The sequence below is a fragment of the Cyrtonyx montezumae genome, unplaced genomic scaffold, assembly GCF_038088225.1.
Source record: "Cyrtonyx montezumae isolate F1298 unplaced genomic scaffold, pur_monq_1.0 scaffold_29, whole genome shotgun sequence".
NCBI lineage: Eukaryota > Metazoa > Chordata > Aves > Galliformes > Odontophoridae > Cyrtonyx > Cyrtonyx montezumae.
In genome coordinates, this window is record NW_027072033.1 from 9,242,414 (window position 1) to 9,306,540 (window position 64,127).

General features: G+C 38.8%; 1 protein-coding gene across 1 annotated transcript; it reads right to left on the reverse strand.

Annotated features, from left to right (window-relative positions):
- Positions 1-40,090: 40,090 nt before the first annotated feature.
- ISOC1 (isochorismatase domain containing 1) lies at positions 40,091-57,479 on the reverse strand. The gene is made up of 5 exons (XM_065740655.1): positions 57,150-57,479; positions 45,664-45,783; positions 45,298-45,501; positions 44,788-44,904; positions 40,091-41,537 (listed from the first exon to the last, which is right to left on the reverse strand). Exons 1-5 carry the CDS (start codon positions 57,438-57,440, stop codon positions 41,391-41,393), a joined length of 879 nt encoding a protein of 292 aa, XP_065596727.1. The 5' UTR covers positions 57,441-57,479; the 3' UTR covers positions 40,091-41,390.
- Positions 57,480-64,127: the final 6,648 nt, after the last annotated feature.

Sequence of the window (64,127 nt, forward strand, 5' to 3'; positions counted from 1 at the left end):
TCTCAATAGGAGCTGTCCCACTGTTCAAGTCTGTAGTTACCTTTATGTTCATAAATATATGATACATGATATATACAAATATATGAATACATACAAAGATGTATAAAAATGTGTGTGTGTATGTATATATATATATTCAGATATGTATGTACATGCATGTGTGCATGTGTGTCTGAGCACATATGCTACCTGAACCTTTAAGCAACGTTCTGGTTTTGGTAATTTCTCTTCTCATATTGCATTCCCAAGATGAAATCCTGAAGATCATAACGGTGTTGTGGTTCTTTACAGATTAGAATAGTGAGATTGGAGTTCCACTGTCCATTTACATAAAAGGTAACCAATACACTGTAGTCAGAACTTGAATAATCATCACTGTATCTCATGCATCAACTCTGTATTCTTTCTTAAATGATGAGTTTATACACAGTGTTTTTAACTTTCCTCATATTTTTAGACTGGAAATAGCAATGGCATGGTCATAGCAAACACTTTGTGATAGTACCTATTACTGAAAACCTGGGAAATTTCCTGTTTGTCACAATTAAAACAGATTTCATAACATGAGATTCAAAATTATACCAGATTAAAGCAGATATATTGTCCTATGTGTTAGCAAAGATATATTGTGAAGATTTTAAAATGCCATCAAAGTAATTCAGCATGTTTTATTTGACATATATTGTAAAATCATTAGGGACAAATATCGTATATCAAACATATATCTGCAGAAATATGAAGTATTTGCTGTAACTGTTGGAATGCATGACACACTGCAAATAATGGATTCACTCATAAACAAATGTTTCCAGTTGTCATAAATTTAGCAGTGCATGCATTTAGCTCAAACTGTGGGATGTCATCATTGTAGTTTATCTCCCCAGAAAATCATGTAGAATCTATTTAGGCATTGTAAAAAGAAAGGGTCTAATAGTTCCACGCGATGCACAGAAGTCAAGAGGTGAAACAAAACAGTAATGATTTTCAGCAAATACAAAGATATACTTGAACACATCCTTTTGCATAGGCACAAGCTTACATGCTGTAGTGTTGAATCTGCATAGATTATGGCAGATGGTTTATGAGACATATGTTTTAAATTGGTTTCAATACTGTAAATGACTGAGATTATTCTGTATGAGTTAAATCTAATGTAATGCAGATGTCGGATGTGTTAATATTAATCTTTTTTGGACTCAGTTTCTGAACACACTGTCAGTGAAGTTCAGTTCACACTCAAGAGTTGCTTGTCAAAAGAAATGGCATCAAAAATACTTTAAGTATCCAGCTACAGATAGTTCAATATTATGATTTCTTCAAAAATTCATAACTGGCAAACTGTTTCCTTGTTTATGCTGAATAATTCTTCTTTATCAACAAAAGAGATATCAAATATTTTTCTATCAGAATTGTTTTTTCTTGAACTTTATTGGTTCTACATTTTCTTAGCAGGCACTTGTCCTGAGAGACAGTAATTCAGAGTACCATCCTGATCTGTCAAAGATTTGTTCTGGGTACAGTGTAGCTGTGCTTGAACTGCAGAGCAAATTCCATCCTACCAAATCTCATCACAGCATACATCTTTTTTATTTACTTTTTTTTTTTATCATGAAAATACAATTTTGATAATTTCCAGATAAAACAAAAATGAAAGTTCTACTCCAGTTCTGTAATTGGATAAGCCAGTAAGAATATGCATTTAATGAAGTCTTGCCCATTAAGTATATTTAGCAAAATATATTTTTTAAGCTTAAATAAACCCACTTACTCCTATGTATCATGTATGCAATTTAAGGAGGCAGCCTTAGTTGATTGCTTCCCTTAAATTTTTATCTCTATCTCAGATGAATTATGGATGTAATTCATTTTTCCTTGCCCTGTCAGATCAACCCGTTGTTAACTTTGAGACTTCTTTTTTTCTTTCTAATAAGTGTTCATTCACACTTTGGTCACTTACTGAGTAATCCCATTAAAGGTAATCCCATTATTTTAATCTCCTTCCCAAACAACCATTCTATCCATCACACTCTGTGCCACAGCAAGGAAAGGGTTGCAATGTAGGTCAAGGCTGCAATGTAGAGATCTCCAGGTGTGGTACTGCTGTAAATATTCTCCTAGGGAAATTCTGGGATTTGCTGCTCTTTTCTCCATTCACAAAGGAAGCCTGTTAGCTGTCAATGACAATTTTCTTGAACATAAAAGAAAAGCAAGTACCCTACCTGTGTAGCCTTTGCTATCTTTGCCTTTATTTTGGCACTGGTAAGATAAGCAATTAAAACCTAAATGAGTCCGATAATTAAAAAGTACAGTACCATACTTTTGAATTCAAAAGTGCAGTCCAGTTTGAAGAAAAAAAATAATCTATTCTCAAAGCCATTCCTATTAAAGGACCAAATCCACTTAAGTATACAAAATTGTTTCCAGTAATCCAGCTATGGGTAAAATATTGGCAGAACAAACCATAAGCACTAGCACAAATTATTCTACAAGAATCTACACGATTGCATTTTAGCAAATTAGACATCTGAAATAATAGATGTCTGCTATTTAGATGCCTTCCAGCCATGTAACTGAGTTTGTGCTTCTGATGCAGTGAGTCCTTAATGGAGAGTTACAACACACCAGTCCATTAACCCTCTCTTCTGCGAATTGTGATCTATGATCTGGGAAACTAAGAGTTTTGTCTTTCATTCCATTTCCCCCAAAGCTGTTAAAAATTAATGAGCCATTAAAAAAAAAAATCACGTGTTCAATATTTAGGATTCTGACCTTTCCTAATAAATTCACGTGAAGGTGGGTGGCTTTATGCTGCCTTTAATCTTCATGGTACCAGTGGTATCCTGAATGGGTCCAACAGAGCAAAGTCATGTGCAGGACTGAGCCTCCTGCAGCCCCTTTCTAACATAAGTCCTCATGTGATGCCATGATGGGTTTATATGCTTAGAAATATATCTGGTTGGTGTAACTCTCAACTTAAATCCTTTCTGTGAAATATTTGCAACCTCTGTTAGGATAAGAGTGATACTTAAAAAAAAAGACTTCTTGATTTCTTCTTAAATGAACACTTCTATATCGCATTGTAGTTTGTTTTGAATTTTTTAAGGCACAAAGAGATGAATGAAGGTACCTCCTGCAAGTTTTTACCATCTAGGAACCTTAAGCTAGAAGTCTAGAAAACTGTTAGGAAAATGTTTATATTTGTGTCTTACCTCTTTTATAATAGCTACAGACACAGAATAAAGAATCAAATGCATGAAACAGAATGAAAGTACCATACAATCATATAACACAATAGTTGTCACATACCCATATTTAATTACTGCAACAACAATAATAAAAAAGAAAAGGTTATTTAATAAAGTAGTTTTTTGTTATACTAATCATTTAAATATAATATATTTTCTGGGGAGACCTCATTGCAGCCTTCCAGTACTTGAAAGGAGCATAAAAGCAGGAGGGGAATGGCTGTTTATGAGGGTGGATAGAGATAGGGCAAGGGGGAATCAATGGTCTTAAACTGAGACAGGGGAGGTTTAGGTTAGATATTAGGAGGAAGTTTTTCATACAGAGGGTGGTGACACGCTGGAACAGGTTGCTTAAGGCACTTGTGGGTGCCCCATTCCTGGAGGCATTCAAAACCAGGCTAGGTGTGGCTCTGGGCAGAGTGGTCTAGTGGCTGGTGACCCTGCACATAGCAGTGGGGTTAAAACTAGATGATCATCGTGGTCCTTTTCAACCCAGGCCATTCTGTGATATTCTATGATAGTCATCTAGTCAATAGTCATTTAATTAAAATAAATAATTAATATTACAAAATATGACACTAGATTACTTTTACCTCTCAGATAACAGTACTTAATTATTCTAAAGCAAATTAATTTTTTCTATACTTCAGTTGATGTTCTGAGCTAAGTACACAGCATTTATTCTGTTACTAACTGTACTGGAACTGTTGAATCATGACCTGAACCACTGATTGATCACCTGAGGTGAGCACGAAGTCAGCTGCAGGAGCACAGGTAAAGATGATATACCTGTGTGATTGGAAGGGGTGGAGTCTGGATCCACCTCTCCCAGACACCATTTAAGGGTTGACCACCACCAGGGAAGGCTCTCTTGATCCCTCCCCTCTGGAGTTATCAGCAAGCCTCAACCATCTGGAAAAGGTGAGCCCCTCTTTATTCACTGGTTGTTTGTTTACCATCCAGATAAGCCTAGCAAAATATACCATTTTCCTCGCTGTTTTCTCTGAGTACCACTCTTTTGGGTTATTCACCCTACACTAGCAATCCTATCTTTTAAACCTCTGCTCTCTCTGTTAATGGAGAAAATTAGTCCTGCTGGTCAATTTGGGGGCTAAGTCTTTGGTAAGCTTTTGTCTTTTCAGAGAAGATGTAATTCTTTGATAGCTTCAGTATTTTTCTTACTAATTCTTGAAGAGTAAATACTACTAATTATTTATTTGGATGATTTCTTCCAATTACCCTAAAATTTGTTTAGTTTTCCCTACACTAGCAACTTCAGGTTCTAGCAACTTCAATTACTGTGATAACATCTCATGTACAGGCTACTACTGAAGTTTTACAATTAACTATATAAGGAGTTGATCATTGTAACTTAACTTTCTTTTGCCAAGAATTCCTGGTGGGATTACTCAGATTAATCATCCATTTCTGTTTTACAGTTCTACCAGCCCTTCTTCCTGGCTAGAAGGGAAATATGTGATGAAAAACAAAAACAAAAAAAAAATTCAGAATATTAGTTTCTGTTTTTCATCAGAATGTCAAATTTAATCAGCTGTGTTCTCCATGTCCCTCAGAGGAGAAGCCATAGAGCCACTGGAAACCTGTGAGGTTGATTTCTTCTGGAAAGAAGAAAGCTGCAGATACTGAGACTCTCCACAGTTGAAGATTAGAATTCTCTCACTTCTATTGTGAGATGAAGATCTTACCTATTGTACCACTTCACACTGAACCAGGTAAAATAAAACAAACTACTGTTGTACGAGTGTTATCACTTTCCTCTATCACTTTGATAGAGCCTCACATCTCAAAGGTCTGTAAGTATAAGCCTCACATCTTTGCAACTCATGTAATGAGATAGACCTGTTACTTCAACTCAGTGAACTCTGTGACTCTCAAAAATCATGTTGCAGACATTTCCCCCTCATTTGAGATGCTTTAAATTTCAGGCAAGTTATCTCTTCAGGAGATGAAGAGCTGTGTTGCCTTGAGGATTGCATTGGATAGTAAATGCCTCAGACTCAAACATTTGAAGACTGATATCCTAATTTCCCCCAGAATTACTTTAAAGACTAAGGCTGTTAACCTTAGAAAAAACAGTTTCTACAAGCATGAAGGAATTTTATAGAAGCAGTGATTCCCAGAGTTCAATCAGGCTGATTTGTAAATAGACATGAAAAATTGTATGTTGTACTATGTACATTTTATCCAGTATGAGGTTACTTGCTGAAATTATTTCCATCTTATTTATCACACTCTCTTTATTTGCAGTCTTTATTATAACCTGAACAAAATGTGTCCTACAGTAACTAGATACAAGACCTAGTATCATGGGGAAGAAAAAAAAAAGGATTTGGTTTATTTCTATACTACAAAGTGTATTGTCACAGATTTTTGTAAGGAGTTCGCACAAGCATCAGTAAAAATTAGGAAAAATGAAAAAGATTTACATGAAATAATGTAACAAATCATTGAGAGAACCAGGGATAGCTTCTAACAATCCTAATTATTAAACCTATACTCTACCCCAGGTAATGCTGCATTCTAATGGAGTAAATGGTCCATTACTGTTGAAAACATGCCCAATAGTCATGAATTTATACTGAAATAAAACAATTTATGGATATAAGTAAAATTCCTTACCTTTATAGCTGAAATGGTCTAGTTTGTAGCTCACATACAGTATGTAAAAGCTAATGGGTCCTTTGCTGAATAAAATAGCACAGACCATTTGTATTTTTGAAATCAATCCAAGTTTCAAGTGTTTATATAGTAGTTAGTAAACCATAACAGCTAGCTTACTGCTGAACTGAACAGGATACCTGGTCTAGACACTTAGACACAGATGACAGAACCTTAAATTATGTACTGCTAGTATGTATGTTGCATAAGTCACGCATTTAAACTGCCTAAATAGATTTCAGTCTGCAAAAAAATGCCAGAGCTACTCATGTCTTTGCTCATAACACTCTTTTGTTCTAAAGTTGCTTTTTATAGCGTTATGCTTAAAGAACCCTTAAATAATAAGCCTTAAATACAATGTTGTGAAACTGGAGAGAGTATATTATTTTATTTCATACTAACTTCATCTAAGCCCTGTGCTTCCCTCTCATAGTAAACATACCCTGATCAATATGAGGATCTTCATTAGAGTCAGGGAGCTTAATGCACAAACCTGTGCAATGTAGCAGAAACAGATAAAAAGAAGCACCTTGGGATGTCTTTCTCACCAGAGTTTCACTCTTGGTCTATAAAATATTCTGGCACTCTTTCAGTTAGTTTGATGACACAGAAAATTTTCTTAGATGTTTAATGTAAGTAATACCTGACTGAATATAGTTTGGAATACCTGACTGAATATAGTTCAGAATGGAGGTTGGATTGTGCATTCATTCAGCATGGGATATCTAGAGTTGCTCTAGTGAAGATTGAATTAGACACAAAACAACCTAATTAAAAACAAACTATAGAATAATGATCAGAGTGCCTTTCCTGAGGATATGTGTTAATGTATGTTTTATAACTAAAAGAGAGGAAAAATGTGGAAGTTATCCCCCCTTCTATCAGTTACTCACTCTTTAGATAAAGCAATAGGGATGTTGGTCCACAATGTCTGAGGTGGATGTTGGTAGTATGGCAGTAGACCGAACCTTCCCACCAGTATTCCATTTTATTGTATTGCTCTGTGACATATGGCAGCAGACCAGTCTAACAAACTGGTGTCCGACACAGAAGTGCTTATGGAGCAAAGGTGTGTCTTCAAATTCTTCTATGCAGAAAAAATGGCATCCACTGACATTCATCAATACTTACCAAATGTTTATGGAGACCAAACAGTGGATGTGAGCACAATGAGGCTGTGGGTGATGTGTAGGGAGTAGTCACAGTGACAGTGTATCACCTCTGCTGATGTAGATATTTACAAGTATGGCATGCAGGCTCTTGTTCATTGCTGGTGTAAATGCATAGCAAATTGTGGTGACTATGCTAAAAAGTTGTTCTATAACAGATAAATTGTTCTACCAAATATTATTGTATTCTATGTATCAGTTGCAGTTTCTATCGAAATAAATAGGAGACATTACTTTAGGAGTAGCCTATCTAGTAAAATAATACAATAATATAAAATAATAAATGATAATATATATTAAATATATTAAGTATGAATATAGGTATTAAAAATGTAGTCTGTTTTCCTTGGTTCTTGTTCCTAGTGTGTAGAACTTTGCTAAACATTATTCATTGCCTTGTAATTATCAGCTTAACTCTTTGATGGAGAAAAATCTTCATATATTTTTGAAAGTCAATAATAAAAGGCAGCAGACGTGCAACTCCAGTGGAAGAAGCCTTTTAGCTAATTATAACTGATTAGCTTTTCACATTACAATCACTGTAAGTAATCTAACCAGGAAGTCAGAGATTGCCCAAAACAGCAGAGTTAAATTATGAAATAAAATTTTACCAATTTTCACATTTAACTGAAGTGATTCATTTGCAAAGGGAAATGAATCCACAAGAACTGATAGCATAGAGTTGAAGACAGCGTGGGTGGTTACTGAAGAGGAGACTGATCCTTCTCCAGACTTCTCAGCTGATATTCTGATAAATTAACAGCTTGTGAGATACATTTTAAATATATTTAAACTGTGGAATTTTTCCTCAGTAACTTCTCATGCTGTAATTTATGAAATATATTAAATAATTCTTTCATACCTGATTCAGCCACTATGAGAGTAAAATGACATACAAAGACTGACAACAACACCTGCAGTATCTGATATGCTTCCTTAGGCTGTCTGAAAATATGACATCCCTTCCTTAACAAGTCCAGGTGCTACATAACAGAAGGAAAACAGGTGATTATTCACAGCATATTGCACAGGACTACACTCATAGTCAGGTGAGCTGGACAAATGCTGAGACTTCATGTTACTGTGTGCTCTCAGATTCCTTTCCCATGAATCAGCAGAACAAGCAATTTGCCTTATTTTCCTTGTTTATTAGAATCAATATGTCCTTCACACAGGAGGATAATCATCTACTACATAGATGATAATGACCAAAAAACTTGGAAGAGTATTTTCAGATGTTCAAAATCACAGTTAAATCCCAACTCTGTCCTTAATAAGGCAGCTATCATACAGACTAAATGGATTACAAATACCTGTAATGCCTTCTGCATAAAAGTTCACTCTGTTTTCAAGAGTAAGAAACTGCAGAAGGAAATGAAAAGCTCAAACAATATGATCTCATCATGATTGATAAGGAATGTCAGCATGGCATTACTCATTTTTATTCAGTCACAGTAGAATATACTGCTGAGAATGCTAACAATGGGAGTAAAAAAATGTTGGGGGATTAATTTTTTCACAGAAGCTCAGGACAAATATATTGTGAATCAGCCATATTCTTAAGAGCTCAGATGATATGTCTGTCCTTCAGGAATGTATTTTTTTCTGCAGTATATACTTCCAAAATACTACTTGGAGCATGTGAATATTCTACTTGAATGAAAAAGAGAATCCTTGAAAATGTTTACTAGTTGACAATGTATTTATGAGTACAGATAAAGAAAATAAAAACAAAATAAAAAAATATTTTAAATGTACAGACTTTAATTAGTACAGTTATTTTTTCAATGTAAATATGGAAAATATAAGGTAAAGAAGGTGCTTGTATGAAAGACACTTATAAATACTTGGATGTAGAACTCTTCTCAAAGCCTACTTGTCATTCCAGAAATTCCCAGCTACACCATGCCAAAAAAAAAAAAAAAGACAAATGACTAAACCTTTCAAGTAATAAACAAGGAAAGGCCAACCCTGGGACTGTCAGTTTAAGGTATGTTTCGTTGTAAAGTGGTATGGGAAAGCTGATGGCTGTTGAAAGGGATTCAGACCTTTGGTTCATCATGAGTGAACAGGTAGGCATGTGGACAAGTGAAAGAAATAGAAATGGAGATTAATTTCACTATGATTACTGTTTGACAGTTTGTACTTAACCTATTTATAAAAATAGCTTATGTATTATTTATTACCCACTACAAGGTTGTCCAGCTTTATCCATGATGAGTTCTCTCTAAGAGACAAATAATGTATTTGTAAGATACACCATATACCTTGGTAAGTTCTGCACAGGGAGGACAGGACCAGTTCAGACACAACCCAGACAGCCTTGGCACACTTCAAGGGCCAGAGGAAAAGGTCCTTAGGGAAGAGGACTTCTGCTGATCACATCTTCCTTTGGCAATCTCTTTGCAGCCCCACACCAATGAGATCACAAAGTTTTATCTGTCTTAACACTAAAACAGGAACAAGGATGGAGCTTATACACTTTATTTCAAATATTACATAGGTCCATAACTAATGTATCCTGTTTATTACCATGGAAACTACAACAGATACAAAGGTCACAGTACTGATATTTGATCAAGTGAATTATCAACTATTTTTCAACATAATCACCACAATTAGCTATGCATTTCTGTCAGCAATGAACAAGAGTGTGTGCCACACTTGTAAAAATCTACACCAGTAGAGGTGACCCACAGTTTCACAGCTGCTGAAATGCACTGCCCACCACCTCACTCCACTCACATTCACTGTTTGGTCTCCACAAATATTCAGCAATCATCATGAATGTCAGTGGATGCCATTTCTCTGCATGGAGGAATTCAGTTACATTCCTTTGTATACATAGTTCCATGTCAGACATCAATTTTGTCAGGCTGCCCCTTTGCTGCCACCAGTCACAGGGCAACAAAATGTGATGGAAAATTGACAGGAATGTTTAGCCTCTACTGCCATATCACCAAAATCCATCTCTGATTTCATGGGCCAGCATAATAAAATAGGAGACATTACTTTCAGAGCAGGTATTGTATTTGTTTTCTGAAAATATAACACGTAATAGGAAGTCAGAAATGCTGAACAAGAGGTCTGACACAGTGGGATCACAATCTGAGATACACATTTCATGCTACCTTTGCCACATTTAGTGGTAGAGAATGTCAGTGTGAAAGATCTGTAATTAATACAGGGAAAAGAAAGAAAGTGAACTGCATATTGTAACAGAGTACTCTAATTCCCAAGGCAAAACTATATGGACAGTTCAAACAAATGTGAATTCATTTCCTGTAGCCCATGCCAGCCCAAAGAAGCCAGATATGGTCTGGAAGGTGTACAACTGTGCTGTTCAACCCATTTAACCTCAGACATGATGTACTGATGTTTTTATACAACTTCTACGCAACTTCTAAATTGCATTTGAAGAGAATAAGCCACACTCAACTAGTCCTCTTGCCAGTTACTTCTTAGCAAGCTAGAATAGGCAACACATGGCAATGCAAAAAATGACTTAGTTCAGCATTTGCCTACATTTACAACCATTAATATACTCTGTGAAGTGCAGCGTTCAATCAAATATTTAACTGAATCCTACAGCAATTAGTAGATCATCTATTTATCATACACCCTGAATAATTTATTTTTCATATTGTTAATAAATATAAGGCAGTAAATAATATTTCATTGATACTACTCGCAATCAGATTTATGCAAGAAAGAGAAAACGTTATGGACAATATCTAGGGACTCCTTGAATCAAGGATCATTTTATTACTAACCATTCATTAAAGAGAACTACATAAGGAAACAATGGGAAGAAAGAAAATAATTTCTGTAAATTCCTTGTGATAAATGGAGAAGAGGAAGTTGGGTTCCCAAAAATGTGGTTGACTTTGCCAAGAGGAACAGTTCTTGGCAGCTGAATCAGTTTTGTAGATTGTAACTACCTCTGAATTACCAAGAAGGACACAGGATCTCTGTTTCTTAATAGATATATTCTGTTCAAGCACTGAGAGAACCTATGTATCCCTGGCTGGAAATTGCAATATTAAGCCATACCACCATAGATTTTTAATAGCTATTGTGCTAAATGAACCTTAGGTATGTATTCTATTCTAGCATATATAAAGAACCCTCTAAAATCACGTTGTGAACTGATTTTAATGTCAGCATTACTGTAGAAATACCTCTTGTGGATGCAATGCCTTTGCAGGACAGCTGTATCACTTTAGCTGAAGAAGAGCCATTTTCTATAAATAAGTGAATACATCTTGCTGTACAGCTTGACCTTATTAACTGACAAGAAAAATTACTAGAAACATCACAGCAGAAAACGTTATCAGTCAAATATGCCATTTGGAGACCCATTTATTTGTCTACTGATAAACTGTGTTAGCTTATAGTGGAAGTATTTTGGCAGTATTATGTTATTATCAGGTCATTTTCCATTTTGAGTTGTGACTCAGAACTGCTGTGTTGTTTTTTTTCCTTGCATTTCACTACTTATCTTTCTTTCTAAAACTGAAAGGATACGGCTATACAAATAAGTTACCTATACTATTTTGCAGTACACTCTGAGTTGTTCCCTGTTTCCGTCACAGTTGCATTCTAACAGTCTTCCTTTTCCTTGCATTTTGTGAGATTTTGGGTTGCTTAATTTAGAGAAGAGAAAAAAAAGAAAAAGAGAAAGAAATCAGTAATACGCTTCAAACTGAAGACAAGCTTAGATATCACCACAAAGTTGAATGCAATGCCCAATTTATTGTGCTATCAAGGTCTTCTTCCTAACATTCTGATGACTGTAGGCAGTCATAGAAAGGATGATCAATAAAATTTGGATATATTAATAATTAACCTCTTAAACTGTGAAATCTGGGGAGATGTGCTTCCTTTTCTCTGTCTATCAGCTGGAAAAATCTGTGCCTTATATGTATTAGTGACTTCAACGTAATTATATAGTTATTATCTTGTATGGATGAAAATTCTTCTCTAGATAGTTACTTATTGAAGCACAGCTATTTCACTATGGTGTTGATGTCACAATTGTGCATTTTCATTAATAGAAATCTGTCTCAAGCATCTTTCAAAAATGAACAAATAGTTAACAGATTGCATAGGTCACACCCCTTAACTATCTTATTAGCACAAAAGGTCCCTTGATCTCAATTTATTTTTATTTTTATTTTCATTTTCACTTTCATTTTCATTTTATTTTTATTTTTATTTTGGGGGGTGTGGTCTGGGGGGGAGAGAAACAACAACAGGACAGAATTCAGAACTTTTGTATTGTTTGGCATTATTTATCTCTAGTACCAAAAGTAATTTCAAGGAAACAATAGCATGGAGTACATTTTTCCTTTGATTTAGTGTCAACAGTAATGGACACCAAGTACACACAAGCAGAAAGAATAAAAACACTAACACTGAATTCAATATGAAAAAAAAATCTTTCAGAACATTTCTATATTTTGCAGATGATGAGAAAGCAGAGGTGAAATGAGAACAGCAATGCAGATGAAGTATTAGGCCAATAATTCACCTGCTGCCAAAATAAAGGCCTATTAGCCTCATTTTACAATTACCCTGGAAATCAAATAATATTTGAAATGTCATGAAGGTGTCAAGTAAACGTCCATCCATCATCAACAAAAATGGAAGAACCTGGCCATGAAGGTAAAGTCGTAGAGCTTGTGTAGTCCATACTCTAAAATTTATTCTGTCTATGTATTAGTAAATTGCATTACACATACACTGGTGCTAGAAATCTTAAACACTGCTACCACCTACTGGTTAATTTATACTTATACTCACCAGGAAAGATTGAAAAGGGAGAATGGTAGGAAAAGCATATACTGTAATACTATTCACAAGTAATTTAGTTTTGGCATTCACATAATTTATTCTAATTCAGCTCTCTTCTATTATTTTAGATGAATAATCAGTGTCATAGGATGTATAATACTTTTATTTCTGAATTATTCACAGGAGGAAGAAAGAGAGCATAATAAAAGGTGGCCTGTGTTATTACTTTCCTCCGTTTTCATTTTTATTTCCTATAGCACTTCTTGTAACTAGGTCACCATTGTCTGCTATGTAGACTCTTCCATGTTGAAGGAGGGAAATATGCCAATGCTGCATATTAGTGCTTTAGCAGCCAAGTTAGTGTTGAATTCATTTTTATGGTGTCTGAGATTCAGGAAGGAAAAAAAAAAAGAAAGAAATCTCTTGGTAAGATGCATTAATTGGCAGCAATAATTGCTCTATATTAAAAAGTTACATATACAGCAGTTGCCATGACAACTGAAGCCTGCAGGATTTTGACAGGAAAAATTTTTACCCTCTGATGTTGCTTAAAAACTAATATCAGTCTTCTATTTTCATATTTAAAATCTGGGCATTTTTAACCTTAGCAATGAATATTTCAAAAACAAAGGAGGATGCTATCGTCACTGAAAACTATACTGCTTTAATTCTAGCTTATTAATTGTTTTGTGTAAGGTTTTGCACCTGGGTTGTGGCAACCCCCACTATCATTACAAGCTGGGGGATGAAAGGATAAAGCACAGATTCACCAAAAAGGACTTAGGTGTACTGGAGAATGGCAAACTGGCCATGAGCCAACAATATGCCCTCACAACCCATATCATGGGCTGCATCAAAAGAAGCATGGCGAGCAGATTGGGGAAGGGTATCTTACCCTTCTGTTCTGCACTGTTGAGGCCTCACCTGGAATACTGCACCCAGATGTGGAGTCCTTGGCACAGAATAGACATAGACCTGCTGGGCAGTGTCTAGAGGAGAGCCACAAAAATGATTCAAGGGATAGAAGACCTCCCCTAAGTGGACAGGCTTAGAGAGCTGGGGCTTTTCAGCCTGAAGAAGAGATGGCTCCAAGGTGACCTGATAGTGGCCTTTCAGTATCTAAAGTGGGGCTACAAAAAAGAACACTCTTTAGCAGGGTCTGTGGCATTAGAACAAAGGTAAATGGTTTCAGAATAAAAGAAGGGAGATTGAGATTAGATATAAGGAAGAAGTTTTTTACAATAAGAGTGGTGAAGCCCAGTTTTAATATGCTACAACCAAGTACAGATTTTAAGACTTTAATTTAAATGAAATTTAAATAGGAAAATCGTGGCATTTCTTTTTTCCTACATTCATAATATCCTCAGAAAAAAAGGACCAATATTGAGTTTATAAACAGGTGTAACCAAAGCTGCATAGAAATGTGCATATATATGTATGAATCATTTAAATACATGCTTTATTTTACCTCTTTATCTTTTAGTTTTGGTGAGGAGAGAAATTGCCAACCGAGCAAAAAATAAAAAAAATGGAGATCGTTGCTGTGATCATTCCAGTTGGACTAAAACCAAGATATTATGAAAACCACATAGAAATATCTCACTGAATTTGTAACATTGATCTTGCAGACAAGAAAGCTCTGACCAACCACTTATTTTTTATGTTCATCTTAACAAGGCTCCCAGATTTTTGTCTCATTAGTCAGTGCTGTCATTACACTTGCATAGTTACTGAAATTGCATACATGTGTCCTACATTTCCTTTTCTAAAAAACATCAGTTGTATTTAAGAATGAAGTATCAATTAAAAAGACTTCAGACATTGAACATTTTTGGCCAAGTAATCTGAGGAGCAAGTGAATTAAAATAGAGCATGGAAGAAAAGAGGAATAATGTGGGGTCACAGGAGGTAGAAGATAGTATAGAAAACAGTAAGAACAGCATTGTCAGAGCTGACTTTTTTTTGCTCGAGCTGGTGTCAGGGGAGGCAAAGCCCAGTGTTAAGCATTTTTGAAAACCCTACCCTTGAGGTTCATATACTACTTTAACATAGTAATCAAGCCTTCTGTTTCCTCATTTATCAGTGCTAATTTCAAAAGAATAGAATCACGAAACAAGTAAGGCTATGTAATTACCACATTAAAAACAACAACAACAACGAAGTTATGATTTTATACTCCATGGCTTCTTTTTGTCTGGCAGCATTTGAATCTAAAACTAGAAGATTCAAGTCCTACCTTCTCGCATCTGCACAATTAAGGGAATCAGCAATTCCTGCACCACATGGGAACACTCCACTACTTTGTGTGCAGAACAGAACAAGATCCTAGAAAGGAATCCTTAAAACTTCAGAAGATGTTGTTCCACTGAGTCAGTTGTTCCACTCTTCACTCCTCTCAGCTTAATTCCTGGGTTTGCTAGCATGCACACATGTTAACTATAGTCAACTGTTTCTCAGTTGAACTGGTCAGAATGGTTTTCTTATTTTAAAAGCAAAAAAAAAAAAAAAAAAAGCAACTTTGGATTGTTTAGGTTTGCATATGAAAAGAGACATTAGAAATCAGGTCAGCATATTAATGATGCTATTTTATTTTATTTTCTTTAAATAAATCTTTATCTGTCATAATTTGTATGTATCTGAAAACCACCACATAATTTGGCACAATGTGGTACAGTTGGTAGCTTTTGTGAAGAGAGGCCCAGGGCTGGCACTAAGAAGGATATCGCAAGCCATCCTGAGATGCAATGAGAGAGTTACATAGGGAAGATTTCATAGTGGTTGCTTGTGCCATGTCTGATCCAAATCATTGCTATTGATTCTTCATTTTCAGGAGCACTAAAGTCATTCAGAAAAAAATGTATCTGTGTATCTAATACTTTCTTACTCCACTTACAGTTCTTTTGTATCAACCTTACTTAAGTATTAGCATTTTCCTTTTCCTATAAGACATTTTTAGAATTATAACCTCCAGAATAGAGAAAAGTGAATTTTTTGTAATTTTTTTTTTTTTTGTAACCAGGTAGTTAATACTATCATTTAACACTTTTTCCTTGTGCATTCATCACAATCTATTTGAACAAAGTCCTGTCTAAGTCATTTTTGAGGTTATCTCTAGGAGAAGTTTGAAAGTTGTAAAACTAATCCCATTTACTCAGGAAAACAACAACAACAAAATAATAATTAAAAAAAAAAACCCTGAATTTTTATTAACTTAGCATGGAAAGAGAGAAAATCAGTAACAATTTAAGTTCTACCACTTTATGTAAAATAACTCACATGAGGAAAGTGTACTGCAGAGATTCAGGCAGCTGACCAAAACTTGTCTATGCCTGAAAAAAAAAAACAAAAACGGAAAGTGATTGCCAGGGAAGCAATTCCAACATTAGTGTTGCAGCACCACCTGTTGCCAGTATGCGGTTGCACAGACATGAAACTCGAGCTCTTCTAATTTTAATCGCTACAAATTAAAATTGTATTATCTTTTTTCTCTGGAAATTTCATATCGGATGGCATGCCAAGTTTACTTACTCAGCTGTTTTACGAAAAAGAAAAAAAGTAAAAAAAAAAAAAATTTAATATTAATCAATTATATATTATTACGTTACTATTTATTAAAATATTTCGTAATATTCACTATAGATAGAAAAATATCCTTATGATGCATTGTAATTTCTTTATTTTTATATTTTTGTCTAACTCTTTAATCTTGTTTTATGCTACTAATAATAAGAGCATTACAGAACATAATAAGACCTTTTAAGAAGAGAGAGGAGGTTGAAAACATTAGACATAGGACAACAAAATACAGACAATTCAGCACAGCCTGTAGAAAGCACAGTAAATAATGTGAGAATAATCGGGATTCAAAATATGGATTCAAACTGAATTAAAGGGAATTGTGCCATGCTAGATGATACTCAGTGTAAAAGCATTTTAACCTCTGACAGTTCATGGAACCAACTCATATACAAACAACATAGAAATTCAGATGTGACATTAATCTGTTTCTAGCTGATAGCAATTTCACCCCTATTGGAAAATACATTATACACACCAGCACACGTGTATCAAAATATTTTAGCTTTTTTTTTACTCCACAGAGTAGATCTCACCAGCCACAGACCTCTGAGAAAACTGACACAAGGTGAGGAAGAAAAAGGCAATAGAAACATCCATGTTATTCTTGAGAGGGTTTTGATGTTCCATGGTCTTCAGACTACATGGGATTTTTACTCCACTGGCAGCACAGATTTTATTGGAAAGAATTTTCAATCGTTCTCAAGAATCAGTAAAAAAATGAAAAGATGACCTTCCTAAATGCAGCTGAGGAGGCTGCCTATCTGTGATAATTAATAAGAAGTTCCTTGTCATTGCAGGAAATGGAAAAGCAGCTTATATTAATCCAAAGTACCAAACTTGAGGGAAATGCATCTGATTAAAAAAAAATTAAAATTAAAAGAAAAAAATATATATAGTCTTTAGGGGGTAAACCTACTAATTTTTACTAGCAAATCATCTTCTATTCCACTTTTTCCTTACAGTTTTCTTTTGTACAAATTCATTTCAATACATTTTCATCAGTATCTACAAGCTTTTTGTTCCAGCTTCTGGATTTCTCTCTTAAAATACAGTTTTAAATCTGTGTTTTTCTTACTCCTATCATTACCCCAACAACTTCCATGCTGTAGGTTTGGGGTTATTTTTGTAGTCCAAGTGCAATGCAGAGACGACTTTTCAATCAGACACTGAAGGAAGACATGTTTTATAAGTTACTGCAGAAGATTATTTATTTCAGAAGTTGATTTCCAAATAATATTTGCTTATTATAAATTGTTGCTGCTGCTTTTTTTTTTTAATGTCTGAAATACAAACTACCAGTTCAGAGATCGTATATTCAAAACATGTTCACCTTTTCAGTAATAAGGAGTACAGCACAATAGGAGTAATAGACAAGATATCAAAATGTGTTTCTTCACAGACTGTTTTTCTAGTAAAAGAAATTTTAAATAAATAAAAAAAGTCTTTATATATAATAATACAGTAAAGTTTATTTTTTGTATGCTGTACTCACGTGGCCAACACATGACATAGAGCCCAAGCAGAACACCTGATTGCAAAACAAGTTCTTGCAAAACAAAATCAGCTACCAAGGTCAGCTCTCTCTACAAAACAAGATACAAGATACAAAACAAGATACAAGATACAAAACAAGATACAAGAAACAAAACAAGATTTGCGGCTATATCTGCAAATGCCTTTTCCCTTAAAACTTACAGAATACATCGTTCCACACCAGGATCATTCTTCAGTCAGGGGCCTTAAGATTCCCAACACAGTAATAAAAGAGGAGGAGGACATTTTGGATGCTAAAATTTCTACAGGATAAAAAGAAAATGGAAAATATCTTAAAGACAGAAAATCACATACACTTCAATAAATCTTTTAGGTTGAGGACAGATAAGGCTGCAAATAGACTTTATAACAGTATGAAAATCATTGAAACACAGAATCATATTATCATAGAATGGCTTGGATTTGAAGGGAACTTAAACAACCATTTCCAACCCTCTGCTGTGGGTATGGTTGCCAACCACCAGATCAGGGTGCTCAGGGCCCCATCCTGGCCTTGAATGCTTCCAGGGATGGGATAGCTTCCCTGGGCAGCCTCTTCCTGTGCTTCACCACTCTGAGCAAAGAATTTCTTCCTAACATCTAAACTGAATCTCCCTTCTTTTAATTTAAAGGCATTCTCTCTTGGCTTATCACTGACAGATCTTGTAACAGTCATACTCCCTCAAGTTTAGAAGCTACCTTTGAGAAATAGGTCATCATAATGAGGTCTCCTTACAACCTTCTGTGAGTAGAACAAGCCCAACTTCCTTGCACCTTTGTTAGTAGGAGAGGTTCTCCAGCCTTCTGGACATTTGGCCCTCCACTGGACCCACTCCAACAGTCATACGTCTTTCTTGTGCTGGAGAACCAGACCTGGATACAGTACTCCATGTGGGGCTTCACAGAAGCAGAGTTGAAGGGGACAATCACCTATCTTGCCTTGCTGGCCGCCTCTGTTTTGATGCCACCCAAGACACAGTTGGCCTTCAGGGCTGTAAATGCACAATACAGCTTGGTGCCATCTGTAAACTTGCTGAAAGTGCACTGAATGCCTCGATCCATGTCATTGATTAAGATTTTAAAGGGTACCAGTTCCAAGATGCACCCTCGAGGAACACCACTCATCACCAGCCCCCATTAGGACACAAAACTATTGACCACAACTCTCTGACTGTGGCCACCCAGTCAACATGTTATCCACTGAATAGTCCACCCTTCAAACACTTTGAGATAAGTACGCTGTCTGGATCATTTGACTTGTTTTCATATACTATAGTGCCTCATAAACATCCACTTATGGCCACCCTTGGAGGCTGGATACCTGACCAATTAAACCAACGCTATCTACAAAAGTGCTCAGAGGAAAAAATTACTACTAGCTCACATATTCTGTCCACATGGCCATGGAGGCTACTACCAAAAAGCTACTACTCTCCCTTGCCTTGAGAACATAAATGTCAAAAAGGGAGCTCAAACCAAAGATATCCTTCTCATAAATCACAGAATCACAGAACTGTAGGAGTTGGAAGGGACCTCAAGAGATCACTTAGTCCAACCCCCCTGCCAAAGCAGGCTCTCTAGACTAGGTTGCGTAGGTAGGCGTCCAGGCAGGTCTTGAATGTCTTCAGAGAAGGGAGCTCCAAAACCTCTCTGTGCAGCCTGTGCCAGTGCTCTGTCACCTGCACTGTGAAGAAGTTCCCATGCACATTTGTGCAGAACTTCCTATGCTTCAGTTTGTGGCTATTTCCTCTCATCCTATCACTGTGCACTGCTGAGAAGTCTGGCCTTGTTACTTTGCCTCCTGCACTTTAGATACTTATACATGCGGATTAGATCCTTTCTGAGTCTTTTTTTCTAGGCTGAACAGACCCAAGTCTCTCTGCCTCTCCTCATAAGAGATGCATTCTATGCCCTTTACCATCTTTGTAGCCCTCTGCTGGACTCTTTCAAGGAGATCCCTGTCTTTTTTTGTACTGGGGAGCCCAGAACTGGACACAGTACTCCAGATGAGGCCTCACTAGGGCAGAGTAGAGGGGGAGGATCACCTCCCTTGGCCTTCTGGCCAGCTCTTTTTAATGCATCCCGGAATGCCATTGGCCTTCTTGGCCAGCCTGTCCAGGTCTTGCTGAATGGCAGCACAACCTATCAGCATGTGTCATGGTTTTATGATTTTTGGTACTGGTATTCCACATCATAACATCATGTAGTGCATTTAGAGTTAAAGAGTTAATGCTCCAGCTCCATGGATCATCGATAGTTCCAGGTATACCTGTCTCAGAAGAGAAGAAGAACTCCATTCCCCAGAGGACTTTGCGATGCTTTGCGTTCTTACGTGTTTATGCTCAGAGGGAAAGATAAAAACTGTCTGCGGTCACGGGACTCTCTCTTTCCTTGGGGATGGACTCAGCAGTGGGTGCTCGCTGCCGTCCGCCTTCAGCGTTAGCGTAAGGCCTTCGGTTTATCGGACACTCTCTCTTGCTCATTTTATTTGATTTATTAGCTTTAATTCCAATTATATTGTACTATATTGTGTTATTTTGCTTTCCGATATCTTATTTAGTAAATTAGCTTTCCTCCTCAGATCGTTGCCGCTGTTTTGTTCCTAGGCCCATCTCCCTTTTCCCTTTTCCTTTTCCCCCTTCCCCTTTCCTGGGGCGTGGGTCCGTGGGTCCCCCGCACCAATCGTCACGGAACCGGGCCGAATCTGCCCGTAAACCGTTGACATTTTTGGCACCCAACATGGGGCACGACCAGCTGCCTTAGCCAGGCAGAGACATACTTTTAAAACGAATCTCTCTTTGCTCTCAGGGAGAACTTCGTTAGGAAGCTTATCTGTACTGCAGGTGCTGTATGGCAAAACACGACCTTGAAGTCTGGGCGTACTGCCAGTTATCCTGGGATATTTGTAAACTTTTTGGGTACTACCAGCTAGTTTTAGTGAAGAAAAAAAAAAGAAAATGAAAAAAAAAATGCTTTCTCTTTTTAAACTGGTCTTAAAGGGACTGCATTTCATCGTTTTTTCCCTTGTAATGCTCAGAACGTACTGGGACTTAATTAAGTTTGCCAGTCTGATCCATGGAGCTTCATCTCTATATGATAAACTAAAAACACTGATGGAAATACCTTCCTGGCTTTTGTATATGATGTGGCATTCAGTTCCAGAGTGAGTAACTCCAGATGAAGTTGCTAACTTCATCTACATTCCCCAGAGGACTTTGCGATGCTTTGCGTTCTTACGTGTTTATGCTCAGAGGGAAAGATAAAAACTGTCTGCGGTCACGGGACTCTCTCTTTCCTTGGGGATCGACTCAGCAGTGTGTGCTCACTGCTGTCCGCCTTCAGCATTAGCGTAAGGCCTTTGGTTTATCGGACACTCTCTCTTGCTCATTTTATTTGATTTATTAGCTTTAATTCCAATTATATTGTACTGTATTGTGTTATTTTGCTTTCCGATATCTTATTTAGTAAATTAGCTTTCCTCCTCAGATTGTTGCCGCTGTTTTGTTCCTAGGCCCATCTCCCTTTTCCCTTTTCCTTTTCCCCCTTCCCCTTTCCTGGGGCATGGGTCCGTGGGTCCCTCGCACCAATTGTCACAGAACCGGGCCGAACCTGCCCGTAAAGCATGTCATTGACAGCATGTCAGCCATTTCTCCCAGCTTTGTATCATCAAAAAATGTGTTGAGGGTGGACTCTATTGCAACATCTTAGGCACAGACTCAGATGTGAACAATCCAAATAATCTATTACAGGTTTTAACATCCCTTATATACTTTCAAAAGTTTTCTCCTGTAACTTTCCCACCCACCTTTACATATCAACAGTATAACTTCCCAAAACAGTCCTTAACCATGCATACAGGTGTTCACCCAATCAGGGTTATGAGTCGTTCCAAGCCATGCACTCTGCCTCCAACTAGGATCTGCTGTCACACAGTTTACTTGAACTTGTTTTCTTTTTTATTCTGGAGTGTCCTTGATTCTTAAAACTCCTGTCTCATGCTGTTCATCCTGCTGTACAGCTGCAGCTCTAAATATACTTTCTTGTATTTCCACACTTCATCCCTTCAGTTAAGGTCATTGATGAAGATACTGAATAGGACCAGACCCAGCACTGATCCCTGAGTAACACTGCTAAGTAGAGGCCTAGAACTTGACTCTGCACCACCAATCACAACCATCTGAGCTCTCCAAGTCATCCAGTTCTCAACCCACCCCACCATCCACTTATCTATTACACACTTCCTTAGCTGTATTATAAAGATGCTGTGGGAGACAGTGTCAAATACCTTGCTGAAATCACAGTAGACTACTGTATGGGAACTGCTGAATCACAGCCTGAACCACTGATTGGTCACCTGAGGTGAGTACCGAGTCAGCCATGGGGCCACAGGTGAAGGTGATATACCTGTGTGAGTGGAAGGGGTGGAGCCTGGTTCCACCTCTCCCAAACCCCATTTAAGGGCTGACCACCACCAGGGAAGGATCTCTTCTTGGAGATCCCTCCCACCTGGGGTCCTCTGCAAGCTTTGTCATCCTAAAGGTGAGCCATCTTCTCTTTTGTATTATCTGTATACTGTTTATATAGAACTACTTAAAATATACCATCCTTGGGAGTTATTTACCCCACAACTACATCCACTGCTCTCCCCCCATTCATCCACCCATCCAGTAATGACACTGTAGAAGGCTACTAGGTTGGCTGAGGACAACCTTCCACTGGTGAACCCATGCTAACTAATCCTTATAACTCTCTTCCAAATGCCTGGAGACAGCACCCAGAACAAACTGTTCCATCACCTTTCCAGTGACAGAGGTGAGGTTGACTGGCTTATAGTTTCCCAGATCCCTCTTCTTGCACTTTTTGAAGACCAGAGTGATATTGTTTATCCTCCAGTCTTCAGGTACCTCTCCCATTCTCTAAGACCTCTCAAAGATGATGGAGAGCAGTTCAGCAATCACCTCTGCCAACTCCTGTAGCACATGTGGTTGCATCCCATCAAGGCCCATGGATTTACATATGTTGATGTTGCCTGGATGCTCTCAGACCATCTTCCTCCACACCAAAGGGGGTCCTTCAGTTCCCCAGACCCTCTCACTTACCCCTTCAGGAGTCCTGAGTGGGACTTCCCACAGTGAAGATGGAAGCAAATAAGGTATTCAGTATCTCTGCCTTCTTAGCATCTGCTGTCATCAGAACACCCCCCTCATTTAGTAGAGGACCCACATTTTCTCTAATCTTTCTTTTACTGCTGACATACTTAAAAAAATAATAATAATCTTATTGTCCTTTATCTCCTTTGCCAGATCCAATTCCAGGTTGACTTTGGTCTTGCTTGTCATATCCCTGCAGGCCCTGACAACATTTCCATACATTTTCTTACTCACAAGGATGCACCAATCCTGAACTTAAAAGAAGAACTGTTTACATGCTGCCCAGCTTTCACAGGTCCCCTTACTTTCTAACACTCTAGCCCACAGGATAGCTCCAAGAAGGTCCCAGAAGAGGTTGTCTCTCCTGAAGCCCAGGCTAGCAATTTTACTTTTTGGTTTGCTGCTTCCACTCAAGATCCAGGTAACTCCACCATCTCATGATCACTACATCCCAATCTGCTCCCAACCTTTACTTCCCTAACAAGCCCATTCTTATTAATAAGAACAAGGTCCAGTAACACCCCACTCTCATTGGCTGCTCCACCACCTGCATCATAATGTTATCTTCAGTACACTGCAGGAACCGTCTCGGGCACAGACATCTGTCCATGCTGCTTTCCCAAAAAATATCTGGATAACTGAAGTCTCCCATAATAACCGGTGCCTGAGATAACAAGTCTACTTCCAGCTGTTTTCTAGAAGGTCTTGTCAACTTCTTCCTCCTCCTCATCATGGGGCCTATAGCACACCCCTACAACAGTGTCACCCACACTAGCCTGCCCTTTAATTCTCACCCGCAAGTTCTCTACTGGTACATAATTCTCCCAAGGTGAAGTTTGATACATTCTAGCTGCTCTCTCACACAAAGAGCAACTCCACCATCTTGCCTCACTATCCTGTATTTCTTAAAAAGCACATAGCCATTCATGACAACATTCCAGTCATATGAGTCCAATCACATTTCCATGATCACTATAAGATCACAGCCTTGAGACCACATACAGACCTCTGACTCTTCCTCTTTATTTCCTTTACTAATGCTGTGTGCATTAGTATACAGACAATTTAGGGAAGCAGCATGTGTAGGTATCCCTAAAGGGATGCAAGAAGATTTCAGGCAGGGAATTCACAATCGTAACTCCTCTGGAGAGTCCTGACAAGATCCTACAGGACAATCCAGAGGACTTTCCCTGCAATCTCCTACAAAAACAACATCCCTAAGCCCTTCTCTGTCCTGTTGACTCCCACCCTATTCCCCCATCAGACCTAGTTGATAACTCTGAACTACTCACTCCGCCCTAGCAAGTGATGTTTTCTTGCCTTCATACCTTGTTTAAAGCTCTCTCAATATATCCCGCCAGCTCCTGGCCTAGGATCTGCTTTCCCCTTGGAGACAGGTGAGGCCCATCCACAGCCATCATGCTAGGCACCAAGCAAACCACCCCATGATCAAAGAATCTGAAGTTCCTGTGGTGGCACCATCCTTTCAGTCACTCATAGAAGGCCTGAGTTTTCCTAGACTACTCTCTATCTCTCACCACCAAGAAGGGAGAGAGGAAAATACCACCTGTGCTTCCACTCCTTCAACCAACCTCCCTAAACTCCTGAAATTACTTTTGATAGCTCGCAGGCTTCTCTGAGTAATTTCATCACTGCCTGCCTGAACTAACAATAACGGATAATAATCAGAGGCATGAACCAGACCTGGGAGTTTTTTGTTTATGTCCTCGAGGAGACCTTATTGCACTCTACCACTTCCTGAAGGGGGGTTGTGGTGAGGAGGGGGTGGGCCTCTTCTCCCTGATAAATAATGACAGGACGAGAGGGAATGGCCACAAGTTGCGCTGGGGAAGATTTAGATTAGACCTGAGGAAACATTTTTTTTTTTCTGAAAGAGTGGTCAGGCACTGGAATGGCCTGCCTAGGGAGGTGGTTGAGGCACCGTCCCTAGCGCTGTTCAAGAAGCGTTTAGATGAGGTGCTAAGGGATTTGATTTAGTAGTTGAGTAGGGATAGTGATAGGAGGATGGTTGGACTAGATGATCTTGTAGGTCCTTTCCAACCTTATGAACCTATGAACCTATAGACTATTTGAAGTGTACGGAGAAAACAACCTTTCTAATCTCTTCCAGTGATTCACTTTCACTGATAGACTAGCGGAAGTGAAAGATTTTAGCAAACACTGAGAAATTAAACAGCATTCCGTTATATGCAGTACCTCAGTAAAATAAAATGAGGCATACCTTAAGACATGATTAAATTTTGTTGATTTCTGATAATATTTTCATTGGAGTGGAGTAATCCATTAAAGATTTCTTTCTGTCAGCACTTTGGTGGATGTTATTGTTACAGTCTTATGATTCCCTTATGGTAAGCTATAGTGTGACATCCAGTCTCTTTTACACAAGTGAGCAAATGGCTATGTGGTGCTGAGCTGCTGCTGAGTTAAATAATGAAAGTCTCTGATAGATTTGGAGAGTAATAAATATAATTAAATATATACATATTGTGTATTTTAAATAAAATTTCTTATAAATTTAAAAGTAATTTTTCCTCCAAAACTTGCAGACAAAATTTTACTTTATCTCACAAATTTTACTGAAACTGGTAAAGAGAAGTAGGAAGAAAAGAAAAGGTGATTCATGTTTCTACAGTAGTTTACCAATCTACAGTGTTTAACAACACATCATAGCATGACCTCATCTTAGAAGTGAGTGTTGTTTTTTACCACCATTTCATCTCCAGGTTAATAGGTAAATGCTTCTTGGCTATACTTCCCTGTAAAACAATTCCCAGAGAATCTCATCAATTTTCTGTGAAGGTCAAGCATTCTAGCTATAGAATATATATATATTTTATATATATTCTATATATATTTTATATATATTCTATATATATTATTTTTTCTGGCTCTATTTCCACCATACACTGGGGAAAAAAAAGACTATTCATTCTGTTGTTTATTTGTCTTCTTAATTTTGAGGACAAAAAAATAAAAAATAAAAAATTACAAAAAAAAAAAAAAAAGGACAGAAAAAGAAACCACAGAAGCTAGCACAAGTTTGTAGATAGTTAGGGATATTCAAAACAAAAAAGACTGAGGAAGATTGCCAATGTGACTCCCATCTACAAGAAAGGCCATAAGGAAGACCCGGGGAACTACAAGCCTGTCAGCCTGACCTCGGTATCAGGGAAAGTTATGGAGCAGATGATCTTGAGGGAGATCACACGGCACATGCATGGCAACTAGGGGACCAGACCCAGCCAGCACGGGTTCACAAAGGGCAGGTCGTGCTTGTCCAACCTCATCTCCTTCTATGACTGGGTGACCAAACTGGTAGATGAGGGAAAGGCTGTTGATGTAATCTACCTGGACTTCAGCAAGGCCTTTGACACGGTCTCCCAAAGTATTCTCCTGAGGAAAGTGGCAGCCCGTGGTGTGGACAGGTTCACTCTTCTCAGGGTGAAGAACTGGCTGTAGGGCCATGCCCAGCAGGTAGTGGTTAATGGAGTTAAGTCCAGCTGGCGTCCTGTTATGAGTGGTGTCCCCCAAGGGTCAGTATTGGGGCCCATCTTGTTTAATATCTTTATTGATGACCTAGACAAGGGGATTGAGTGTACTCTCAGTAAGTTTGCAGATGACACCAAGTTGGGAGGATGTGTCAAACTGCCTGAGGGTAGGGAGGCCCTTCAGAGGGATTTGGATAGGCTGAATAGCTGGGCTGAGCTCAATGGGATGAGGTTCAATAAGACCAAGTGCCCGGTCCTGCACTTTGGCCACAATAACCCCATGCAGTGCTATAGGCTTGGGGCAGAATGGCTTGAAGAATGTAGAGAGGAAAAGGACCTGGGGGTGTTGGTTGATGCTTGGCTTAACATGAGCCGGCAGTGTGCCCAGGTGGCCAAGAAGGCCAACAGCATCCTGGCCTGTATTAGAAATAGTGTAGCCAGCAGGAACAGGGAGGTGATCATCCCCCTGTACTCAGCTCTGGTGAGGCCGCACCTCGAGTACTTTGTTCAGTTTTGAGCCCCTCACTACAAGAAGGACATTGAGGCCCTGGATCGTGTTCAGAGAAGGGCTACAAAACTGGTGAGGGGTCTGGAGCACAAGTCTTATGAGGAACGGCTGAGGGAGCTGGGATTGTTTAGTCTGGAGAAAAGGAGGCTCAGAGGAGACCTTACTGCACTCTACCACTTCCTGAAGGGGGGTTGTGGTGAGGAGGGGGTGGGCCTCTTCTCCCTGATAACTAATGACAGGACGAGAGGGAATGGCCAGAAGTTGTGCCTGGGAAGATTTAGATTAGATTTGAGGAAACATTTTTTCTCTGAAAGAGTGGTCAGGCACTGGAATGGCCTGCCTAGGGAGGTGGTTGAGGCACCATCCCTAGCGCTGTTCAAGAAGCGTTTAGATGAGGTGCTAAGGGATTTGGTTTAGTAGTTTAGTGGATAGGGATAGTGATAGGAGGATGGTTGGACTAGATGATCTTGTAGGTCCTTTCCAACCTAAAGCATCTATGAATCTATGAAAAACAGTTATAGGATTAATTTCTCCAAAGATTAAATTAATCCTATATGTTCTGTTCTAAGCACTGATAGATTCTACCCCTGAGAGTCTTCTCAGGGGAAAAAAATAATATAAAATAAACAAACCAACAAAAAAACCTCACCAACATTACTGATTAAAATTTAAAGACTGTTCTTCAGTATATATAGTCGCTGCATGATTGTGGATCAACAGGTCCTTGGTCATAGACTATCATAAATCATTTTACACCAAAACTTTCCACATTTTTATCATGGTAGGTCACATCAGTTATGTATCAGAGATTCAAATATGGCCTCTTTGAGTCAGCTATAAAGATGCTTGAATTGAGCTTCTAGTGAGAACATCCAGAAATCACACCAGTTTGTAGATAAATATGCATGCTTTTATTTTAGCCAGTGCTAACTTTGATGGTTAAATTTATCCTGTAAAAACAGAATGTGTTTACTGACAGATCTGTCTCATACTTGGCTCCATCTTCTCACCTCACGTTTCAAACTGTTGCATGTATCTAGAGCAACAATTGCACCAAAATTCATATGGTTATGGATTAATCTCCTAATGGAGTTAAAGGTTTATCCAGAGACAAGAGACTATCAAGGCACTTGGGTCTTTTTTAAGCAACTGCAGCCTTCTACAAAGAATCACAATCCAACTACACTTAATTACAGAGTTCTGAGCTCTTTTTTTTAACTTCAGTCTGTGAGGAGTTGCTATCTGGTTGTTCAGTGTATATGTATGTATATAAAATGTACATAGATTTCACTGTATCACGGTGAATGTTTCTTGAAGTCACTTCTGCTATTTTATTTTTTAGCCCAGATATAAGGGGAGCCTAAATTTTCTTGATCAAGGTACCAGCAGGTGTTTATTAAGTCTTAATGTAAAAGTCCATGTGTTACAGACTCAGCACATGCAATTCCTATACATATAGAGCATTCCTAAAGTTGTTTTCTGTGACTTCATCTAAATAATATTACTATACATCTAGTTGAGCATCTATTAGTTAATGTTTTTTTGAAAATCCTACAAGCACTGCCAAATATATTGATAAAAATAAACTTAAATCTTCAAGAAGTTATAAGTGAGTTGTGATGACTAACTAGAGAATTAATACTTTGGCAGCAGCCTCATGTGATTGTGTTTACAAAGTACAGAAGCAAAGCACAGAAACAAAACTGTGATTATGAGAGACCCCTGCAACTCACTTGAAGTGGTAAGTCCACAGCTACTAGACTGCTAGACTACTAGCTACTAGACTGTGAATTAGCAGAGCATCCAAATCTTCCAGTTAACTTCTTGCATGCTCCCTTTGGCAAGCTGCCTATTTTCTAAGGCAGTGCACTCAGGAAGTAGGCAACAGAACAACTGCACATTTCTTGGTTTGCTTCTGCTATCCAATGCCCTCAAAAGATCACATTTTGTTCAGGACAAACCCCAGAGCAAACCTCATGCAGTCCAGTGCATTTCTATGTCTTCCAGATGGTATGCATCTGGGTCACAAGTATCTCCCCTACATTGTTCTCTAGTGAAGAGAATCAGAGTCAACTATTGTTAAAATGAGACTGTGGACTCACATTTTCCTTGCTGTCACATTTTCCAATTGGTAGTACCCCTGCAGACAGTGGAAAACACTGTCATCCTTTGCAAGACCACAAAAGACATGTGGAGCCTGCATGCTACAAGTGTGCATAGTGACTGAAGCACTGAATTAGTTCCAGTATGAAATGCAGTAAAAGCTTATAGATTTCAGAAAATATTTTAAAAATTAGCAAAAGATTTTAAGGTATGTGTTACCTTTTTTTTCCAGTGATTCTACAAATAGTGTACAAAAGCCCACTCTGTTCACCAGACCTTTCTCTCAATTATCACTCCATTGTATTTGGTTCAATTTTCCAGAAATACAAGGTTAATTTTCAACCTATACATAAATACATACTAAGGTATTTGTAAAAGCATTCCAGGAACAAATGTCATTTTTGAGAGTTCAGTGCAGTTTTGTTTAGTTTCATTGTGTGCTCAGTTGGCTTTGAACCCTGTTTTCAAGTCAGAAAAACCATCTGATCTTGAGGTGTTTGACTCCATAACATGACGCTTGGAGATGTCATTAAAAATACACTTTGTACTGAATAATGTGACATTACTGTGACAAAGCCATATACAGGACAGCTACAAATTCTTCATATTTCTGAGCCCAGCTGCCAGAGGGTCTCCCTTTGTCCACACCTGCTGTCCTGGTCACAAATGGATCCCCTCCTGCTCAGTCCAGCTGGACAGTATGGCAAGGTCCTCCACGCTATCGCATTTTTGTGACCTCTGAGTGTCTGTGCTCACATGGCTATCAGGTACACAGCTGTCTCTGCAGCACATATGTGTGTCCCACTTCCTGCGTTGCTGGGATCACACCTGCAGCCTCACATCTGGCTGGGGCTGGAGACTGGGAGCAGCAGTGCCTCACCTGCACTCTTGGATCTGGCATCATGTATTTTTCTGTAACCTAAATTTTTAAGTGATATTAGAACTATTTCTGTTGAAACAGATCAACCAACTATCTATCTATAAAAAAAATGTTAATTTATAACTTTAATACTTAAAGATAAACCTTGAGCCTATTAGGGGACGTGGTTTCAGCTCCCAGACTGATTTTTTTTTCTATCAGAAAACTTAGTTTGATGTCAGTTTTGCTTGAAACACTGTGGGCTTAGATATGTGGTCTTGACTCACCAATGATTTCAGTGCAGCTTTGAGGAGGCCCATCAGACTCAGCTGCTCTGTGCATACACAGAATGTTTGTTTACATGAAGTGGCAAATTATTATAGTTCAGCTCACCACTGTCATTTTTACCAACTCCTTATTTTGGAAACTACAATATCTTAATACTTCTGTTTCTTAATAGGAATTGTACTGGTTACACCTGCAGATTCCATGTTAAACTATCTGGGTTTTCTGACACTATTATTGCTGCAAAAGTATTTCAGAAACACATTCCTCTGATTTCCAGTTATCCTTCATTTTCAGCCTTAAGCCACTACTGGATGATCTACTTTTGTATTGTGATTACATCTCTCTTAAGCTCTAATAGTTTGAGGTTTTTTTTTCCTTAGTGTTTATCTCCTGGTGCTCATACAAAACAACATTCCACTAGTTTAAATAAGCCAACCATTTGAAAATTATGTTCTCAGTGTGTATTTGGCCAGTCAGGCTTAGCTTCTCCATTTGAAAATAACAGCCAACAACTAAGAAGCACCAGGTATAAATGACTGTTAACCAGTTTCCTCTAGAGTCATGTCTCTGATTCATGTGTGTTCTCTATGTTTTTAAAGAATAGGTTGTGAATAACTTTAACAGGTTGCTCATAGTGGTGGTGGACATCCCATCCCTAAAGACATTCAAGGTAAGACTGGAAAGGGCACTAAGCATCTGATGTAGCTGCTTCAGGGGAATTGGACTAGATGGCCTTTAAAGGTCTCTTCCATATCAAATGGTTCTATGATTCTATGAAATGTAGTGTGGCAATGGAGCCATGATCTTTCTGCCTTACACAATATGTAGCATTCTGAACAGAACAGTTTACTCCATCAGGTACTGAAAAGTATAATGAACTCTTTGCAAGGGTACTTACAACAATAAACATAATACTACTGTTACTTTCAGAAAAAAAAAAAAAACCAACAACAACGAATGAACAAAGATTTGACACTAATAATAATTATTAAGCATTATTATTTTCAATCATACTAGAATGTGATTGTTTCTCTTCATTCATCATATTCTTCAGGCACATATTGTTATTTATCCTTCCTCATGAAAAAAAATAAAATCTGAAAACTGTGGAAACAGTGGCAGATCTCACGGAACTATGATAAGAGAGGTGGTAAAGCTGCAGTGATAACAGAATATCTCTACTTGCTGTTTGGAACATATGGTGAAACTACTGCGCCCCAGGAAACAGTGATTCTCTTTATGACAATGGTATTATTCATTAGTTTTGTCACATCATTAACCTAATTAAACTGGGATCATAACCAGCAGAGAAAGTATGTTCTAGTATAGCTAACTCCAGTAGTTTCAATGGGAGATAATTGGCCAACATGGAGACCTCTTCATTGATCCATAACTATGGAAAAAAAATGACATGAAAATAAAGCTACTTTCATGATACAATCATAGAGCATAATACATGCATAGAGAACGGAAGGATTTTTTTTTAATTACCCATGTGTATATGCAGGTGATGGACTTGGAGTATTGATGACTTAGAGACAGTCTAAAACTGAAAAGTTCAGAACCCCCACAAATTATATTTATGGCATCTAATTGAAGATACTTCAGTCATCAACAAATGGTTGTTTTTTTATAAGTTTCAGTGCATATTTGGACTCAAGTTGTACGTGAAAAAGAATCTATCTATCACTGTATGTATTACACTGGGATTCAGAAATAAGTTGTGTGTGGTAAAGCAATTACTTGAGGGAAAAAAAAAACAACAACAAACTACTGCTAAGAAGAATTATCTTTTGTGCATTTTTGCGTTTGGTTTCCAAAATACCATTTCACTCTAAAATTTGTTTTCTATGATTTAATTCCAGGAAAGACTAATCTCCCATTGCTCTCTTTATACCTACAGAAAAAAAGAAGAATATTTTAATTGAAAGTTTTTATGGGGTCAGGAGGTTGCATCACCTACCAAACAATACTGTGGTGAGGTTTCATTAAGAGCCTGCATTTTGTCTAAATGTCATTATAAAGCCATGATTACTTCATGCTTTTTCCTCACTTAGGTTCCAAATCTCCTTCTCTGCTCAAGTTAGACAAATAAGTACAGCTATTGGATTACTAATACCTACCAGAACCACCCTTACTTGGCTTTAAATCCTACTTTGCACTGTTCTACTATATTTAATATACATTTGCATACTTTGTATTTCCTATATTCAGTGACGAAATTTCATTTTTTAAGATATTAAATAAATAAGTGGATAATATCAGAAATGCTTACCATTCCTGTGCCAATATATATATTTAAGTTCTGGTTACTACAGGTTCTTCTATGAACTCTTGCTCTGTGTGACCAGGAATGATACAGATTTCCTTGAGATAAATCATAGAATCTTGTATTCCACTCATCTTGACCTCCAGTATTCCATTTTGCTGGCAGATAACTCCTTAGGAACTGAATATACTGTTTTGAATGTATAAAGACAAGGTGTAAGCAGTGTGTTTAACTGTCACCTCTTCTATGCTTGGAAGAACAAAGTAAAAGACAACTTCTAGAACAAGAAGGGGAATAGATTCTGTCCCTGTTGTTCTCTCTAAGTATTTAATACAGCTGAGTACAATATCAGTCTGTTTGGAAGCAACACATTAGTAGCAGTGGCATTTCAGGAAATGCAAAGACAACGTATGTTGGTCCTTTTCATCTGGCCTATGTCACAGGCACATTTACATGCCACCTTCTGAACTACAGCTTCCTGGTAACTCCCTGGCTCAGGTGTGCAGTGGTCTGCGTGGCCCTTCCCGTAATGCAGTCAGGAAGTACATCAGGTATAACTGCAACAGCCTGCACGTGCCCCCCTCTGCTGTATGAAGTGGGAACTAAAATCCAAGCAACAAGTGTCCCAGTGCTCTTTCTTTAAGTCACATCAGACTGTTGAGACTCCTGTTAGCAGTCTAGTAAGTATAAAAGTATACTGAAGGCATATGCCGAAAAAGATTAGATTTTCTGTTCAAGACTGACAATGCTAAAAAATGAAGTCTAAATTCTCATTTGAGCATGAGTTATAAACAAAGCAGGAATTACTATCTGAATAGTCACAAAGCCATACGGCCATGGTATATTAAGTTTGTAAAAGACTTTTAAGATCATCAACTCCAACCATTAACACATCCTTAGCATGTTCACTAATCATGCCCCCTCGGTGCCACATCCACGCAGTGACTCTACCACTTCCCAGTGCAGCCTGCTCCAATGCCTCAACACTCCTTCCAAGAAGAAATTTCTCCTAATATTTTAATTTCCTAATGAAAACTATTAGTGATTAGCACTAGAAATACAGATCATCTACTTCAGTTAGCCTGGCTTAGGGAATAACCTGTAACCTCACAAAAGGGTAATCAAAATCATCTTCAAATCGCTGTCCCTTCATTACAACAATAGATATCCGCACAGTTTTTATTTTCTTTGTTACACACCCTAGAGCTGTTTATAATGCAAAGCATTTCAAGAAATACTTTCTGCCATTACTCTTGACATGCTTGGAACAGGTTTTTCACAGTGGAAATTATTTTAGCACATCACTTTATCTTCTGATGTTCTGTTTTCCACTCAGAATGCATGGATTTTCCTATTGAATGGTGTGGAACACAGCTACTTCCACACTTCTTTCAGAGATAGAAACCATTTGCAAAATCTTAAATGTAGAGGTTTTCTAGACGTATTGTCTATTTTCAGCAGAAATCCACTATGTCATCCTGCTATATGTAGCATTATTTTTTCTCCCCTCAAGTTATTTGTAATAGGATTGTTTCTAATATTCACAAAATAAACAAAAATACGAATCAAAAAGTTATTTTAAAAGACATAATAACAGAATTCACAGGATAAATCATTTTTCTTGCATGTACATGTAAGGACAAGCATTTCTTAGAGTATAGTGATCCTTGCAATTCAAGACTTCTCAGGAAAACTGTTTAGCTGTATCTCATTTTACAGACTGCAGCTTGGTACACCTTCAATATTTCTCTAGCATAGGACTTTGAGTTGTCACACAATGCAGTTCTCAACCCATTCTGCAGACTGCTTGAGTATCCTCCTGGGTACTCATTAAAATAAAATAGCTGTCTGAAACAATACAACTGCTCTTCCTCAGGTTTTCAGTTTCAGCCTTTTTCTTGACCTTCGCATAATTGTGAGGACATGTTTATTACAGAGGAGGGAAGAGTGATTCCTTGGCAGTCTTTAGCTTCTCTTCCCTTTAATGCCACCCCAGTTGAGAGAGATGCATTTAAGCATTCAACTACTTCTGATTCCTAGGAGGAAATGTGCTGCTTTGCTCTCAAAGGTTTCTTGCAGTATTTCCCTACAGTGACCGATAACAGGCATTGCAAAGTGTCTAACGATGTGCATTGTTTCCTGAAGCTAGCAAGCCCTGCTCTAAGCCTTCAGATAGTCCTGGAACTGACACTTCTTGTCAGCTTCTGCCACAGACAACCAGGAACACCACGGAGTAGCTCACCGTAAAGGAGATTTACATTACAGATAGACTCCAATGGTAACAGCAAAGTAATGGATTCATGACCTGAATCTGACCATGGCATAGAATAGATTAGATTGTTCTTCCATTCCTGAAGTGCTTTAAGCAAAACTCATCTACTTTTTAATTTGGGAAAGGGAAGAAGATTGTCAGAGAGAAGAGGGATTAGGAAAAAAAAAAAGATTATTAAATTTGATGATACTTTCACTCTCAGCTTATACCTACCTGAAACATGTTGTTCTGTAATAAAAGATGCTACCTATAAGACACAGTAGGACACTGATTTCATTTTAATTGCACAAAAAAACTTATAACTTCTGCTATTTGTGATGGGCCACTCAGAACACAGCTAGTCATTAGCAGTAAGACCAGCATTATTGGTCTCTCTGAATGGAGCATCTTACCTTGAGGCTTAGCCAGATGTCAGGATTTGCCAGAGGAACCAGGCTACTGGGGATTTGGTAGCACCATCATAACCAGCCATATTGGTCCCAGCAAAGCACATAATCACATACTGACCTTCAGTTCCACAGAGCTAAGCCAGAATTCTATACACTGATCGCTTTCAATCAGAACAGGAACTGACAGCTTGGCACAATGAGTTCAACACTGAACGTCCCTCACTGGCGTGAGGTGTTGCTCATACAATACAACTATTTATATACCTTCAAAATTTCAGTACATTAATCCTTGAACTTGCAGACCTAAGAGTTAAAATCTTTAAAACAGTGTTTTCTCTTTGGTGTAAGAAATGTTTGCACTGTAGCATGTTAACCTAGTCCAGCCAATTAGCAACATTTTACTAGACTGAGCAGCACATCCCCTGTGATGTGCAATTTCTAGTGACTTCAAGTAATTTTAGTTAAATTACTAAGTTTAATCAAATTTAGTACCCTAAAAATTACTATTAGTCAGTAATAGAACTGTGCATGTACTTGTATGTGTATATGCAGTTTTAGGTTAACTTTTTTTCCTAGTATGAGTTAAAGTTGCTTATAAGTTGGCAGCAGATAACAAGTCCCTCAACAACTTCCCTCCCTGCCCTACCTCACGCAAAATTTCAGAAAGGACAGATTTTTTTTTTTTTAACTTTTTAGTTCAGCCAGAAACATAAATTGGAATTACTGATATAAGTTGACTAAACATGGTGAACAGTTAGACAGCTTATACCCTGGTACTTCGAATCAGTAATGTGTTGAAATCTGATTTGTCTTCCCTGTCTGTAGCACCTTGATATAAACCCCACTGACATCAGCAAGATACCCAGTGACATCTTAAGAATCTGGGTCAAAATCTAGAGACCAGAAAGTCTAACGTGCTTTACTGGGGCATTAATAACACACTCAAGTATACAGTGGAATTTCAAAATGATTGTATAATTGCACTTAATTTTATTAAGCTCCTAAAAATTGTGGAAACCATTCAGAAGCCAGTCATCTGCCTTTCAATGTGCCTGAACAATTCTTTAAAAACTCAGCTTCAATAGTTGAACTAAACTAAGGTTTTATAATAATGTTTGTGGACCTGATTCTAAAAATGTTCTGCAATAAATTGTCTAAATAATCTCAGTAGGATTAGCAGTCTCCTATTAGATTAGCAGCATGCAACCTGAGGTTGCATGGTGACACTCCTCCTCTTAACAGATTTTGGACAGCCTAACAATCCAGACCCCATTGTGGTGTGCAAGATGTGCAGACAGCAAGTTAGATTTAACTCACTTCATTCTAGATGTACAAAGATCTTTTAGTTTTAAAAATCTACATCCTAAATAGGTAAAATCATTTCAATTCTGATTAGCTATATTTTCTCTAAGCTTCATTTGTGTACGTCCTTGCTCTTAAATCCACATTACAGGTAACAATTTACACTTGCCTCAGGGATGTCTGTGCCGAGTACTTGGTGGTCTTCAGTCTTTTCTCCAACACTTATTCTTTCTTTTTGATTGATGTTGTAGTCCTAGTCAGCAAATTTTGATTCTCAGCAGCAGAAAGGTTAGCAGGGTCTTCTTTTTGGACAGGTATAAGGTAATGAAAATATGGTACAGTGAACTACAGTTTTTGAAAACTTCAGATGTATTTCCATGTTATTAAGTGATCTAGGTTCTCAATATTGCCATGAAAAAAATGATCATTAAAAAACAGAAAAAGAGAACTTTTTTCACATTTTACCATTGCACTTCACTATCTGTTCTCTATCAAGTGTCCCCTTAATTTGGTAAGGTTTCATTAAAAGCAAAGCCTAATGCTGTCAACAGCAATGACAATACTGGCAGTCTCTAGCAACTCTATTAAGCTGACCTAAAAGAAGCAGCAGTATACTGTCAGCTGTTACCTCTGTTGTACCAGAAGCAGTTCCTCAGTTGTAATCTCAAGGTCTAAAGACAGTTCATGACAATTCTGCATTTCAGAGATTATTAAAAGAAACCAACCTTTCTTTAAGGATTTCCTGCTATAGCCATTTTGCAGAACAGATGTTCTAAACCTATCTGAAAGACATCTGTTATGCCCATTTATTAAAGCTTATCTCAAATTTATCTAGAGAGGAAAAACAGTGATCTACAAATCACTGGCATTTGCTGTCATTGCTGTAGTATTTAATACAGTAAATGATACACTAAAGAATGATGTTCATAAGTGAATTATATAACAGTACTAGTCAGCATCACCACTTATCCAAGTAAAATTTTTTATCTTCTCTTCTTGAATTTGCCTTTCTTCAGGCCTCTTCACATTTAACTGACACAAGGCTTCTAAAGCAACAAAGCTTTGAACATTCATCCCTTACATAAGAAAACAAAATTGTTGCAGTAGGAGCTTTATTGGTTGGATAAAAGTCTTGAGAAAAAAAGAAAAATAAATCTATGAGGCTCCTAAAAAAAGCGGTTATTTACAGAAAGAAAAGAATGGTCTTGATTCTTGACTTCTCAAAGATTAATGTCATTGTTTAGTTAATGTGTAAATGTGGGAAGGGGAATCCTATGGTCTAATATAAAACATAATCAAAAAGTAGCATGACTTACTGAAGTGCACATTTACCTGAGGGATACTCTCTGGCAAGTGCAGAAATTATGGCAGAACAGTTCCATTGCATCATTTCTCCAGCCATTTGTGATGATTGGAGTAATAAAGATTATTGAAAAAGAATAAATAACACAAAACAAAACACACAAACAAACAAACAAACAAACAAAAAAAAACAGTTCTATGAGTAGATGACAGAGTATTTTGTATTCAAAACTAAATTGTCTGAAAAACAATAAAAAAACAATCCACAATAAAAAAACTCTTTGTAAGAAGCCACTGGAACAGGTTGCCCAGAGATGTGGTGGATACTCCATCCCTGGAGATATTTGGGGTCAGGCTGGACCAGTCTCTGAGCAACCTGATCTAGCTGTAGGTGTAACTGTATGCTGTAGGAGAGTTGGACTAAGCCCTAAACTTTAGGTTTTAGAGAAAAACTATCCGACATGCTCAGAATATTATATTCTATATACAATTTATATACAACTTATTCAAGTAAGGCTAAAAGCATTGCAACACAGATACAGACCTATTCCTGAGGAAAATAAACCAGTCTTCTCCAGCAATTATTATATTTCTGCTTTCCTGAAAGCAGAGTTGGTGAAGCCAACTACAGCAGGAAACCTGTCCATTGCTTAGCTGTAGAAGCTGTGAGGGCTTCAAATAAAGGATGGCTGGCCACCTAAGCAATGAAGAATTTGGCTTCTTCAAAACCATATCAGTGGACTCCTCTTTGTGGTTATTTTATAATTTCATCCTTGCTGGACAAAACAGCAGGTACTCTAGGTAATGCAATCATTCCGTGAACAGTACACAGATTGCTTAAAGATTTTATTACAATGAGCAAATTGACTCATCCTTTCATATCAAGGGAAGAAATCATGAAGGTGCTTGTGCTGAGAAGAGTGGAAAATAAAATCAGCTTAACATTAATTTTCAAGGTTTCCATGCCAGCACAAATCAAACGCTATTTGCATCCAGAATTCATAGCAAAAGCTCAGTGTTAATCTTCAGAGATGGTGCATATCTGAAGCTCTGTTAGACAGGCCCACAGACTTCTTACACAACTCAGTTTTGACTTTTTAACACATGGGAACTCCCACTTGTCAAACAATGGGAAATTTAGCTGAATAAAGCATGAAGAAGGAAATTCTCTGTTGAATAAATGTAGGGTACAAAAAAGAAACATGGCAACACTTCTTCAGTTCTCTTTAAATAAATGATCTTAAAATCTTATTTGAATTACGCATGTGGTGTTGACTAACATAACCATCTAATGAATAGAATTTGTTTATTCTGCCCCTTAAATTCTAAGAGGTTGGTGTCACGCCAACAGTAGATATTTCTGCAGTTTTATTTTTAAGTTTGTGGAGAAAAAAACCAACAAATTAAGGACACTGAAAAAAATATATTTTGCCATAAAAGGCTACGTAAATACAGAAAATAGTAATAAATATAAATTTAAGGACTCTTTCTTAGCATCATGCTGTTACTAATTCCTCTTGTGATGAAAGACTTAGCTAGAAAAAGACTTCAAGTGCAAAGCAAGTCGTGACAGCTGGCCTCCTACTTATGTTTTGATAAAACAGTCATTTTTTAGAAACAAATGAAATTACTTCTTCAAAAGAAATTTGTATTTGTCATTGTGAAAACTGATATTGTTTTAAAAATGTTCACTTTTACTTATGTTAGTTACTCTAAGTATGATCACTATATAAGTGCATAAAAGCAATAAAATCATATTTGTAAGAAATGTATAATATTTTTGTACACAACTGCTGATTTATACAAGAGGACTTCACTCTGCTAAGCAATATGATTATTATATCAAAAAAGAAAGGAAAAAGTATGTCAGTGATGTAGGACGATTGTTCTTACACTTAACTCCCCTTCCTGCCTCCAACTTGAAGCATAACATTCATTCCTCAAGTTTTGGAACACTAAATAACACTGTAACAAGACACAGAAGACAAGAATTATGATAAATTATCCATCCTTGATCTTTACACAAAACTCACATGAGATCTATAGAAATTTCACAGCTGCACAAAATAGAACACGGTCTATGGCAAACAAAGCTTTGCTTTGTTTTGCTCTTCAATAAATATCACAAGCATAAGAGAGACAGCAAATGTTAATATTTTATTTGTTTTGAACATATAAAGGTAGTAACTCTTAAACAATTCTTTTAGAGCCATCTTGTGGGGAAAATATGCAATTTAAAGCCATATATGTTCTGTAATTTGTTTTCTACCAAAAAGATCAGTGCTTAGTATGACATCCCCTTTTTCTTTTAAAAAAATAAAAGTCTCAGTCACAATGTAAACTTTTTATAACATTGTTTAAACCACTGGAGTATGAAAGAAGTGCCTTTATGAGCAATCATGCCTTAAATGGTTTGAGATAGAAAATATATTTTACATCAATAAGTTACAGATGCTATTTTGCTAAAGCATGCTTTCTGAAGCAATTCCATTCAATCTCCACCCAATTGCTGTATACAAAAAGAAGCACAAACTTATAGAAGCTGAAGTTTTGTTACAAAGCTTGCTTTGCCAGATGGATCAGATTAAATCTAACCAACATGGGTTAAATCAAAAAGCAAAAACAAAAAACCCATCTAAATATATTAGTTGATTCAGCATTCAAAGTTGAAAGGCTTCTGATTTAAATCCTTAGCACTGCCAAAATACTTAATTTTTTGGTAATCTGCTAGTTCTGAGTGTCAGTTGTTTGTAAAGATCTCATTAAATGGCAGACTTCTGTATCTTTAAATGGTACAGGTCTGGGCATTCAATTGCAGAGCAATCACAAATTATTATGCGAGCTTCAGCAACCTAAAGCAATCAAATAACAGAAGTTGCTTGATCTATGCATCTTGTTTACTAAGGAAAGCATTTATATTTTATCCTAATGAACAAATGTGCACATGTATTCCAGGCATCTTAGTCATTTCTAACTTATGTCCTACTAAAATATTTCATTTACATAGAACATTAAAGCGTATCACATCACATTTATCCAACATGTATTTATCTTCTATCAATACAGAAGTAAAACAGAATCACAGAATATTTCTCCAAAGTGGACAATCAAGAAGTTTCACAGAAATATGCACTTCTTTTGAGCTATTACAATCAGTGTGTAGGATAACAGGCACCTCCTCTTAACTCTTATTTTTCACAAGTATTGAAATCTGACAACAAAAGGGTGCTATGGTACCCTAAGCCTCTGACAGCTGTGACTAAACAGAACATAATGGCACCCAGAAATGTAATCAGACAATTTTTGCTAAGGCAAGCACAATTCAATTTTTAATTTTACACTTCTGCCAAACATAGTGTTAAAGAAGGTGTACATGTGCGCTTGAGCTTTCCACGGTTGTTAAAGATGACAATGACATTTACATCCTCCATGTGCTCCTTAAACTTTGGAAAGGAGGCCTGACTCGGGGGCACTTGCCTTAATGAGATTTTGGATTTCTTTGAATTTTGGGTGCTCTTTATCAGCTACCAGCTGCAGCAAAATAGCTTCACTAGTAGTAACTATGATTCCAGTACGAGCAAGACGCTGAAACAGAGAAGAGAGGAAAAAAAAAGTAAGATCTTGGAAGTGTCAACAAGTAAAACTATCTACTATTAACAAAGGTAACACTAGTCAAATTTCAGTACTTCCTAACAATGCCATTTATAAATCTGGAATGCAAAGTGACTGTTGTTAGACTTTGAAAAAAACCTGTATTAGGTTACAGATAAGGCTTCCAAGTTGAACTGGATGATTTTTCCCCAAGAACTGAAAAAAAAAGAAAACCATTTCTCTTTTCTATTAAAACCCCTTTCCCCTTGTGCACTTGAGCAGATAGCTTCCTTAACTCTCACACAGACATGAAAGACTTAGGGGAAAAGAACTGGGAAAGGGGAAAATACCTAAATCCAAACAAAAAGAATTAAGTAAGAAACATAATTCTAACAACTTTTCTTTCAGGGCTTATTACATGCTAGTATTCTGATCTTCAGGCTACACATCACACTTACATTAATAATCCCCAGAGACAAAGAGAAAAGCTTTTCAACAGAACATATATATCATACTAGTACAATAGTAGCTGGTTTCAACTGTCATCTTATTAAAGCTTAGTAACTCCCAAGTTAATTCTGACAGACTACAGAATAAAAAGCATAGCTACATAAAAAGTAAAACTGAAAGATGTCTGCTAGATCTTTCATGTGTGCTAAACAGAGCATTGTGCAGCCCAAGCCATACAACACACTGCAAAGTTTTTACACTTCTAAGATAGTGCTAGTTGCCTATATAGCAGAGTTATCCTTAAGTAAAGGCTGCCCACCTACCCACCCACCTGAAGTCTCCCAGCAATAGAATATACGTTTTGGCAGTAAAACTCCTACTGGATCCATCTTTCCCTCAGTCATACCCTGCCCAGATGTATGCTCCATCAAATCTAATGCACCTACAAGGTCCTGAATTAACAAAAGGATGGTGAAAGGTAGAAAATTACTTCAGACCAGTTTCTACTAGAATTATGAAGGAGGTGCTCCAAACTAAAAGAGAAGACATAGAACATTGTTGTTCAGTTATTTACAATACAAAGTAATTGATGAGAAAAATTAGTAATTTAGGGGATTTAGCTAATCTTAAAGAAAAGGAAATGCTTTCTTTGAACATTGTCTTTCAGAAAAAAAAGAATCAAGAGTACATTCATCTATAAATTAGAATAGGTCACAGAATCACAGAATTGTAGAGGTTGAAAGGGACCTCTAGAGATCATCTAGTCCAACCTCTTGCCAAACCAGCTCCCTAGACCAGGTTGCACAGGTAGGCATCCAAGCAGGTCTTGAATATGTCCAGAAAAGGAGAATCCACAACCTTCTGGGTAGCCTGTGCCAGTGCTCCACTACATACACTGTGAAGTTTGCACACACATTTGTGCAGAACTTCCTATGCACCAGGTTGTAGTCATTTTCCCTCATCCTATTGCCATGCACTATTAAGTGTCCAGCCTCATCATTTTGCCTCCTGCTCCTTAGGTATTTATAGATGTGGATCAGATCCCCTCTGATGAGGAAGAATAAAGAAATTCAGCAGGAACACTCAGCTGACTTAATCCAAGACCAAATATTGACATAAGGCTTTAGCAGCAGACAGGGCAGAGATCAAGAATGGCCATAACCTTGACCAGCTGGGATGCATTATTTTGGCAAGTTCTCATGAAAAGACGACATAAGACTCAATAATTAAAATACTGTGACTAGCAACTGTCAGCTGTACATTAAGACTAAAGCAGGATTATTCAATGCTTTGGTATTTTACCAGCCTTCTGAAGAAGCACAAAGCCATACTCAGTTAGGATCACTGACGTTCCCCTGTCTGTGTCCCCTTCTCCTGGTCTCCTGCTCATTAATGTGCCCAGCTTTTGTTTATTCTAGCCCACAACCCCCAGTTTTACAGTATAAAGAGAAGACAGAGTTGGCAGGGACAGACACAGTGCTAACTGCTTCATGGTCCATAGCATAACATTTTCCTTTGTGATAAAATTTTAAAAGAACATAATAAAACTTTAATTAAAACTCATCAGTTTTCTTGAATTACAGTTTTTGTAGGTTTTGCAGTTTTGGTTTTGAGACGATTATTGCCTTTTTGATGGGAAAGAAAAGCAAAGCTAACTGCTGAGTAACTCAATCTCTGTTGCAGTGAACCAATTTCTATGCTTGCAGACACTGTATAAGTTATAATCAAATGTACAAAGACATACAAAATATGGCAAAGAGATTCCAGTGTCAGTTAGGCTCGTTTCATCTACTGTCAATACCATCACAATACTACATTCCCTTAGGTACCAATTTCAGTCACTATGAAGTACTTGACAGATGATATTTAAGCTTCCACTTAATTCAAGTCATGGAATTCATGAGATGTAATAGGCTGGTGATTCCCCCATAATTCTCCTGTTGACGAGGAACAGGAGAAATTACTTCAGCTCAGTGTTCAGAAACACTTCAGCTCTATGAAAAAAAAAGTATAAAATAGTAATTATTGCTAACTTCAATTTCCAAATGACTATTAGGGCCCAGAGCAAAACCTGTAATGCTTAATGTACATACAGTTTTTAACCTTCAGCAATAGTGCCTGTAGGGAAGTTAGAGTATACCATAGAAGTAACGTTTGCACAAATTTACAACCACACAGTTGTACTTGCTTTTAAACTATATTGTCATATTTATTTCCAATTTTTCAACATATATGTTTAACTACTTAATCTTTGACTAAGCCCATGAAGAGGGAAAGAAAGTCTTTAATCACAGTCTTAAGATTAAGCTTTAATTTGCACTGATGAAGAAGAACAGAGGGAGGGACAGACAAGAACGAGTTTTGAACAAAAACACTTACTATATGCCACTGCATTTCAAAGATTTTCAACAGCAGAAAATATACTGTTTGGAACAACAAAAACTAAAGCTCTGTAGTACTTTTATTCTTCTGTAAGTATGACACTCCTTAACAATATGTCAAGAAATGCAAATGGTTATACAGAGTAATCTGGACTACATGAAACAATCATTTTACTAATCCCAATATCATAAAATGGGTACTACATATTACACCAAAATTTAGGGAAAAAAATAACACAAAAAAAAATCCTTCCCTATTGTGGAACTGTTCTAAGAATCACAGCATTTTCGTCTTCTTAAGTCTAGATCTGACTACAGGCAACTGTCCTGAGAAATTCCTTGTTAGAATATAACAAAAACAGAAATTAACATACAAACCCAAGGGGTAAAAATCCTTAATTAAGAAACATTACCTCAAGAGCAAACATTCTGTCCATCATACTCCTTGATGAGGTGGCATCAGCTACAATATGAACTTCCAGACCTCTGCCAATTAATTCCAATGCTGTTTGCTGGATGCAGACATGAGTCTATAGGGGAGAAAATGAAGGCCAAAAAAAGACACAAGTAAATCATTACTACATAATGTACTATACTACCTGTATAATATGGTGCCAAATTAAATTACATAATTAATTACGGTTCACATAAGTATTTTTCTATGCATTACATTACTAGAGAACTCAGTGTGGGTTTTAAAATGCCAACTAAGTTTTAGTCAGGAGCCTGAAGCTTAAAAACATCTGTTTTCAAATTCTATGAGAAAATACAGTGCAGAAGGACAATTTATTTCATAGAAGATATATGAGTTCTCAGGTCTAAGGAAAATAAATGGACCTTTTTTAATTACAGAAAGCAATGCTATAACTATTGTAGGCCAACAGATAATGCACAGAACAGCAGAGGAATGACAAGGCACATACCTCTACTCCAAACAGGACAACACTGCGGACTCCAGGAATCTCTGCTAATGCTGCTTCAACTTCTGGCAATACCATAGAAAATTTTGTTTTGGGAAGCACAAGTTTAGCTCCTGTTAAATCAATTTCTTGTACAGTGCTGCCAAGGCCTTTGGGATACTGTTCGGTTACAATGACTGGAATTCCTAAGAGCCGTGCACCCTGGAGCTGTAAAGGGGATAAGGAGAAAGGGGACAGAAAGAAATTATTAAAGAATGTTATGAGCAAAGAAATGGTTATTATTTGAAACTGAAAAATCTGTAAACTAGTTACATATAGTAATTTAAATACGTGTTCAAAACTTACTGCAATGGAAAACAACCAACATACCAGCCGTTGACCTACACTGATGATATCACCAAAGTATTTGATGGCAGGACGGAATCTCTCTTGCATATCACAACAAAAAAACACAGTGCTTGATGGTGTCAGGTTTCCTAAAGTAGTCATCTGAAAAAGAAAATAATGTTTTTAATGTTAGTGAGAGCCTTTTTGAAGAAGCAGCAGAATAGTAAGTCTGGAAAGCTTCTTTTGTGGCACCTCCAAGTATCCAGGAGCACCAGCAGGCCTTGGAGCACCATGAAAAGTACCCACTTTATATGCAGTTTTCTTTGGTGAAAGTGAAACATTATGACCATTTTCCCTAGGCAGGGTGCCATAAGACCTGGCTTGCAAAGCTTCTGTGCATTGACTCAAGCACTGTTGAAACTAGCTGACAGGCCTTAGTGGAGCTTTCCCATTACTCAAGCACTATGGGATGTGGTACAGTGAGTGCTCTTGTAGAGCCTCTTTCCCCAGAACAGAGCATCACTGTGCCTGTATTTTTGGTACCACAGGGGAATTTTCTTTTGAACATCATTGCAATGACTTTGCAGAGTCTCCTTTCCCTGACTCAAGCATCACAGCACTTGGCCCTTTGGTCTTGCAGTGCAGCTAAGCCCTGACTCATGTCCCATGGGTCCAGCCCTGGACTTTGAGTGCTTTCTTCCCATCAACTTGAATCAAAGAGCCTGGCTATGAGGATTCTTGCAGGGAATCTAGGCCCTGACTCAGGTGCCTTAGAACACCCACTGCCCAAGCAGCACCTCTTGTCACAAGGTAGGGGCATGAAGATCTTGCAGGGTACATGTTCTGTGAGCCATGGGGCCTCAGCCCAGTGCCATGGAGATGGATTGTGTGGTCCTGCAGCATCTACATGTCCTTAGGAGAAAGAACCCCATTTTAGGAGAAAGAACCCCATAGAGCTGGATGCCCTATTCATGCAAAGCCTTGGTGCCTACCTTTGGCTGCCATGAGGTCTGGATCCTGCACTCACAAGGCACCTGAATCAGGACAAGAGTCACAGGTCAGGCACCACGTTGCTCAGCTCTGACAAGTGAGGTATGGAGTGAACAGAGAGCCAGGCCCCACAGTGATCAAGCACAGAGAGGAAACCAGCCACACAAAGTGAGGATCAGGATGGTAGGCAGCTGCAGGCTTTGGCACCAAAAGCTGCTGCTGGATCCTACATAAAAACACATGCATCAATTGCCAGAGCCACACCTGGTTCTGCAGGCCGCAGGCACAATGCAGGAATCAGGGGAAAATCTGAGCTTGGTAAGGTTTCTGATATGGCAACTCCTGGAAGCCTTGCACATTTGAAAAACTGTTACCTTTCACACTAGCAATGCTTTATCTTTCTGAACTTCACTGTGCATCCATCCTTTTGACTTGTGAGATTTCTGTTCTGAGTTGGCCCACACAGGTCTTGAAAACCTCTGCACTCAGGGTCAGCACCATGTTGCTGAACAACCCACTCTGGTGCTTATTCATTTTTCCCTTCCTCCAGACTAAACCTCTCATCCCAGTTGATGTCACCATCTCTGCTACTCCCATCTGCCACTGTTGTGAAGAGTCTGTCCCACTCCCCACAATCCCTACACCACTGGCATTATGCAGTTCCTATCAAACACATCTCATTCAGGTCCTGGGAGCTGAGGTGTGTACAGCCCCTGAAGTGCAGCCTCATCACCTCCAGAATGTGCTTCTAAACCCTGGATAAGGCAGTTCTGATCTCCTGCCCACAGCTAGAACTCTTCATCAGCTCCAAGGGATCCAACACAGAAAAGATCCCCAGCACCTCAACTGCTGACCTCCATGGGGGTCCCAGCTGTACCCCCTGCACCACTTTTCACTGTCATCCAAGAGGCCACCCCACCAGCATCACTAGGACTTCACCCCACAAGCAGACAAAACAAGGGCTTGGCCAGCAGATGGGACACACACCAGAAGCCAGGAGCATCAGAAGGTTCACAGCAGTTTGAAGCTTTTAGACAAATGAGATACAGAAAAAGCCACAGTATTCATAGCAATTCATTTGTCACTGCTATCTCCATCCCCAAAAAAAATTCTAACATAGGGTCACAAAGAAGAATGAGGAACTTGAGAATCTCTTCTGTTAGAAAAGGCTGAAAAAGTTGGAGCTGCCAAGTCTAGAAAAGAAGCTTTTTAGGGGATCTCATGACAAATACCTGAAGGGAAGGTGCAAAGAGGACAAAGCCAAGCTTTTCTTAGTGGTGCCTGGTGACAGAACAAGTGACAACAGGCACAAGCTGAAATATGGGAGGTTCCCTTTTAATATCTAGAAGCACTCTTTCACTGAGAAGTTGCCCAGATGGGTGGAAGAGTCACTGTCTTCAGCAACAATCAAAACCCCTTTCTGAAGTGAGGGATGAGGGGAGATCTTACTACTCTCTTCAAATAGCTGAAGGGTGATTGCAATGAGAGTGGGGTTGGTCTCTTCTTACTGGTGATAGCATAAGGAGAAATGACCACAAGTTGCACCTGAGAAGATTTAGCTTAGGTATCCAGAAGAACTTCTTCACACAGATGGAGCCAAGCACTGGAATAGGCTCCCAGGGAGGTGGTTGAGTCAACATTCCTGAATGTGTTTAGAAACCGTCTGGATGTTGCACTCAGGGACATGATTTAGCAGTTGGTTGTTAGAGTTAGGGTAGTAGGTTAGCTTGAGGTTGGATTTAATGATCTTGAAGGTGTTTTACAACCTGAGCAATTCTACGATTCTAAACTAAACAACAGGAGATATAGACTACAGATCAGGGGGAAGTAGCTTTTTTGATGGTTTGTTTTTTTACTAGAGTGGTGAGGTGCTGGAACAGGTTGCCCACAGAGGCTGTGGATGCTCTGTCCCTGGAGATGTTTAAAGCTAGCGTGGATGGGGCCTCAGGCCCCCTGCTTGATCTAGTGGTTGGCAAACCTTCAGGGGGGATGGAATTAGATGATGCTTGGGGTCCCTTCCAACATAAACCATTCTAGAATACTTTGCAAGCGTAGAGTCTTGCACCTAGGAAGAAATAACTACATGCACTGGTACAGGTTGCAGGATGACCAGCTGGAAAGGAGCTCTGAGGACAGGGATCTGGGTGTCCTGGTGGACGACAGGTTAGTCATGAGCCAGCAGTGTGCCCTGGTGGCAAGAGGTCCAGTGGGATCCTGGGGTTCAGTAAAATGAGTGTGGCCAGCAGGTCAAGGAAGGTGATCCTCCCCCTCTGAACTGCTGTAGTGGGGCTTCACCTGGGGTACTGTGTCCAGTTCTGGGCTCCCCAGTACAAAAAAGGCAGGGATCTCCACAGAAGAGTCCAGCAGAGCGCCACAAAGATGATAAAGGGCATGGAACACCTCTCTTACATGAAAATGCTGAGAGATCTGGGTCTGTGAAAAAAGAAGACTCAGAGGGGATCTGATCCACATGTATAAATAAGTAAAGTGTAGGAGGCAAAGGGACAAGGCCAGACTCTTCTCAGCAGTGTGTGGTGACATGACAAGAGAAAACAGACACAAACTGAAGCATAGGAAGTTCCACACAAACATGAATGGGAGAATGAGAAAAGTTGTTCAAGTCTGATTCCAATATGCTTCTAAAATTAATGTAAGTGATACTGAACAGTACAGTACAGGTACAAATAAGTAATCAGGACTTTATTACCTTGAAGACAACTCAGTCTAAATGAATGTGGAATATTTTAAGGTCTGAAAAGGGGTGGAAGAACACGTTGTTCATGGTGGGGGGGGAACAACACCTATAAACAATAGAAGTACATTCCTAACATTCATTTTTCATCTTTCCATCTCTTAAAGCTGACATAATATCAGGATAAATTAAAGACTATAAAAAAAACCTTCCACTTTGTATATGCTTTAAATAGTACATATGCATATAATTGCATGATGTAGTCAATTTCTTTTGTCTATGAGACTTCCAAGCGCAAAGTTGATAAGAATCCAAAGGCTAAAATGAAAGCGGAAAAGCTTGTCAGTATTACTACCAGAAAATGCGCTGAATAAATATTAATGATAAAAATAATCTTCTAGATTTTCCCTTGAGCAGACAACAGAGTCCAATAGAAGCGAGACTAAAAATATTTAAAAAAATCACAAAGACTGCATTTTCACAGTTTGAAAGAGCATTTTTTTATTTGTATGAAATTACTTCCATAGCCTGCAGAAGCAAGAGATAAGGCTCCAGCTAAAGATTACAGAAAAAAAGGAAAAAAAAATAAAAAGCAACTACACACTATTCTTAATTACAAGACAACCCAAGAGAAATTACATCCATTCAGGAACTTTTCAGTAGACTTAAATCAAATTGAATGAGTGCTCCTGGAAAGTACCCATTAATTTTATATACTTTATTTTCTGCAAATTGCAATTCAGACATTTTAAGCTAAAATAAAATTGCAAAACCAGCAGAACCCTGCATTTTGAAAGAACATAGAATCAGGAATCCTTAATATATTAGTCTGAAATCCTTCACTAATTCATTTAATTTCTTAACAAATCAATTTGATCTATGTTTCAAAAGGCTAAAAAATTAGAACAGTAGCCATGCTCACCCAAATGAAATAGCCTGTTTGAACTCCTGTGAAAATTATTTCCACGTTAGAAATGTAAAAAGCAAGCTCCCGCACCTCTCAGTTTGTGTGCCAATTGCTCTCAAAGCATTAAGCACCTCTAATAACAAGGGGGGCAAAGTAGCACATAAACGCATTTCTATAGATGGTGGAATCTCCATTCTTTGAGGTTTTCAGCAGATAGTGAGGCAAAATGAAAGCTAATTTGCTTTGCCATGTGCGTTAGGTAAAGAGGCTACTAGACACTTCTAAATTCTTCTGTGATTCCACACAGTGAGGCATCACTGCCCTCAGCAAAGGAGCAAACATGAGCAGATGGTAAAAGCCACCAAGAAGGTGATGACTCCAACCTTGTAGAAGGATCAAGTACACCAAAATATTCTTCATAAATACCTACTCCACTTGATGCATTTTTTAAAAACAATGACACACAATTTAGAGGCCTCCTATAAATTCCATCCCACAGCTCTGCTATTTTTACTTTGCAATATTTTCCTCACCCACAGCTCCTTTGCTACAACTTAAGAGCATTACTTCAAGTTTTGTCCACAGTGGATGTGAAAAGCAAGAGTACTACCTTCCTCTTTCATACATACAGCTATGCACAACCACTGCTACCATACCTCACTTCTGCCAGCCAACACTCCTTTAACAATAGTACTTTATCATACTGCTACTCAGCACTAGCAAAGCTTTGGAGAAGAATGGTCAATTCACAGGCCTTGCAGGCTCCATTCAACTTATATTTTCCACTATTCTATTTGCTCTTTCCATAATTAACGATATTTAAGACTCCAGAAATCCATTTTAACCTCAAAATCATTACTTGAACTCTCCCCAGTCTTTTATCTGTATAGCTCATTGTTCGTACTTTAGGGCAATACTTCCTTGTTTCTCACCATGTTATACTTTGCTTATCCAACTTCTCAGGAAAAAGCCCTATTTATATTTTCTCAGGTGCTTGCAGCTCCTCTGGCTTGGAACCTACTATAACAGCATTTGTCCAAACTATGACTGAAAAGTTGCAAACATTAGACTCAGAACAGACCTTACAGCACTCAATTCATTATTTGTACCATTTGACAGTGAAGCACCGAAAACAACCAAGTTCCTTTCAAGACAGGGAGCATTCGAGCATTCCTTTTAGACTTCCATTGAATCCCATGTTTTTACAGCAAAAATCACAAAGGAGCAGTAGCACAAGTATTGTATCTGCTTTCTTTAATTATCAAGTCAGTTCAATGCAATAATTTCTGTACTTTAATATCAGGAACATTTTAAAATAAAGTTGCACTGATTGTATATGTGTGCTACGTAAAATCTTTTACAAACTCTTAACTAGCAATTCTTATATTAGTTCTCACATTTACTTATTAACTTGGAGGCTGCAGTGAGCCATGCAACACATGGCAGAAGAAAAACCCAGAAGTAGATGACGAGTTCGGAATCAATACCTGCTGGTTTTCCTCAGAACAGGAGATTTGAAAATACAAGAGTACAGCAAAAAATAGGCAGTCTGGGAGGTTGGCAAGCAGGGATACTGCTCCACTGCAGCCATGTATTCTCTGTCAAAATACACCCCAAGTAAAATATCTGTTTAAACACAATGCCACTAAACAGTCTTACAGACTTTTGTTTTATTTATTTATTTATTTATTTTGAGTGGGTGGGGAAAGGGGAGGGTCATAGAGGGAGGTAATGTTTTTCACCTGAAGTTCCCTCAAATAGTATGCAAGCTCTTCTATTTGTTTCATTTCACCTCTTATTTATCAGGACCTTCTTCATTCCAGCTGGAAGTAATCCACCTCAAAATAAGAATTAGTATGTCAGATGGCAATGTAATCTGATACAGTTATTTTATCCAGCTTGAGAAATCATCTTGAGGACCATATCCAAACCAGGATTTAAAGGTATGCTGCCAGAGGTTACACACAGCTTTAATTCCTCCTCCAGAAAAGGACCAGGTGGAAAAGGACAAGTGTTTTCATCTATTGGTGACATCTACTTCACCTCTGCAAATAATTACTAATCTTATGAAGTGTGATTATAATGAAGGACTGTAATTACAGAATCAACTTCACAAAAATGTAAACATATACTGGCTCTTTATAAGTGCTTTCCCTATTTGAACTTCGGGGAACTATTGAACACAGAATCATAGAATCATCAAGGTTGGAAAAGACCCGCAGGATCACCCAGTCCAACCATCCACCCATCACCAATAGTTCTCACTAAATCACGTCCCTCAACACAACACCTAAATGTTCCTTGAACACCTCCAGGGTCAGTGACTCCACCACCTCCCTGAGTGCCTGATCACGGTTTCAGTGAAGTATTATTTCCTAACGTTCAGTCTTAACCTCTCTGGCACAGCTTGAAGCCGTTCCCTCTAGTCCTATCACTAGTTACATGAGGGAAGAGGCCAAACCCCAGCTCACTACATCCTCTCTTGAGTTAGTTATAGAGAGCAATAAGGTGTCCCTGAGTCTCTGCTTCTCCAGACTGAACAATCCCAGCTCCTTCAGCCCATAAGGCCTGTTCTACAGACCCCTCACCAGTCTTGTTGCCCTTACTTGAATACGCTCCAGGGCCTCAGTGTCTTTCCTGCAGTGAAGGGCCCAAAACTGCACACAGCACTCAAGGTGCAGCCTCACCAGTGCTGAGTGCAGAGGGACAATTACTTCCTTGCTCCTGCTGGCAACACTGCATCTGATACAGGCCAGGATGCCTTTGGCTTTCTTGACCACCTGGGGCACACTGCTGGCTCATGTTCAGCCAAGCATCGATCAATACCCTCAGGTCCATTCAGGACCATACAGTCTTTCAGGCACTCTGCCCCAAGCCTGTAGCACTGCCTGGGGTTGTTGTGGCCAAAGTGCAGGATCTGACACTTGGTCTTGTCGACCTTCGGCCCACTGGCTTCAGCCCATCTATCAAACCTGTCCAGATCACTCTGTAGGACTTCATTACCCACAGGCAGATCAGCACTTCCAGCCAACTTGGTGACATCTGCAATGCAACTTCCCCCTAGCATGTATAATGAATGAGAACTGAAGCAGAGTCCCATGTGACATCGCTTGGAGATCTCTTGCCAAGGTCACCCACTAGCACAGCAGAATGGAGGACCCTGCTGTCACAGTATTTCAAAAATTACATTAAAATACAACAATGAAAAGAATCTCAATTAATTTAAAAGGAAAATATTCAGCTTTATTTTGCTGTTTATCTTTCAAAGATAAAACAAACTGAAGAAATTCAGTTTCATGTAGCTCAGTGGAAGAACTAGCTGTACATATCTTAAGTTAGGAAGACATTATTTTACATAAAATAATGTAATAATAATACTAATTCCTAACATGAGAAATATACAGCTGAACTGCAGCATTTTATATACAATACAGCGCCTACTACAGGTTAAGCTACATCAGGAAATCACACTAATTTCATTAATACAGTATGAAACTCTTCAACAAAACCTGACATAATCAAAACGCCTGTCATGGATTAATATACATCTTGGACTGGAAGAAACCTCTTACTATTTTTCTCCTAAGTTTTGAAGAACTCTTTCTCTCTTTCTCCTTTCCCCTTCTCCAATTTAGCAATACTGTACTGAACTGTAGCAGTAACAACATTTACAACTGCACCGTAAAAAAAAAAAGGAACTAAATTGTGTTTAGTTCAGACAATCATACTGCAACATGTGCTCTGACCAGGCTCTTCCTGGCCCTGAGGAAATGGACTCAGGCTCCAGATTTAAAGTTACTTCCAATTCCAAAACATTTTAATATTATATGTGCACCAAAAAAGAAAAAAATTACAAAGTGATTTATATATTTATTATGTTTCAGTAACAATGAAATACCATTCTCCTAGCAGCCTTTCCAGGGTAGAAAGACACTAGTCACCAATACATCTTTCAAAAGAGTCTGAAGTGCAAGCGCTCCACACAGTTATTGCAATAATAATCTCACTCTTTTACAAGGTTACAAAAACCGAACACAAGTATTACTGACTGACCCCGAAGTTCCAATAGCAGCAACAGTGAATTCTTGGTAATATATCAGAATATATCTCTAGTTTCTCTTTACTGCTTCTCTTCTCCAAAAAAAAAAGCAAAAAATAAAAAACTTACAAATATTACAACAAGGACCTCCACGCTGGGCATAAATATCACTCCATTAAATGCTGTAAAACATGTAAATTTCCTTTCATTGGTCTCTCAAGTTCTAGCAAATGCCCTCCTTACCAGCTGGAGGAGGTCAAAGAAAGTCCCTCCAAGTTGCAGGCATGCAACTGAGAAGCTTCAGTACAAGTTGAACAGCTGCCTTTATTGTAAAGTCCTTCACAATACTGGATGGAAATCGGAAGCTCAAGCACATGTTCAGTACCAGTACAATGAAATAAAACAATCACACCTATATGAGCACAGTACAAAGGCACAAATGAGAATGGAGGAAAAAAAAACAGTAGAAAATGTCTCCATACGGATCAAGTCTTGAACTGAGCTGTACAGAGAAGAGCATATGGTAATTTCTCAGCAAGATTACTCCCTCTCTCATCTAAAGGAGAAGGAAATTGGAAAAGGCTAGTCAGGCATCATTCACTGCTGGTATTTCTTGAGAAATTGCACAATGATATTTTTCCACAAGAAAAAAAATAACTACTCCAGATAGGGACACAACCACACTTAAGGCTTAAAAATCAAAAACACAAACACAAACCTGCATTCAGAACTAAGCGCATTCATGTATTCATAAACATTCATGTAAAAATAATGAGATTAATGTCTAGAAATATGGATCTATGAATCTTAATTTTAAAACAAATATTTCCAGTGGTGAAAGTCACAGCACATCAGTAATCGAAGAATGTCCCTCTCAGAAGACACAGTCAAAACAGTACTCTGACCCACTGAGTAACATGTAGGTCTAACAAACCAATGTCACATGTAACTGCTGAAAAAACATCAGGAAAAAAAAAAAGGCCAATAATAACAGCCATGTATGAACAGTATAAGGAAAGAAAGTATAACCACTAAATTTTTTCATCTTAAGCACCATGTACTACAGGTCTTAAAAAGCACAGTTCTATGCATCAGACCGAGTGCTCCCTCAATCTTCAAGCCCCTGCCGAGGGCTTAAGGGAAGCTGACTAACATTGCTGATGTCTCCATCTCATTCCCAGCTGCTGAAGCACATCAAGGAAACAATACTCAAGTAACACCCTTCTCATATCAACAGTTGCTTCTGTCAGAGAATTGTAACATCATCAGCAAAAGCAGTTAATCAATTAGACCATGCGTTTAAGCTGTGGTTCATCTTGGATGCCCGCATTCAGTTAAAGCTACCTAGCCACTGCACTCTGACAACAATGTATTCCTACGTGTCCCAGTACTGACCTTTTACACTGAAATTTTTACAAAGACCTTTTAAATAGAGCTACGAACACTTAGGCCACGTTCACAGCTTCAGTTCAGCCAGACGCCTGCAAGAAGGTCTCTGCAAAGTGACAGTTTGTACATACAAGTAAGAAACACAAGTTCGACCCTGCATGGCTGTTACAGCCTGAAATTAGGCACATTTGGTTTTAAAAACCCGTGCTTGACTTAACACCACCCATACAAATTCTCTGTGCAAGCTGGGGAGATGACCTGTGTCTGTTTCTTATGCTGGAGCACTCACCCATTCCATCTCCAACACAAAGAATTAAGGTTTTAAGCTAAAAACAATGAATAACAAGCAAGAAAGCGAACAACAAATGTCAAAATAAGTTTCTAAATGAGTTCAGTTCTTACTTTTATTTCCATACACGGGGTTAAAGAAAGGAAAAATGACTTCAAAGGCATCCTTGATACACAACCTAAGTAAGCAGGCTACCTTGGAAGTTTATGAGCTCAAGACACTACGATTAAGCAGAGTGTGCAAGCCCTGCGAAATGGATTGTTTCTGGAAACAGAGAGAAGACAAGCCATGGCTAAGTGTTTATGTTATCATTTTTTCAACTTATTATTAATCTGGGCTTGCCAAAGATAGAAGTTACAAATTAAGAAGCATGTTCTGAATTAAAACTGTTACGTTTAAAAAGGTCAAATTATTTAATGTTGAAGAAAGCAAAAAAGAAATGTTGCTCGCAGTGCAACTATTACAGCACGACTGGCATGAATCTCCAGCGCACGCAGCGTATAAAATACTCAGTATAAAACACACGTACGGGATCTGTCTGGCAGGCTGCTCTCCTGGTTCATGGCTGCAGAACTAGTGAGTTATGAACCTGTAAAAGGATTCTTCAGCAAGAAGAAATACAGGAGATCTCGTGGACCTGCAAGCTATGAAACTAAGCTCTGACAGAGCCCTCTATAAGAGCAACATTTGAGTTTCCACCTAATAGTGCTGCAAGTACCTGAAGCCAGGCAGACAAGTTGCCCCTTATAAAGCAGAAGCATTTACTATTTCAGCCACCATACACCTCTGCCGTTCGATGTGCAAAACAAGTTCTCATTCACGAAATAGAAAACAGGTCCATCAAACGCGCGTGGCACAGCGCGCCCGCCTCCTCGCTCAGTAACACAAAACTTTCCGCAGAGAAGAACTCCAGCAGTGCCCACCGCGCTAACCTCGGGAGCGGCTCCGTCAGCCCCGCCGCGCCCCGGGGGCTGCGGCTGTCGGACGGCCCCGACAGCACCGTGGCAGCGCTCGTCCCGCTTTTATCCACTGCTCGGCACGGTCCCGGCTTTGCTGCCCCATGCCCGCTCCGCCGGCGGCTCCCAGCACCAGCTGCCCTTGACCGAGCAGCTGGGAGCGGGTCCGGCGAAGGCTCCGCGCGGCTGGGGAGGGCGGCGACGGGACGGGACGGGGCCGCCCGCCCACACCTGTGGCAGCCGTCGGGGTGAGCGACGGATCTCACCTGGATCTGCAGCGGCACCAGGCGCACCTTGCAGCGCTCGCTGACCACGAAACCCTTGGGCAGGTCGATGTACTGGCTCCACTCTTCGGCGAACAACTGCACCACGAACTTGCGGTGCATGTCTATCTGGTCCCCGTAGAGACTGAGGAACTTCTGGATCAGCAGCTCGTAGCCGGCGCCGTGGGGCACGGTCGATGGCCGAGCGAAGACAGAAAAGCAAAAAAGAACAGGCACGGAGCCGCCACCCGCAGGCAAGCAGCCACCGCCCGGAGGCGCGGCTGCCGCCGCCATCTTCAGGGGCAACCAAGCCAGCTCGCTGCGGTCCTCACCGCCGCTCCTCCTCCTACCGCCTCCTCCCCCGGCAGAGTGGGCGGTGCCGGCGGCCCCCAATCCTGGCGGCGGCTCCGCCCTCCTCACCATGGGGCCGGACTTGCCCCGCCGCCCTCGGGGCAGCGGAGGGCAATGTGTGCGGTGGAGCCCTGCCCGTCGGGCGGCCCTCGAGGGGCCAGGTAACCCTCTGCTGCCGCTCCCCCCGAAGGGGCGAAGCCCGGCACCGCGGCCCAGATGGGACTAGGCCAGCTGCCCTGCTCTCCGCAGGGAGTGCTGCCAGCGCGGCCCGCCGTGCTGAACTGGGTTGGAAACATGTGGGTGCGGCCGCGGCGCGCTTGGATCCCGGCGGCTTCCCGCGCCGTGCAGAAGGCGGCACAGGGTTTCCACATCACGCTCTGGTTCCGAATGCCCGAGGATCTGTGTGTGCATTTAGAGCCGCCGGCATGGCCGTTTGAGGGGAGCGAAGCACTTTCTCACATGTTGCCCTCTCCATTCACCCTCATTCACCTTATTTCACTCTCTCACTTTTGCTACCGGTGCTCGGCCACGATAAACGTTGCTCCTTTCTTTGCCATAGCTAAGACCTGTTGCACGTGGTGGGGTTTGAGCAGCGTGTGTGTTACCTCAAGGAAAGAAAACACTGTTAGTACTAAGTGGATGTTTTATATGCATCACCCAATGCGGTGACATCTCCATCAATTTAATAACTGTCTGCCCTGCCAAATACTGGCCATCTTTAACTCAGCTTCGCTCTTACATGTTGCTGACGTCAGAAACCTGCAGCTGTTGCACCAAGTGCCAATTTTGCATTCACTAGATTGTTTCAGTTGTTTAGAAAATATATTCCTCATATGAATTGGTTAGAAGATTACAGGCATCAGGAGGCTTTCAGAACTGTGTTCACATGCTAATAACCTGAGCAGGCCCTGAAGCAGCCTGAAGTGGCTATTTCACACACTGTCCAAAAAGCGAATGTACAATGGCTTACACACTTCACAGGGAGAACATGAAAACCATACTGTGTCTGGGAAGAAATTGTACAAAGTAAGGCTTCAAGAGGATTCTGTAATGAATCTAAAATGTACACTGATGTAAATTGATTTTTATTCTTTTACTAAAATGTAATTTACTAAATGTAAATTGATTTTTATTCTTTTACTGCCAGTGGATTCAGAAGATTTTTACAGTCTGTATCTTCTTTCAAAGTAGGAAGAGTTGTTCTAGGTGAATTTAGTCAAACTGAATGCATCTCTTTAATAAATGATACTTTTATTTGATGTGGATGCAGGAGAGCCAGTATGTCTCGGCTCTGTTTAAACATTTGATCCAGTGTGTGATGATATGTAGCTGAAAAAGAGCAGTTTTCAGCTTTGGAATTATATATATTAGAACCTTCTGTGATGTATGTAAGTCCAGAATTCTGTGTACAGCTAGGAGTATATTACACTCCATCTGCTGGCTGTAAGAATATCCATCAGCCGGGGTTTAGGACTTACTTTAATTATTGATCTGTTCTGACTGCTCTGCCCATTAATGGTACAGCCAGGCACTTTATGCTATGATCATAGAGGCATTTTTTGAGCAATTTTATGGCCCCATCATTAGCAAATTGAATAAGTTCCAGTTTTCCAAATGAAAAGGTGACAAATTGCATAGTCAGTGAATTCTGTCTATTTTACATGGCTTAATTTGGTTTCTAGATCTTAATTTGTACTGTTTTAATTGAGTGCATTTCTAAAATCCAATATATTTTTTGAAACATAGCATGGACAGTGGCTTTCTTGATTAACAATGTCTTAAACCTGCTTCCTTTTTCCATTATAGCAGAATGGGACTCTATTAAGAAAAATCACCATAGCAGGTTCTTACCTTTCAACAATTGCTGTCTGCAAGGAATATATTTGAATAGAAATTACTCAGTTTTATGCAGAATACATAACTTATGTCTTGGTGTGTTGGCAAGCTTCAGGCTTATTTAAATAGCAGAAAACTTTCTGCTAACAGAGTTAGGTTTGTGAAGAAGTGAGGAAGGAGTGCTCAGATTCATCTGGAATCTGCCTGAGGATGGCTTCTGCTGCAGCTCCCTGCAGCCCAGGAGTAGGCAGGGAACAGCAGGGCTGCTCCTCATAGGCTAACAGAGTCATTCAGGTTGGAGTAGACACACTAAGATCACGTGGTTCAACCACCAACCCATCCCCACCATGCCCACTAACTATTTCTCTCAGCGCCACATCTACACATTTCTTGAATGTGCCTCTTTGGGAGTACCTGCACACTGTGAAGAATTATAACTGAAGGTCAAGTTTTCTTATCTTGATCCTGAAACATTAATGTCTATAATTTCCAGTCTTTCTGCTGACAACAGCGTTGGCATTCTGCTCAGACGCAGGCCCTTCCCACCATAGGGGATTTTCCTCCTGCGCAATCACACAAGGTCATCTGATCTGAGATATCTGGAAAGCATTTTTTTGTTTCACTTTCAGCAGTGATGGAGCATTTCCATCAGAAGCTGGGATGGGGATAGTGAGAAAGATGGTAGCTCACACTGTGTTCATTTTCAAAATGCAAATGCATGTTTGTTTTCAGATTGAAGGTTGGAGTGCAAGGCATTAAATTATAAACTTCTTAGTAAGTAAAAAAATCCACATTCTTACAAGACAGAACAAATATTGAATTCTAACTTTTGGATGTGTGTTTATCTCTTCCTCAATTTAAGGTTCCAGAAGTATATATTTTTTATTTATTTAATTTATTTAACTCTTCTTGAAAAGTGTGTTACATGTTCATCTTACGTGGAATGAAGCAATGTCAGACTCAGTGTACTGCACTCATGGCCTTGCAGTCCCTTCTGAACTCTCTGCTGACTTCAGTTATCTAAATAGGTCTTCACTGTATTTTAAAAGTACCCCTTAAGCTAGGCTTATGGCCAGATTTAGTTCTTATTTGTGCTGTTTACCTGAGTTAGAGTCCCTTGCACTGCCTGTGTGGCAATTCTGCTGATACTGCTGGAGGGAGGACAGTGTAGGTGTGTACTTTTCACTGCAAAGTCATCTCAACTGCAGTGTGGATTTGTCTCAGCAGCCCATACCCAGTACAGTCACAGAAGGAACACTGTGCTAATAGCAAGCAAAATCCTTTCTAAGATACATCTATATTTTGCTACAATTACCTGTAATGGTAATTTTTGCCTGGAGTCATTGCATCGTTTTGCATCCTGGATGCCAAAGAGCAGATAGCCCAGGTGCAGAGTAAAGTTTTGATTCCTAGTAGGTGACCTAACCCGCCTGCAACTGTGTTGTTCAGGTGGCTTTTAGATAGAAAGAGTTGTGAGTGGCAAAGAGATTCCCAGATTTTCCCAGGTGAGTGAAGAAGTGTTCACATGTTTCGCAGCTTCATAGATGTTTTAAAGCTCTGTAGTTAATTCAGTGCCATGTCATTTAGGCTATATTTTCATACGACTGTTGGAATAGGATAGTAAACATGGCAGTAGTAACCGTGGTGGTAAAATACATAAATGCTATTTTTAAAGCATTTGTTCACAAAATAGTTTTATGATTTTCACTGTGTTACGTAAAGAAACGCTAGACCTTTTTCAAATACAGTAATAATAGCCTTCATATTTCTGTCTATGTGCGTAATTACATCTCTCTTCATCACTGGTGTAAAACATGCCATGTTCTGATTATCTTTTCCATTCCTCTGAACTACAAATTCAAGAGAAAAAGTTGTCAAAATTTAGGAATTGTTTCCTCAAGTTAAATTATTGATCACCAGCTGACAGTCCAGAATTTCAACTAACTTTCATTTTGAGATTAATTAATTGTCAAATAAAAAAAGAAGAAGAAGAAGAAGAAAGAAGTAAATGTGCAAACATTATGTGCACTGCCAGTCAGACAGATTTCATCTCACAAAATGAGAGAGGATTTTATTTACCCCTACATTCAAGCTGGCTAATGTCAAATGCTGAGATATAAAGTTATACTTGATAGGATGAATTTTGTGACTGAACATTTCCTTTATGAACCCTATATGCTTTAGTTGTTGTGGCTTGAGGTTTTGAGTTCTACTTAATTTTTACTTCAAATTAATTATCTCTGATCATACTGTTAATGGCATATGGGCTGTTTTGACCTGGTTTCATGACAAATGGAGTGGGGGGACTCATGGACTCAAGTCCTGGGAAAAGAGGAAGAGGGAGAAGGGGAAAGGGTAGGGAGACAGGCCTAAAAACAAAACAGTGGCAACGATCTGAGGAGAAAATTTAATTTACTAAATAATATATTAGGATGCAAGGTAACATAATATAATACAATATAACTGGAAATAATTGATTAATTAAACAAATGAAATAAGAGAGATAGTGTCCAAAAACTGAAGGCCTTACCCTAATGCTGAAGGTGAGACAGCTAGGGATGTCACACAGAGGTGAGCAGTAAAAGAAAAAGGGATATCTCATGACTCATGAGCAGTTCTATCTTTCCCTCTAAAAGGAAAACAAAAAGGGAACAGTGGAAGTCTTCTGAGATATGTAGTTTTCACAGAACCAGGTACCTAGATCATGGTACAGACCGTGGTACTCAAGCATTAACCTTTAACTCCCAGTGCACTACATTATTTTATGATGCAGATTATTGACAACAAAAATCATAAAGCCATGACAATACAGAACATTATTTGCTATAATTAAGACAGTTTTGAATATTGCTTGTACTGTGTATTTTGCTTTGCTTATTTTCATTTTCTTGGTGGCTTGCAAATTTCTTGATCAAATGAGCATTAGTTGGAAGCTACTCTTGAAATTATTCTCTATGCAAGTCCTTCATTGGATTGTATAATTTCTCTCTATTTCAGCAAAACTCTACTGTTGGACATTCAAAAGCCAATTAATTTGGTTTTATTTTCTTTATGGTGCAGAAATCTTTTATAAACAATCATATTTGGGGGACTTGTTTTGAGACATTTTCACAGTTTCAACGTATCTTTTGTACTCATACCTGAAGAAGCCAGTATCTCCTACAGCTATCACATTTCTAAAATTGCACTTTTTTCTCTTCAATCATCCTTTATTCATGTCGTCATTAAGCAGTTACAGAGTGTTCTAATTAGCCTAATTGGTTGGACAGACATCTATGGGGTATTAGACTAGCCAGGTAACCAGGATTTTCAAATTGTGACACTCATCTGTTCTTGTAAATGAGTTATTCATTTGCCAACCTGTGGCTACCAGTTAAGCTCACTTTCTGATTTTGTTGCCATCACTGCTGTTACTCTCTGCTTTGTTGACATTGTGCTTTGTCATCTTGTCACTGCCCACAGGTATTGTGGCTTTTGCTTTTTGCACAATAATTGCATGAATGTGTAGATGCATGTTACTGAGATCTAATAGCACTGAATGTAATCAGGCAGCCATATGTGTAAGACTGGCAAGATTCTCTGAGTAGTTGAGTGAAGTGTATGAGCTTTGCTTGTGAGCTATATGGCTGGGTTGCTAAAGCATCACTATGGAGCAAGTTCCCCAGGCAGGAGGAAGGATTGCAGAGATCACAAGTCATATTTAGGGGTGGCAAAGAAAAATTACGGTGAGAAGCCTGGTTCTTGAGGAAGGACTGGACTCTCCCCATCAGTATGCTGCAATAACCACGCTGAAAGGTGTGTTTTGTGCCATAGGACTTTGGGTAGGACATGAGATCTCTCCCATATATGGGAATAGTTCTGTTTTTTCAGCAGCACAATCTGTTTTGTTCTTAGTATCTCACGTGCACAAAATCAAAAAAGCTTTTCATTTTCTCAGCTGATCACTTTTTATCTTGTCAAGGCATACTTCGCTCCCAGCTAGATACTGCATGACCTTCTTATAGTAACTACAACAGTAGGTTACATTTACTGATAAAAAAGGGAAGAGTTTGATGAATTTCAGTAGTCAGGAAAATAAAACACTTCAACTATGAGAGATAAATCAAAGTAATTCCTGTAGTTATATTCTGAGTACCAAACTGGGCTTGCAGGAACTAATGTTTTCCTCTCTAGTTTTACATAAATCTTAGCCAGCTACTTGATGACACTAAATCTAGTGATAAATTAAAAGAAGCCTCAAGGAACAGTAGAAACTAGTATTGCTTTTCCCTAATTTACCTGCCTTTAAGGGCTGCAAAAGCCTGTGAGCTGTCTGTCTCAGGACCCTAGAAATAATTGAATGTGTAGACTACAGTCCTTGTGTTGAGAACCTGCATGCACCATACAGGATCAACCAGCTCCTGTGCCTCAGGGATTGGTGGGCCAAGATGGAGCAATCACCAGAGTGGGAATGTGCTGCAAGAGGCAGCAATGACAACACCAGCAAGGATGGGATCCCACACTGGTCAGAGCAGACGAGCTGAGCAGCTTGAGAGCAGCCCACAGCCAGGTGATTGCTCCATCTTGGCCCACCAATCCCTGAGGCACAGGAGCTGTCTACCTGAGGCACAGGAGCTGACTGATCCTGTTTGTGCATGCAGGTTCTCAACAGAAGGACTGCAGTCTTGCATCATGAAGTAGGCAGAGTGACGTGTGTGCAGGTTAACTTTCGACTTCAGGAAGTATTAGTAGGTGGATGTGAGCTAAACCCTGCAGTGTCTGGTTAAATACAACCAACCTCTTGCTCTCTTTACA

Coding starts and splice junctions, on each gene's coding strand:
- ISOC1 (XM_065740655.1), bottom strand. CDS start 57,440: ATGGCGGCGGCAGCCGCGCCTCCGGGCGGTGGCTGCTTGCCTGCGGGT. Junction 45,502..45,663: donor TCAGTGTAGGTCAACGGCTG/GTATGTTGGTTG, acceptor TCCCCTTTACAG/CTCCAGGGTGCACGGCTCTT. Junction 44,905..45,297: donor TTGTCCTGTTTGGAGTAGAG/GTATGTGCCTTG, acceptor TCTCCCCTATAG/ACTCATGTCTGCATCCAGCA.